Consider the following 72089-nt stretch of genomic DNA (forward strand, 5'->3'; position numbering starts at 1 on the left):
AGGTCTCAGCCCTGTTTTCTTGTAACATTGCCAATAACTATTGGGTTTTGAGATTTATTAAGGCAGCAGGTGGAGCTAGACCCATACACAAAAATAAAACTGTACCATGGGATCTTAACTTAGTCCTTTCGACTTTGACAAAAAAAACCTTCAAACCCTTACAATCAGCCTCAATTAAGTGTAGGGATTGGCTCAGGTGAGCAGTGGTAGGGCCGCAGTAATGAGGCAACACACAGGCTTCCAGTCCAAACTTCAGTGGTTTATTGACACTTTAAACAGTCCGTGACAGAAAGTAAGAGAAAAAACCAAACATACTCCAGCTTGGAGAACCACTGGTCAGACTCACCCTTATACAGGACGGGCTTAACTAAGCGGCTGCCAGGTTAGTGGCTTCCGCCAGGTGCCATTCCCAGGGTTGCTAACCGTCATGTCACCAACATTTGTGACATGTGTGGCAGAGAAAACAGTTCAGGCTCATTCCAGCCTAGCTCCAAACCCAGTATAACATGTGCCAAACAAAAGAAACTCCATTACATAGTCTGTAGCCACACCCACAGGTGAGGTACCCATCACATGGGCTGATCACGTGATCGTGACATCACTGCAGGTCCTCAACCTCAGAAAGCTAACAGGCCAAAACTTATCCTGCTGGGAGAAATATATCTTCCGTCCAGCACTGCACCTTTTACTGGACCACATAAGATATTGTCCCTTAAAACAGCTTTCATCTAGGCACTTTCCAGACTTCCCCCTTAAGCCGCGTTCACATTGCGTTAAACCCATCCATTAGACGGACTACGTTACACCGCGGCATAATGCGGTGTAACGTAGTCCGTTAACGCCACCATTGAATCCAATGTCGGACGCATCGCTAGCACACAGCCACAATGGGAGTGCGCTAGCGATGTGCAGTCATTGAGTGACGGACCCCAAGATGCGGGCTGCAGCGTTTCCGGGTCCATCACCGCTAGCGCAGATAGAGCTACCAGATGCTCTATCTGCGCTAGCATGCTGCCATACCGGCACTTGCGTTAACAGCAGCCCGTTAACGTATGTGTTGAACGGGCTGCTGTTAATGCAATGTGAACATGGCTTTATACAGAATTCTTGCAGGATAGAGTAGTCCTTAAGCCGGACCCAGCATATTTACCGAAAGTAGCATCCCATTTCCACAGGTCGCAGGAGATAGTTCTACCATCATTTCTCCCTAATCCTTCTCCATACATTAGACGTTAGAAGATGCTTTTTAGAATATATCTCAGTCACTGATGCTTGGAAGAAAGATAATGCGCTATTTTTATCGTTCCAAGGTCCTAGGAAGGGGCTTAGTGTATCAAAATGCACACTAGCCAAGTGGATTAGGGAGGCTATCTCTCTGGCTTATACAGCAGGTGGGGGTCCAGCTCCACAGAATCTGAGGGCGCATTCCACCCGGGCCATGGCATCATCCTGGGCGGAGAGATCTGGAGTGTCAATCGACCAGATTTGTAAGGCGGCCACATGGTCATCCTCTTCCACCTTTTTCAAACACTATCGGTTGGACTTGGGGTTTTCCTCAGATCTCACCTTTGGGTTAAGGGTGCTGAAGGCTATAGTCCCTCCTTAAGGTAGCTTACATCTCTGTAAATCTCTCGTGGTGCTGTCATTGGAGTGCAAATAAAGCATTAAGTTACTTACCGATAACGGCGTTTTTCAGATGCCCATGACAGCACCCTTAGTTCCCTCCCTTTTCACATGGGGTTACAGTTCCTTAAAAATAAATATATATATTAAAAAAAGTGTTTTTTCACTTGTGATGACTAGTTTACAGTTAAAATAAGATGTTGTGTATAACTGTATATAATGTTTATATATGTGTGCCATTAAACGCGGTAGTCCTCTCAGGCTCTGAAATACAACTGATATGTGGGAGAGGTGCCGCCCTTTTTGTATCTGTAGGTTTCCTGTTCCTGAAGGGTGGATCCCCTCTCTTGTGGTGCTGTCATGGGCTTCCGAAAAACACCGTTACCGGTAAGTAACTTAATGCTTTTTCATTAACAAATAGAGAATTCCTGCAGCTAAAATTCCACAAATGTATTTCCAACATTTAAAACATGAATCCATGCAAGTGAATGGCAACACGTTTCGAACAGTCGCAAGTGCTCTTTGTCTGAGCTACATGAGTGCGAATTCCAGAGGACCTATATACAAACAAGTGACCATTAGCGTCATCCATAAAGGACTCACTGTCATGGGGTTACCGCAAAAGAGAGGAGCCAGAAGACTGCAGTGTCTGATTGCTCCTACTCCTGCGCTGAAAGGAAGCACTTTACCTTCTTTTTTAAATGGTGTTTACTTCTTTTGGCAGAACAGGGGTTAATCGGCCATGTTCAGAGCTCTGGGAGTCTGAGCTCTCAGCTGAGCTCAGTTAGCAACTCCTATCCGCTATATTATCTGGGTCCTGATTGAAACACATCGTCAGAGTTAGCTTATGCTGCACGGCTTAAAGGAGATATGTTTTGGTGTTTATTATGTGAAGGAGTTTGGAGGAGTTATCTGTGACTGTTGCGTGGGTTTGTAAGTGTCATAATTCCCTTCCTCTTTTGTTTTTTCCCCATCCTCCACGCCCGATGCATTCCTCTGTTATATGTGAGTGAATATTTGTATACCTGGTAATTTGTTACCCTTGTTCGTGTTGTCTTGTTCGTCGGGTTGGTGTACTGCGGTGCGCAGCAGCTCTCCTCTTCCCTGGGTGGGGGAAGGGAACAGACGGAGGGCTGATTCAGGAGATAAGCTAAGGGTGGAGGCCCCGGCATCTTCACCTTCAGAAATATCCTGGGGAATAGTGCAAGCTAGGGCGCCCCCTAGTGTTTGGGACAGGAAATGAGCCCCTGGTCCCGGGTCACCCGACAGCTGAGTCATGACAGTCATAATCTATAAATACGCAGATTGGCTGAAGGAGCCCAATAGCAGCATAAATGTAAATTAAAATAAAAAGCATGAAAAAGGGACAAAAAACAAGAAAAACTATGCAATATATTTTAACAAAAAAAGCTAGAATTGCAAAAAGAATATAGGTTATAAAAATCAAGAATGGAACAGGATTTCATTGCTCACATTTGAGCCCTGGGTATTATAGGTGCCGAGGTTATAGATCCTAAGCACCTCTTGCGTCAAGAGACGTCACCTAATGTCTCCTCCCCACGTTAAATTGGTTACCCTTTCGATGCCACATACTCTGAAGAAATCTCTGCAGCGCTCATTGTGAGTAATGAAAGGTTAAATTTGTACGATGGGAACTGGAACAAGAGATGTCGATTAATTGTTCAGAGATTCGGACTTTCAACTTTCTACTAGTGAAACCTATATACTTTTACTGCAATCAGTGCAAATTATGAATACACAACATTATGGGAATTGCAATTAATAAAGCTTCCAATTTTATATTGTTGTGAATGATCCATTAGAGTTCCCAAAGAAACAAGTGGTTTCAGAATGCTGAGACGTCCTGCAACGTTTGCTGACACATCTAAAAAAAAATCTGGAATATTTAGTCAAGTTTTACACTATGGGACTGAAACAATCTTGGGGAAACAAATGTTGCCTAAAGTCATGGCTTATATTTGGTACAATCTGGAAACCAGGTTGCAACAAATGGGACAGAGTAGGATCTTCATACAGACTGGGAAGAGGTTTATAAATTATCGATTTGATATATTTGAACTGAGGATTAAAATCACAATAATAAAACCATCTTCCTATCCTCACTGGTTAGCAATCAAGATGCGAGTTAAGGAGTAATCAGGTGTTGGTGATTTTTGTGCTCAACTATTTTAGAAGCTCTGTTAAGTATCCACCGAAGATAACCCCTATTTCTTAGTTTAGCTTGTTAATGATCAAGTTCCGTGGCTTATTTACCATTGTTACTATAATTTCTCTTAATACATGTAATGTCTGCCACCGGAATAGATTTAAAGGGAACCTGTCACCCCCAAAATCGATGGTGAGGTAAGCTCACTGTCATCAGGGGCTTATCTACAGCATTCTGTAATGCTGTAGATAAGCCGCCGATGTTACCTGAAAGAGGAGAAAAAGAGGTTATATTATACTCACCCAGGGATGGTCCCGCTGCGGTCTGGTCAAATGGGTGTCTCAGGTCCGCTCCGGCGCCTCCTATCTTTATTTCATGACGTCCTCTTCTGGTCTTCACGCCGCGGCTCTGAGGGCAGAGCAAAGTACTGCAGTGCGCAGGTGCCGGAAAGGTCAGAGAGCAGGACCACCCCTGGGTGAGTATAATCTAACCTCTTTTTCTCCTCTTTCAGGATTCATCGAGGCTTATCTACAGCATTACAGAATGCTGTAGATAAGCCCCCGATGCCGGTGAGCTTACCTCACCATTGATTTTGGGGGTGACAGGTTCCCTTTAACTGTGTGTTTAAGATGATTACTGAGGGCATGGAGGATGTTGCTACCTGACAAGGCTTTAGAAAAGGTAGAAGTATGAATGGCCTCACCCTGAACACATCTTAATTCTAAATCCAGAAAATAAATATCAGAAGGTTGTGCGGAATGAGAGAACGAGAGATTGCAATGGTTATTGCTGAGATACTGGATGAATTTTGGTATGGCAGGTACATCCCCACTCCATATGAAGAGGATTGATGACCCTATTGGTCACTTCTTTGTGTATACGTCCTCTGGTATCCACGTTCACGTAGCTCAGACAAAGAGCGCCTGCGAGCTTTCGAAACGCGCTGCCTTTCATTTGTGTGGATTCAGATTTAAAATTTTGGAAATATTTGGAATTTTAGGAGCAGGAATTCTCTATTTTGTTCTCGAAAGTACACGTGTGGACCCAGTTTTCTTGCTCCTGCATGCCTAGGACCGATAAGGTGAGGTTCAAAAACCTCACAGGGTCATGTTCTGTTATTTTTATTAGGTAAAATGGAATTGTGTTCTGCTCAGAAAAAAACAAACAACAAGATAATGGGATCTATTGGGATTCATTATGCCTCCATTCTGTTACTTAAAAACAGATCCGTCATGCATCCATGAGATACCAAAGCCATGATGCATAAAACTGAGCTTGACTCTTACATGTCCATGTGTCAGAAAGTTTATTAGAGAAGATCGATAATTAAAAAAAAAATCCTATCATTTAAAAAAAGTACCAAAATGGAACAGGAGACCAACGGAAGCCAACCGAAGAGGAGACCATCATAAATCAAATTTATTTGATTATTATAATTTGATTTAGTATGGTCTTCTGATGATGTTTGTGTGATGTTTTTGATGATGCTAATCAGGAATTGTAATACTTTAGTGCACTATATATATAGTAGTTTTACATGTTTATGGTTATTTTTATTTATCATTAAGGGTTATTTTAAGTTATATCCTTTTCTCAGCAAGCTAATTATTGGGGATTATATTTTGGCTTTTTTCAGTGATAAATCCAACTAGGTAAAAATATTAATACTCTAATGTGGTTTAGGGGGGTTATAATTGGGGCAATCATTAGTACAGGGTGTGTTCATGATAATGGCCAATCATTCATCCATGGGGGCAGGCATTTGCTGATGCAACATCATAAAAGCACTGGAAAACACCTTTAAAATAACAAAAAGTAAAATGAGGTTTTCTCTTGATTCTGGTATAGACCACCTCCTGTATACCTTCCTGATACATGGCTGAGGGATAGTATGACCTTGGGCCACTGGTGGACACAGGCAGAAGAGGCCTCTGTGCCAGAAGAAAATATGGGCCCTTTGCAGTGCAATATATCATCATAATGCACAATTTGACCTGCTTTGGAGGTGGGAATGGGCCCCCTTATCATTGGTGCAATGTGGAGCCCAAGAGTTATGTCTGCCCCTGCCAGGGGCTTCTTCCTCCCCAATGTTTGTCAAGTGTAGATAAGCACAGAACTTGCATGTGGGAAATGAATGGGCCAGTTTGAGCCCGCAGCCTCCATGGGACCCCCCCTAAGTACTGCTTCTATGGTACACAGGTAACCACTCATTAATGGGTACTGTAATGAAAACTAATATAGAAATCATAGTGTGGGGCACGGGTGGACATACCATTGGTGCAATTGGGGCAGCTGTACAGGGATCCAATAGGTTAGGGAGCCCACTGTCATCTTAAGAGTATTTTCGTACTATCAATTAGACTGTAAGGACTAATAAATATCATGGCTCATAAAATAATTAGTTGCATTATGACGAGCTATGGGATAAGAGGGGCCCATTTACAGTTCTTTCACAGGGTTCTCTATTGTCTTTGTCCACCTCTGGTCTGGTTTCAGTCTTGATAAGAGTCCACCTGAATGATGATATTAATAAAAGATGATCTTCATATTTCTGCCGTCCACTGTACTAAGGAATGCTTTCAATAAAGTGATACATGGTCAATAACTACGACAAAGCATAGGTCACATTTACATGAATAGCCAGGCCTAGAACGTCCATCCCATAGCCTGATCTACGTTATGCAAGTCTATGGAGTTCAATATATTGTAATACTTTAAAGTCTCCAGTGACGCTATAGCTCTATCGCTTTTCAGCTTGTCTGGAGGATGGCACAGAGCTGGCTTGTGAGGACGATGAGGTTGGCAAAGGAGGTGACAGCACCAAGTCTCTGGAGGGTGGTGTGTTTCCCATACATGGAGACTCATCCTTTATAATATCCGCTGAGGACACCACAGAGTCTTGTTCTGGGTCACTTCCTCGGCCTCTCTTCTTGTCTTCCTCCTTCTTCCACTTCATCCTACGGTTCTGAAACCATATCTTTATGTGTCTTTCAGTCAGGTTCAGCATAACTGCCAGCTCCACTCTCCTAGGTCTGGAGATGTACTTGTTGAAGAGGAATTCTTTCTCCAGCTCTAGAAGTTGAGCTCTGGTGTAAGCCGTCCTTGTCCTCTTATTTTCTTCTTGTTCCATCATATATGAGCCACCTACAATGAAAATGGCAAAATGTTAGACACAGTTTTGGATGTATATACAAATGACATATATTGAATGTCTGAGTGGTTCCACTTTTGAGACTTTACCTACCAGAAGAAAATGTAAATAACAGTCCCGTCATCAGTTCTGAGAATGGGGTTCTGGAAAGTTTCTTCAGATTGTGGCAGCACTGCTCCTTTCATCCTTTCATCCTCTTTGAGACTGACGAAAAAAATTCAGAGCGATTAACTCTGCTATCTCCGGCAGTCCAGAAGGGAATGGAAGGACGCATGCACAACCACTGCTCCATTCTGATAGGACTTTGCAGAGCCCCATTCTCAGGAATTTATGGGCCCCATGAGTAAGACTGCTTAGTGCAGTCAAAACGCGTCGACTTGGTCATGTCGACCATGTACATTTTTCTTTTGTATTGAAAAATAAAAAGAAAAGGAAAATCCAGTCCTGTTGAGCCGAACTCCAATTTTTTCTATTTTCCATCTTGGAACTATGCCAAAGGTTTTGGGGAGTTTGAGGTCTGAGTGCTGAGACTATTGATTTCTAAACAAAGGAGTAGATGCATTCTGTAGCGTCAGTGTCCCTACATGCTTCTTCCCTCCCAGCAAGAACGCTGTCTCACTCACCGCCGCGACACCTGTCCCGCACCACCTCCTCCTCCTTCCTCTACTTCCCACAGTCTGTGCACTGCTTCCAGATCCCCGAACATAGTTCTTAGGAACAATGGCTGGAAGACACGTATTACTTAAGGCACCTCCACCTGTTGGAAGGCGCCTTAAATATGTGATTCTTAAGAACTTCTTTTAGTCTATGCCTGATGAAGAGGCCTGAGTAGTCTTGAAAGCTTGCAATTTGTTACCATCTTTTCAGTTAGCCATTAAAAGGTATCAACCACTGAGGACTTTCAATTCTAAATATTTTTTTATCAACTGGCTAACACGGTACAAATATATATATCTTTCCATTACTTAAAGAGATTTTTCACTTTAAAAGGAATCTGTCAGCAGGTTTTTGCTATGTAATCTGAGCATAGCATGAGGTAGGGGTTAAAACACAGAATTCAAGGATGTGTCACTTATCAAGCTGTGGGCTGTTTACTTACACTGAAGGTTTTAGTATTAGGAATGTAAGCCCACAAGGGCAGGGTCCTCGCCCCTCTGTATCAGTCTGTAATTGTTAGTTTGCTTACTGTAAGTGATATCTGTAATTTGTATGTAACCCCTTCTCAAGTACAGCACCATGGAATCAATGTTGCTACATAAATAAATGATAATAATAATATTATTATCATTGGTGTGACTAGCAGGTGCGTGCTTGACTGCAGTGGTGACATGTCTATAGGACATATCACCATTGCAGCCAATCACTGAGTTCAGCGGCTTGCTTGTTTTGGCTCAGTGAAGGTAGCACTGGGGCTCGGACCTCTTAAGCTCCCCACTAATTCTGAGAATTAAGGAATTACAGAGTTGAGGCCCCTTCATTTCCACCATCAGTGTGGGTCCCAGAAGATGAATAACTGTAATGATTAACTACCGGTAATTGCATATTCTACTAATATGCTATTCCTTACTAAGGTGGGAATACCCATTTAAGGGGTTTGGACTGCACAACCTCTTGCTTTAAGGTAAAGTAGGATAGTTTTTCATGTAATCTTCACTTCTATAACATAGTTTACCGTGTATAATACATTTTAGTAAACTGATTTATAGTTACATTATAGTTATCTGTAATTATCTAGCGTTATACCATGCTATCACTGGTGATGTTCTTTTTCTACCTTTAGCTGTCATCGAACATAAATTTTCAGATATTTTCATCATAAGGCTAAGTTCTGATTACATTTCAGAGTAGAATTACAGACCATGTATGGACAGATGCACTGTACAACCCCTTGCAAAAATTATGTAATCACCGGCCTTGGAGGATGTTCATTTAGTTGTTTAATTTTGTAGAAAAAAAAGCAGCTCACAGACATGGCACAAAACTAAAGTCATTTCAATTGGCAACTTTCTGGATTTAAGAAATACTTAAAAGAAATCAAGAACAAAAAATGTGGTAGACAGCAATGGTTACTTTTTTTAACCAAGCATAGGGGAAAAGTTATGGAGTCACTCAATTCTGAGGGAAAACAAATTATGGAATGCGCAGCCGGCGCTGCCCGATGCTGAAATCTCATCTCCTGAGATCTCGGTGCCGAGATCTCCATCTGCGTATACGCCGCTCCTCCGGTGGCCATTTTGCCAGTGTTCACCGCACAGGAAATCATGGGACTGCCGGGGTTCTGGCCCTTCATAAAATGTCAGCAGAGTCCCAGCAGCACCGGAGACAGCTGCTGCAGCTTCTGGCAGCACCGCCCAGGTACCCGCAGCACCAGAGACACCAGCAGAGCACCGGACAGCAGTGCCAAACACCTGCAGCAGGACTGCCGGACACCCCCGCAGTGCCGCCGGGCACCAGAGACACCCACAGAGCACCGGGCAGCAGTGCCAGACACCATCTGCACTGCCAGACACCCCTTCATTCCAGCCTGTGGCCTGCAGCATCACCCCACTCCTGCCTCCTCCAGCAGCGACCCTGGGTCCTTACTTCACTGCAGCCACCACCCCCGGTAAGCAATAAGACGCATGGATTATAAGAAGCATCACCATTTTATTAAAAAAAAAATTTTTCCTATTTTTCTCCTCAAAATTTGGGGTGCGTCTTATAATCCGGAGCGTCTTATAAAGCGAAAAATACTTTGGTCAAACACTCATATTTAAGTCATATGCTGTCCATTTCCTTGTGATCCTCCTTGAGATGGTTCTAATCCTTCATTGGAGTCCAGCTGTGTTTAATTAAACTGATAGGACTTGATTTCAAAAGGCACACACCTTTCTATATAAGAACTCACAGCTCACAGTGCATGTCAGATCAAATGAAAATCATGAGGTCAAAAGAACTAGCAAAGGAGCTCAGAGACAGAATTGTGGCAAGGCACAGATCTGGCCAAGGTTACAACAGAATTTCTGCAGTACTCAAGGATCAAAAGAGCGCAATGGCATCCATAATCCTTAAATGGAAGAAGTTTGGGACCACCAGAAGTCTTCCTAGACCTGGCTGTCCAGCCAAACTGCGTACTTATGGGAAAAGAGCCTTGGTAAGAGAGGTAAAGAAGAACCCCAAGATCACTGTCGCTGAGCTCCAGAGATGCAGAAGGGAGATGGGAGAAAGTTCCACAAAGTCAACTATCACTGCAGTACTCCACCAGTTGGGCCATTATGGCAGATTGGCCCGACGGAAGCCTCTCAGTGCACGACATATGAAAGCCTGCATAGACTTTGCTAAAAAACACATGAAGGACTCTCAGACTATGAGAAATAAGATTCTCTGGTCTGATGAGAGGAAGATAGAACTTTTTGGTGGTAATTCTAAGGGGTACATGTGGAGAAAAGCAGGCACTGCTCATCACCTGCCCGATACAATCCCAACAGTGAAACGTGGTGGCAGCATCATGCTATGGGGGTGTTTTTCAGCTGCAGGGACAGGACGACTGGTTGCCTTTGAAGGAAACATGAATGCGGCCAAGTACAGAGATATATAATTCAAAAGCAAAAGAAAAAAAGTGGTTAGCACTCACCAAACCCGATGCTGTAAAAAGTCTTTATTTGGACATTGACATGGACAGGGAGAACAATTGAGCATCTCTAGAGAGATCTGAAAATGGCTGTCCACCAATGTTCAACATCCAACCAGACGGAACTGTAGAGGATCTGCAAGGACTAATTGCAGAGGATCCCCAAATACAGGTGTGAAAAACCTGTTGCATCATTCCCAAGAAGACTCAAGGCTGTACTAGCTCAGAAGGGTGCTCCTACTCAATACTGATAAAAGGGTCTGAATACTTATGACCATGTCATATTTCAGTTTTTCTTTTTTTAATAAATTTGCAAAATTCTGCATTTCTGTTTTTTTTTCAGTCAAGATGGGGTGCAGAGTGTAAATTAATGAGAAAAAAAATGAACTTTTTTGAATTTACCAAATGGCTGCAATGAAACAAAGTGAAAAATTTAAAGGGGTTTGAATACTTTCCGTACCCACTGTACATTATACCACTTTTTTTCATTTTTTCCCCATTTTCTATGGCAGCAATGCAGTTTCAATGTTCTAGAATAATCATTCTTGGTAAATTATGGTGCAACCTTACTGTTTTTTTTAAAGCAAGGAGGGTGATCCAGCAATAGGCGTGGGTGAATTAAAAAATATTTTTATTATTCCATATTTTAAAATATCAATCCGTATGTATCAATTGTCTGGTACAAAGCCACTGTGTCCAGATCTACGCGTTTTGACATAAGTCTTTTTTGAGATCTTGAAAAAGACTTACGTCGAAACGCGTAGATCTGGACACAGTGGCAGTGTAGCGGACAATTGATACATATGGATTAATGGATTATTATATGGAATAGTAAAAATATTTTTTATTCATCCATGCCTATTCCTGGATCACCCTCCTTGCTTTGATTCTGCTACATTTGGACTGCTCCAGATTCGTGCAAGACGTTTGCTGATGTATAGGGATCATCAGAAGGCTTGGTAAGCTGACTTTACTTAGTATTACTGTTTTTTTTACAACCATCTTTAGGTCACCACAGATGAGCCACAAATGTTCAGGCACCTCGACAGCTGTTTCATGTTGTCATAAGTTTCTTTCATGTGGACTGCATAACCAACTGGAATTGAAGGTAGCACATTGCTATTATGCAGCAATACGACTTTTAGGCTTGTTTTGGACAAAACGATGAAAAGCTTTCATTCTTCTGGATTATCAATTATCTTTCGAGCTTCCATCAAAACTGTTGATGTTGTTGCATGCCACAAGACTGCCATTCATGAAGAAGTATTGGACAAGATCTTCATCGCATTTGCCAGACAGAGAAATCCAAACATCACCCTCTAGGAGATTCCACTGCTGTAGCCTGGAACCTAGGAGCTCGTTATTAGTCTTCGGCAGATCCAAATTTCTAACAAGATCGTTCAGTTCACTTATTGTTATAAGATGTGGCTCAGATGAGGTTGCTGACACAAAGTCTGGGTCATGAGAGGAAGATGCTTGATGACACCAAGTGCCCTCTTATTGCTCATTTGGCTTGACTAAAAATGTTTCCAATGCTTTTGGAACTGGCAGTTCTTCTGTAAGTGGTACTGGGTGTATTGCAGATGGAAAGTTACTATAAAGTTCACTTTTTGGTCTTCTTTTAAACTCCTATCCTACAATTGGTATTGTAATTGATTAGCTCTTTCCAGATCATTGAGAGTGCAAAAGACATAGATTGCCTCTTCCCATGCAACCACTGGGATGTGATCTATTGCAGCACATGTGTGGAGCCTAACTCGTTGTGATCTTCCTATTCCTTATAGTAGTCAAGTTTCGCATTTGTGACACAAAAGTGACTTATCTGCGAATGTAGCAAAAACTATCAGCTTTGTTACTGCAAGAACGAGGCATATCTGAAATAAGATGTAGAAACATGTCAAGAAACTAAGCTAAGAAATCCTAGAACTGTATACCTTACACAGAGATCATTTATACAAGAGTAGATGATGCAGCTGTAATTAGGATTACATAATTGGAACAGAGTTGGCATTTCTTGATTTGTCACTTTAAGCCATCATCCACCCACTAGATGGTGGCCCGATTCTAACGCATCGGGTATTCTAGAATATGCATGTCCTCGTAGTATATTGCCCAGTCACGTAGTATATTGCCCAGTCACGTAGTATATTGCCCAGCCACGTAGTATATTGCCCAACCACGTAGTATATTGTCCAACTACGTAGTATATTGCCCAGCCACGTAGTATATTGCCCAGCCACGTAGTATATTGCCCAGCCACGTAGTATATTGCCCAGTCACGTAGTATATTGCCCAGTCATGTAGTATATTGCCCAGCGACGTAGTATATTGCCCAACCACGTAGTATATTGCCCAGCCACGTAGTATATTGCCCAGCCACGTAGTATATTGCCCAGTCACGTAGTATATTGCACAGCCACGTAGTATATTGCACAGCGACGGAGTATATTGCCCAGCCACGTAGTATATTGCCCAGTCACGTAGTATATTGCACAGCGACGTAGTATATTGCACAGCCACATAGTATATTGCACAGCGACGGAGTATACAGTACAGAGCCATGTAGTATACAGACTTAAAATAAAAAATAAACATATACTCACCCTCCGTTGAAGTCCTGGCCCTGTGTGCGGCGCACACGGCAGCTTACGGTCCCAGGGTTGGTATGGGCGCAGGACCTGTGATGACGTCGCGATCACATGACCGTAACGTCATGGCAGGTCCTTGTCGCATACCATCCTTGCCACCGGAACCTGCCGCTTGCATGGAGCAGTCACCAGAGCGTCGCGAGGAGCGGGAAAGGCGCCGGAATGTGAGTATATGATTTTTTATTTTTTTTAATTATTTTTAACATTAGATCTTTTTACTATTGAGACTGCATAAGCAGCATCAATAGTAAAAAAGTTGGTCACACAGGGTTAATAGCAGCGTTAATGGAGTGCGTTACACCACGGCATAACGCGGTTCATTAGCGCTGCCATTAACCCTGTGTGAGTGCTGACTGGAGGGGAGTACGGAGCGGGCACTGACTGCGGGGATGAAGGAGCAGCCATGTTGCCGCCGGACTGCGCTCGTCGCTGATTGGTCGTGGCAATGGTCATGGGCGTTTTGCCACGACCAATCAGCGACTTGGATTCCTTGACAGACAGAGGCCGCGACCAATGAATATCCGTGACAGACAGAAGGTCAGAAAGACAGAAGTGACCCTTAGACAATTATATAGTAGATGTCCTTTTTTTGGGATGCCTAATCTTCAGCTTCTAGCAACTAAGATTTTATAATTTTTATAATTAGGTCCAATTTTTTGTGTTGTGTTTGTAAAATGAATGTTTTCAAAATAGGAAATCATGTAATTGTCATTTTTAATTGAATATTGGGATGCCCTTTTCTGAAAAATCTGTACTTGTAAAAATTTTAATTTGGCAAGTAATGGGTTAAGATGATCGAATATTGAAGACTCAATAGACTAAATAGATGATGTAATAGACTAGCTACTTACAATGCAATAATGATGATGAAATGATAAACACGCAATTTTTCTAAAAGCCTGTATTAAATTCGTCATAGTAATTACAATCTCCTCTCGATCTTGAAAATTAGTGCCAATCAGCAAATTTAAGCATCATATTCATTTTCAGCAGCACAAAATTAGTTTGGTTCAGCTATTTTCGTCTCTAAACCAATTTGACTGTAGAACAGTATATTTAAGATACAGGCAATATAAGCAAGGCAGCGGTAACATCCAGCCTGTGGTCTGCGAGAAGCTGTTTTTTTAGGAGGAAACATCATCACAAAAGGGCAAAGAAACGTTGGGTCCCTGGAGCTGCTGGCACCGCTAAAATGCAAGCCGGATAAAGAGGGATCGAGTTGGCTTGTTTCCCTGCTTCAGGCCACCAGTGGTGGGTGAGTAGAAACCCTTCCTCCATTCACTTTCCACTCACCTTATTGGTATGTGCCCCTGGCATCTTTTAGATAACGGAGAATACTCATTTAATTATTTAACTATAAGATGCTTTTTATTACATTCTATCAAATAGTGGCAGCTTCTAATTGTTTTTTGAAGCTTGAAGCTGTTAGAATGACAAAAGACGGAACATATGCACAGCAAGTCATTTTGACATTGCTATGCATATGTTATTTATTTTTTAGCTCTTCTACAATGGGCTACAGAATCCATCTGAGAAAGACATCTTAGGCGAATACTCCAAGAGAGCATCCTGCGCTCCTGCCCAGCTTCGTCCATCTATGCATTTACTGAGCAGGAGAAGTAGAGGTCAGCACCAGGCTGCACTGTGATGCGCCTCTGTGCACCCAAGTTGTGGCCAATTAACATCTAAAGTGTCTGCATCATGGCCTCTTTCAGTGCCTTAAGTGTAGGTTGGTACCTCCACAGTTACTTTGTATGGTAGCAGTGCTACATAGTAGGCAGAGGTGACATTATAGCCTTAGGATGACAGCCACCTAGTTGTTTGTGTACTGGTTTAGCACAAACTGACATAGACTGGGCCATTTTCCCCTTCAAATGCTGTTTCTCAGATCCCAATCAGTCAAGCAAGCCTCTGTCTCCTCTAGAGCAGGAGAGCACTCTACTAAAGATTTTTTTTATTCTGAAATTGTTCCTGAACATCAGATATTGACAAAATGTTTATTTTCCTTAATTCACTAACGTGACGATGCAATAAAATGTTGGTTGCCGTCTGTCATTTTACTGAACAATAAAGGGCCATCAAAAGATTAAGAAATGTAGAAAAAAAAAAAAAGGAATTATATTCAACTACTCTCTGGCCCCTACACTCCTCACTGTTATGGGTCTAGACCTCAACACATCGTTTGATCACCACCACTGACACTAAAGTCTCTGGGTCTCTCATTCTCAGCCAGGACAGTTCTGGGCATGCGTGTACAAAGTCACAGCACATATTGTGTCCTCATGACATCAGAACCTTCTGCATATCTGTGCAGAACCCTTAAGCAGTGATGATTAGAAGATGCTTATGTTTATAGAGTATTTATAGGTGTTTATAGAGACCCCAGATCATAATAAGAGACATTCAATTCAATAATTTCTCTGCAAATCGAAAAATCTCACAAACAGTTGAATTTGACGCTACATCCAGAAGTTGATATACTGAGAGTGACTTGCCCAAACATCCTGTGGTTGATCATGGAAAGCAACTGCAATCCTTAATACAGTACTCGATGAGAGTAGCAACCTGGAACAGCCATGGTAAGGCGGGAGGAAGTGGCTAGATGGCATTTGGGAAGAGGTGGAGTTTACTTTGGATAATATGGATTGGCTGCAAAAGCTGCATCTGGAAGAGGACCACGTCAGTTAGAAAATATTTAGAAGGAACAGCATTTATGTTGCAACAATGGGGGTGTTCAAGATGTAATAGAGAAATTTACAGTCAGGTTGATTGTCTGCGATCGGAAAAAAAGATATCATCAAGGTGGAGAAGCGCACACATCTTTTCATTATTTTTCTGGCATATTATTTCAGCATTGGATTAAGTTTCTTCATCAGATTATAAAAAAATACTATTCAAAGGTGACTTCTGCTTAGCAATCTTTTGCACAATACAAAACAGGGAGTTAGTTTCTACATCCCATAAGCAGTCGTGTAATTTAGCGGCAGATAACAGATTTTACATGATTCATTGAGACTTAGGATAGGAAAGTCAAAAACAGACATCACAGCATCTTTTGCCCAGTTAGAGCTGTAAAAATATTATTGACCTTTATTATTGATGTCATTCAGATGGCTCCCACACCATACTCTTGCAATTCAATGCAATATTTAAACATTGCCCTTTAATTTGGCAAGCATTCATTCCTCATACATGCTACAATGGTAGCTGATACAGTTGGTAAGCCAGCAGAGGGAGGTAAAAGCAAAGGCAGATGGAGGTCAGACTGTTACAGGGCTTTTTAAGACATTTATCTCAATTTGTGCACTCATTGGGCCCGTTTCATCAAAGATTTTTCACCAGAGCTCCAGCATAACAAACTTTGAAAAAAAACAATTTTTGCACAACACAAGGTTACACAAAACTTTAGTGAATGTTGGTGTTTTCACCCTAGTTTCAACGAGCTCGGATGAAAGATGAGGGTGTGACAAGTCATGGCGACTCCTGCTCCTCAAATCTCAATTATATTGGAATGGACATCTTCCTTTCAGGTCTCCAGGACACAGCGAAAGAGCACTTTTCATGCTATACAGTGGATGCTCAGTACAGGAATATATGTATTACACCTACGGTGCCTAGGGGTTCATAGCGTCTGAAGATGAATAATTAAAATGGTAACAAGTCATACCGACAAAGACGTGCCCACCACAGGAGTTCAGTTTCATCATGGTAAACCAGCCACTTCATGGGATAGTGACTGAAGAGCTGAATAAGACTTGTTTTTTTTTATTTCTCATCTCTGTTGTGTAGTTATTACCTTGTAAAGTTTGCATTCTAATTACGGTAGGTCTAAGTGGCCATTACCAGGGATTTATCTTTGAGGGAGTATACTTTTTTCCTTCATGACGCTAACCAATCATAAGCAGGAGGCATCATGCAGGGGAAAAAGCCAGAAGAACATGCTTTCTCCTGTGAGACATGTATGACATATAGTCCTGCTCTCAGCCCTAATCTCTGTATACAGCAGGGGTGAGTGGGAATATCAATACATCCGGCTTTAATATTGTAACAGTCAGTGTGTGTTTGGGGGAGGAGGGTGTTTTGAGGAAAGCAAAGCTCAGTGTGTTTACAAACACCTCCAGCACTCAATGAGGGGAAGTAGAGCTGAGCTTCATTACAAACACCTCTGCAGCACACCTCTCACAGGTCTGTCAGCTCTGTCCCTCCTCTCACACTGACTGCTGTGAGATAAAAGCTGAGGGTGGTTGTAATAATATTCAGCTCTGCTGTAGCTGTAGAAATCAAGGCTATTTGTCATTACATGTCTTACTAGAGAATTAATATTTTTCTAATCTTTTTTTTCCTCTGAATGATGACATGCTTATGATTGGTCAACATCATGCAGAGGAAAAAAAGTACACATTCCCAGAGACGAATTTCTGGTAACGTCCAGTTTGGCTTATGATAAATTGGAATCTAGACCTAACTAATATCTCCGCCACAGAGACTACAAATATAAAATAAAAATTACTTTTCATTCAGCTTTGCAGCCACTATACCATGATGTGGCCAATTCAACATACTCAAACTAGTGAAAGGTTGTCTTTAAATGGCAAAGTCATGGCAATGGGACAGTTCTGAGTCTCACGGATCAGACAGATGGATTCGTTTTTTTAAAAATGGATCTTTGTGGATTATTTAAATTATGGATCAATGTGCGGTCTGAAAAAACTGGACAGCACACAATTGTGTCACAGGGATGTGTAAATGCAGCATTAGACTTTACTAAAGAGGAACCAAAGGCTTTACTGAATTGTACCAGGAGCAAATATATCAAACCTTAAATCATTCCTGTAATAAAAATTTTGTCCCCACAACTTCAAAAGTCAATCTGAGGAAGCAAAGCTGCAGTGAAAGCATGAAACCAAGCAGCAGTGTTTGGAAGTGAAAAGTAAGGGAATGTAAGTAATCAGAATATACGGTACTTTAGTGGGTTAAAACCGGAGATATAAATACATTTTAGCATCTAGTCAGGGATCCAAATTAATTTTAATTCCTGGTCTGTAGCAGCATTAAATTAGGCATCATTTACAGGGGGCGATTTTTTTTTTTCTATAAAAAGGTGCCGATCATATGCTCTTTAAATGTCCTGTTCCCACAGGCGGATACAACTGTATGGGGACAGAATGACATTACTAGGATTGTTCTGTCCCCATACAATGTATCAGCTGACAAGAAATAACAGAGCAATCAGACGACGAATTAGTGCTTTGTGTGCTCGTTGGCTGATTGGTGCCATGTTTACATAGGATGATGATGGGTAGCATTAATTAGAAAACTATCGACCCATATAAATGTAGGGGTCTTTCACTAAGGTCTTCATTCATTTAGAGGTCTACATTTATTTAGAGGAATGGGTTAGGGGTTTAAATTAATTCCAGGATCTGAATACATTTACATATTCAATTTATGAGTTTACATTCATTTTGCAGTCTGACCTTGGGGTCTGATTTTATTTTTTAAGGGATTGAACATAGGTTCTAATAGACATCGAGATCTGATTTGATCTAAGTGATTATATTTGAAGTCTTGATTGGGGTTTTCACCCATGCCCCCATCCTGTATTTCCTGATTATTTGGATGGTTGTGTGTGGTACCATCGTCCAAGCATGTTCTGCTAATTTCTTGGCTTACTTTTTGAATTTTACCTTCACAGAAGTAGTATATTTTTGTTTAACACATCGCAGTCTGAATGTATATCTAAACTTACACATAAATATGGTAAATGCTTAAGGGGACATTTAAAAATTTTCAGTCGATCAAAGCTTCCAGTTCCACCCCTGGTAATTTCTCATAAATTGAGCCAAAATTTTTACCAATGATCAGTGCTTCCATCAGGCACGTTTACCTCACCCACAATCAATAAATCTTCTAGACCCTTGGACTTTTCTGCTTAGTTCCTTTTTGATGTTCAGTTGAACTTGTATAATCCAGTTTTTCATGTTCAGCAATTAAACTTTAGAATTTATTGATTCATTAGGAATAAAACCCCGCACTGAAGTAATAATCATTTGTCAGGTCTGACTTTTGTATGATTAGATCTTGGAAAACCCAATGACACTAAACATGAAAGTTTAAGCAGTATCTGGAATACTATTAAATAGGTATCAACTGCCTTCATTTACTATTCTGACGTCATTTACAGTTAATGGCGGATTAATTACTTATTTTCACTGTCGATTTTCCAGCATAAAATAACAGTACAAAGCTATCAAATTATTGTATCAGTATTTCAGTGATACATTTCTTTGTGATGCATCAGTACTAAATAGTCTAAGTTGGTGAAGTGAGAAAAATATAGGCAGAAATTAAATTTGTGGGATTAAATAATTGAAAATTGGCATGTGGATATGTATGTATGCGTGACGCCCCTAAAAATTTCTGGTGCATGCATTTACCTTTGTAGGTCACATGCTTAATGAAAGTAGTCCACCTGTGTGCCATCTAAGTATCACATGCCGGTCAGTATATACACTTTACCTTTTCTGAAAGGGAACAACACCATTAAGCAGGAGGCACCACAAACCAAACACCATGAAGACCAAGGAGATCTCCAAAAATGTCAGGGACAAAGTTGTTGAGAGGTAAAAATCAGGATTGGGTTATGAAAAAAATCACAATCTCTGATGATTCCCTGAAGCACCATCAAATCCATTATCATCAAATGAAAGGAACATGGTAACACATCAGACCTGCCAAGAGAGGGCTGCCCACCAAAACTCTCAGCCAAGGCAAGGAGGGCATTAGAGACAACACAGAGACCAAAGGGCAACCCTGAAGGAGCTGCAAGTTCCACGAGTTCCAAGCAGAGACTGGAGTATCTGTCCATATTATTATTATTATTATTATTATACATTTTTATAGCGCCATTTATTCCATGGCGCTTTACATGTGAATACGGGGCAAATATAGACAAATACATTAAACATGAGCAGATAACAAGGCACACGAGTACATAAGGAGGGAGGACCCTGCCCGCGAGGGCTCACAGTCTGCAGGGGGTGGGTGAGGATACACTAGGAGAGGGAAGAGCTGGCTGTGTGGCTGTTCAGTAGGTTGAGGATCACTGCAGGCTGTAGGCTTGTCGGAAGAGATGAGTCTTCAGGTTCTTTTTGAAGGTTTCTATGGTAGGCGCGAGTCTGATGTGTTGGGGTAGAGAGTTCCAGAGTATGGGGGAAGCACGGGAGAAGTCTTGGATGCGGTTATGGGAAGAAGAGATGAGAGGGGAGTAGAGAAGGAGGTCTTGGGAGGATCGGAGGTCGCGTGTAGGTAGGTACCGGGAGACCATGTCACAGATGTATGGAGGAGACAGGTTGTGGATGGCTTTGTATGTCAGTGTGAGGGTTTTGAACTGGAGTCTCTGGGCGATAGGAAGCCAGTGAAGGGCTTGACACAGGGGAGAGGCTGGGGAATAGCGGGGGGACAGGTGGATTAGTCGGGCAGCAGAGTGTAGGATGGATTGGAGTGGTGCCAGAGTGCTAGAGGGGAGTCCAGAGAGTAGGAGGTTGCAGTAGTCGAGGCGGGAGATGATAAGGGCATGCACTAGCGTTTTTGCAGTGTTGCGGTCAAGGAAAGCACGGATCCGGGAAATATTTTTGAGTTTGAGACGACAGGAGGAGGCAAGGGCTTGGATATGTGGCTTGAAAGAGAGGGCAGAGTCGAGGATCACCCCGAGGCACCGGGCGTGTGGGACTGGGGATAGTGAGCAGCCATTGACATTGATGGATAGGTCTGGTGGAGGGGTAGAGTGAGATGGGGGAAAGATGATGAATTCTGTTTTGTCCATGTTCAGTTGTAGAAAGCGAGCGACCACAATAAGCCATAAACTCCATAGAGGTGGCCTTTATGGAAGAGTGAGCAGAAAAAAGACTTTACTTACACACAAAAAGTGTAATGCTCTTTTTGAGTTTGCCAAAAAAACATGTGGGAGACTCCCCAAATGTATGGGAGAAGGAGCGGTGGTCAGATGAGACCAAAATGGAATTTTTTGGCTACCAAGGTAAACAATATGTCTGGCACCAAACTAACACAGCTCATCATCCCAAGAACACCATCCCCAGAGTGAAACATGGTGGTGGCAGTATCATACTGTGGGAATGTTTTTTTGAAAAAGTTCAAGTTGTGGGGGAGATGAATGGTGCGAAAAGGGTATTCTTGAGCAAAACCTGTTTCAGTCTGTCAGTGATTGGAGAATGGGACTGAGGTTTACCTTCCAACAAGACAAATGACTCAAAGCATACTGCTAAATCATCAACACTTGAGTGGTTGAATGGGAAACGTGTAAATGATTTGGAGTTGCATGCTTAGTCAAAGCCCAGATCTTAATCCAATTGAGAATCTGGGTTCAGACTTGACGATTGCTGTTCACCAGAGGAAGCTTGAAGAAGCTGGAGCAGTTTTGCCTTGAGGAATGGGCAAAAATCCCAGTGACAAGATGTGGAAAGCTCATAGATACTTATCCAAAGTGACTTGCAGGTGTAATTATCGCAAAAGGAGGCTCTAAAAAGTACTGACTTTAGAGGGTGTGAATAGTTATGCACATTGAAGTTTACAGAAATTTTGCCCTATTTTATGTTTGCATAACAATAAAAAGAAATCCAAATGATCACAGTTGTAAGTGCCCAAAAATTGTTATTATAAAACACTTTGCCTCCCCAAAAAAATGGAATAAAAGTAAACAAAAAAAGGTTGTGTATAAACATAAAATGCGCCAATACAATACCAATTACCAAAACAGACTATAGCTCAGCCTGCAGAAATAAAAAAGCCCTTGCACAGCTTAACCAACTGAAAAATAAATAAAAAAAGTTATGGGTCTTAGAATATAACAAACATTTTTATAAAATCAGTGACGTATTACTACATACAAATAACAGTATAAAGCTATTATGGGTACATATGTTATCAGATCTCTAGGTAACGAGGCCGAAGAATAGGTCAGCACATGAGAAATTATAAATTAAGCAAATGTGAGTCCTTTTAGTAATATATGTTCAAGTGAAAAAATGTATCAGTACACTGATGGCCCTAAGCTTAAATGATGCACTTTACTGCCCATTAAGGGTAACATATAGTGATGAGCGAGTATACTCGTTGCTCGGGTTTTCCCGAGCACGCTCGGGTGATCTCCGAGTATTTGTAAGTGCTCAGAGATTTAGTTTTTGTCACCTCAGCTGAATGATTCACGGCTGCTACACGGCTTGATTACATGTGGGGATTCCCTAGCAACCCCCACGTGTTCAGCCTGGCTAGTAGCCGTAAATCATTCAGCTGAGATGACGAAAACTAAATCTCCGAACACTAACAAATATACTCGGAGATCACCCGAGCGTGCTCTGTAAAACCCGAGCAATGAGTATACTCGCTCATCACTAGTAATATATATATTGTGCCCATATAGTGGGACCATAGTTCAGTGTCTGTTGAATAGCAGAAAAGCTCACATTGAACACAGTGAATATTATAAAATGCAGTATATTTGAAACAGTGGTTAACCATAGTGTAGGTTCTGCCTGGACTGTGGCCACATTCCCCAACGCGCATTTCACGTCTATGTAACTTCTTTAGGGACATGGCTTGTGTGTGCAGATGTCCGATATAAGAAGTCTAAGATATGGGAAGATGAAAAAGTGCCAAGTTTTTTCTATATAACATATGGGAAGAAGCAGACTGGAAATGATAGAGAGCTGAACATCCTGAAAGACAATGTCATTACTGCGATACAGCATCTATCAAACCACAAAGTGCTTGAATGTGACAATATTTCAATATAGCTAAGAAAGTCTTTTGAAGCAGCAGTTGATGTCATCACATGTCTGTGTCAACAGATATGGACAACTGGTAAATAGTCCAAGGACTGGACAAGATCCGTGTTTATTCCTATTCCGAAGAAGGAAGATACTGCAGACTGTGGAAATTATCAAACTACTGCTGTTATAACTCATGCCAGCAAAGTAATACTGAAGATCCTACAAAGATGGTTATAGTCTTACTTTGACCAAGAGCTGCCAGAGGAACAAGCATGATACAGAAAAGGCAGCAGAACAAGAAATGTGATAGTTAACATTAGATGGATGATAGAAAAGGCCAAGGAAAACAAGGAGATCTATTTTTATTTGACTACAGCAAAGCCTTTGACCGTGTTGATCACCAGAAACTTTGGACTACCTTGATGGATATGGGTGTGCTAATCCATCGGATCATCCTCATTAGGAACCTTTACATCGACAAAGAAGCAACAGTCCAAATGGAACACAGAGACACTGCATGGTTTAAAGTAGAGCGAAAAGTCAGACCAGTTTGCATCCTGTCACCATTTCTCTTCACTTATATTTAAAAGCTATTTTCAGGAAGGCTGGACTTGCCGAAAAAGAAGGAATTAATATTGCTGGACAAATAAACAATCTTAAATGCGCAGACAATACAACATTGACAGCAACAAGCATAGATGGAATGAAGGACTTGTTACAGTGTCAAGATGGAGAGCTTGAACATGGGATTGTTATTCAACACAAAGATATTGATTACTGCCAGGTACGACCGGGACTCATTTGAAATAGACGGTGATGAACTGGAAGTCATAAAGGACTTCAACCTACTCGGATAGATGATTACTTAAGATACAGCAACGACACTGGAAGTCAATAGGAAAATATGAGTAGCTATGAGCACATCAATGATGAAGTAGCTGGACAAGGTCTTCAAATTGAAGAACATTTCACTGGCGATGAAGACATGGCTAGTGCATAGGTTGGTATTTTATGTGGTAACATAAGGAAGAGAAACCTAGATGATAAACAAATAAGACAGAAGAAGAATCAATGCCTTAGAAATTTGGTGCTGGAGAAGGATGTTTTAAATACCATGGATGGCAAGAAGTGCAAATCAATCAATTTTGTAAGAAATCAAGCCAGACATGTCACTGGAAGCAAGGATCCCCAAGCTACAATTTGGCTACTTTGGACACATTATGTGAAGAGAGTTATCACTGGAGAAGGACATCATGGTTGGAAGAATAGATGGAACAAGATGAAGAGGAAGACCAGCAACCCGATGATTTGATACTATCAAGATAACGGTGGGGAAGACCCAAGTGGGCCTATCTAGGCTTGAACAAGATCGATCTTCTGATCAATCGTACATCCACCAAGTTGCCATGGTTCAAAATAGAGACGATGACTTAAAAAAATGTAGTTTTGATGAGCTGAAATTGTAGGAGAGAGAGGCTCCTTCTTCACTAAAGTGCCAAGTAAAGTGAAGAGATGAAATATATGGCCGGGGTCACACTTGCGTGTGTAATGCGAGAAACTCACATCAATACCTGGCATCATAGAAATGCATGCAGCCGCACGGTCCGGTCCCGAGTGCCGGCGGCAGTGCCGGGTATTCATGCGAGAGACTCGCGCGAGTTTTTCACATGGCCCACGCAAGTGTGACCCCGGCCTATAAGGAATATTCAAGTCATATCGAATGGCTTCCATAAGAATCAGATTTCCTGCCAAAATTCGAACAATCTGCTGAATTCGAGACTCAATTATAACTAATGAAGTGGCATTGATCCACTAATTAGCACTATATGAGCAGAGTTGGTGTTCCTCGGCAGCACAGGTACACTTCTCATCTCATTGGTATGTTCTGAAGAGCCAATTACGACACACCCTCTATAAGTGTAAGTAAAAGGACGTACTAGTGTGCCACCTTTAATGGATAGTGGCCCTGAAATACACTGTGTGCAGAATTATTAGGCAAGTTGTATTTTGATCACATGATACTTTTTATACATGTTGTCCTACTCCAAGCGGTTCAGGCTTGAGAGCCAACTACCAATTAAGTAAATCAGGTGATGTGCATCTCTGTAATGAGGAGAGGTGGTGTCTAATGACATCAAAACCCTATATAAGGTGTACTTAATTATTAGGCAACTTCCTTTGCTTTGGCAAAATGGGTCAGAAGAGAGATTTGATGGACTCTGAAAAGTCCAAAATTGTGAGATGTCTTGAAGAGGGATGCAGCAGTCTTGAAATTGCCAAACTTTTGAAGCGTGATCACCGAACAATCAAGTGTTTCATGGCAAATAGCCAACAGGGTCGCAAGAAGCGTGTTGGGCAAAAAAGGCGCAAAATAACAGCCCATGAATTGAGGAAAATCAAGCGTGAAGCTGCCAAGATGCCATTTGCCACCAGTTTTACCATATTTCAGAGCTGCAACGTTACTGGAGTAACAAAAAGCACAAGGTGTGGGATACTCAGGGACATGGCCAAGGTAAGGAAGGCTGAAAAACGACCACCTTTGAACAAGAAACATAAGATAAAATGTCAAGACTGGGCCAAGAAATATCTTAAGACTGACTTTTCAAAGGTTTTATGGACTGATGAAATGAGTGACTCTTGATGGGCCAGATGGATGGGCCATAGGCTGGATCAGTAAAGGGCAGAGAGCTCCACTCCGACTCAGACGCCAGCAAGGTGGAGGTGGGGGACTGGTATGGGTTGGTATCATCAAAGATGAACTTGTGGGACCTTTTCAGGTTGAGGATGGAGTGAAGCTCAACTCCCAGACCTACTGCCAGTTTCTGGAAGACAACTTCTTCAAGCAGTGATACAGGAAGAAGTCGGTATCGTTCAAGAAAAACATGATTTTCATGCTGGACAATGCTCCATCACATGCCTCCAACTACTCCACAACGTGGCTGGCCAGTAAAGGTCTCAAAGAAGAAAAAATAATGACATGGCCCCCTTGTTCACCTGATCTGAACCCCATAGAGAACCTGTGATCCAAATATGAGATCTACAGGGAGGGAAAACAGTCAACCTCTCGGAACAGTGTCTGGAGGCTGTGGTGGCTGCTGCACGCAATGTTGATCGTAAACAGATCAAGCAACTGACAGAATCTATAGATGGAAGGCTGTTAGTGTCATCATAAAGAAAGGTGGCTATATTGGTCACTAATCTTGGGGGGTTTTGTTTTTGCATGTCAGAAATGTTTATTTCAAAATTTTGTGCAGTGATATTGGTTTACCTGGTGAAAATAAACAAGTGAGATGGGAATATATTTGGTTTTTATTAAGTTGCCTAATAATTCTGCACAGTAATAGTTACCTACACAAACAGATATCCTCCTAAGGCTACTTTCACACTAGCGTCGTGCACTACACGTCGCAATGCGTCGTTTAGGAGAAAAAACGCATCCTGCAAAATTGAGTTTTTTCTTCATTGACTAACATTAGCGACGCATTGCGACGCTTTGCCACACGTCGCAACCGTCGTGCGACGGTTGCGTCGTGTTGTGGCGGACCGTCGGCAGAAAAAAACGTTACATGTAGCGTTTTTCGCTGCGTTGTGTCTGCCATTTCCGACCGCGCATGCCCGGCCGAAACTCCGCCTCCACCTCCCCACAACTCACAATGGGGCAGCGGATGCGCTGGAAAAATGCATCCGCTGCCCCCGTTGTGCGGCGCTTGCACAGTATGCGTCGGTACGTCGGGCCGATGCAGCGCGACGGCCCCATACCGACGCTAGTGTGAAAGTAGCCTATAATAGCCAAATCTAAAAAAAAAAAAAAACACTCCAACTTCCAAAAATATTAAGCTTTGATATTTGAGTCTTTTGGGTTGATCGAGAACATAATTGTTGATCAATGATAAAAATAATCCTCTAAAATACAACTTGCCTAATAATTCTGCACACAGTGTACATGCTTTATATATCAATCAACATGCTTTATACATTAACCATCTGCAGTTACAGCCAAGTATAGGTTTGTAGTACTTACCCGACACAGGATCCTCAAGCTTTATGTCCCCTAATTAGCACCCCTTATTTTTGAGACAGAAACATGCCATATCAGGACAATGCTTAATTTAATAGGGACATTATATTATGATAAAGTCCCAGATTCAGGAGAACCAATACAAGTAAGGGGCAACTGAGATCAGGTCAATAAGGTATACTAGCCCCTCATGAGGGCATATGATGGACAGGAGACAATCACTGGACTTTTTGGCCTGTTGGATTAGAACACTTTGCTACTGTATGTGGACAGAAATGGTAAGACCTGTTTTTTAATGGGTATAATGTTGTGTTACCTCTGATAGTGAACCTGCACAATATTGTTTACCAGCGACGAAAGGTGATGACACACTGCGATTTTGGTCCACTGACCAGATATTCTAACGGGCAGCATCGGTGCAAATATTGGTTGAAATATAGACAGTAATTTGACTTGGATAGGCATATAGTGTTATGTTCCCAAAGTATTTTTGTGTTTACTAATGGTTCTCTGTGTTTCACAAATATTATGTAAAAGTTGTGTTTTATGTGTAGCAATATTGAGTATACTTTGAGTGTAGCAGGCTGATTATTCAATTAAAGGTGATGCTAATTGTAACCATTTGTTTTTAGGTCTATGGAGGCTCAGAGCACAACGCCCAGCCTTGGACTGGCCCACAGGAGAGTAGGAGAATCCTCCGGTGGGCCCCTGCGCCACCACCAGGTACGGACTGGGGCTTAAATTCAGTCCTGGCATTTGAAGTCACACAGGTCCATGTTGTCCCCGTCCCCAAGCACCAGATGGGATATATTACTAATATTACCCTGGATGGAGGAAAGCAAGATATACTACAAGACCAATATGTCTAATGATACCCATGGCTGCTGGGATAAGTGACTGAGTCAGCAACTTTGTGCTCCATCACATCTCTTAACAGTATGGACATCTGAGAAGACAGATTCTGTTAACAACATAGCAGACAAGGCAGCCCATGACCAGACAGGCCCTTCTGGCATTTGCCAGAGTTGCCAGATGGCCAGTCCGGCCCTGGCCACCACCCTCTTATATGAGCAGTACTTGGCACAGTATACTTGAATCACTATGTACAGATAAAGGCGACATCTTATTCATTTAACAATCTACCCAGTACATTGTTATAGAAATTAATGATTGAGGATAATGTCACATTTGCATGTAGCTGAAAAGTGGGGTCCTGGAGTTGGTTGATGTTGGCACCCCAGTCTGACGCTGCACATCCCAAAAAAACTGTCCAACTTTTGGTGCAGTGTAAAACGTTTTCTTACATTACAAACCTTAAGCTCTCTCCTGTGCCTTAGGGCAATGCTTCTCACACTGTGAGCTGGATGGGTGGCTTGTTTCCATGAATATATGATTTTTCCTAACAGGCATGATTCTACATAAACTACTTCCTGTTCAGGGTCCTCAACTTCCTTCCTGTGTGTGGCAAGATATCCATTTTGAAGGTCTGTAAATGACCTAAGGTCTGACATTCGAGGAGGTGACAGAGCACAATGCTTCCTATAGGAACTGTCCAACTCCAACTTTTGGTGCAATGTAAGAAGTTTTCTTAAATTCAAATCTTATGCCATTGTGAAGAGCAGAACAAAAAGGATTACCTCAATGAACAAAAATAAAAAATAGAATTTGTGATAAATATTGACCTGTCCATTCAAGGACATTTTAGCTATAGTATGAAATCCTGTTTTTCTTGTCTGTGGAATTGCCTTTGTACTGTTTGTTGTGAAACTGCCGCCCACGAAACTGTTTTCTTTTCTTTTCTTTCTTTCCTGTTTTGTCTCTTTGTTTAAACATGCAAAACTTGTATAACCACTAACAACTATATAAAGAAGGGATAGCACTTTGAAGGCAGGCGTGCTTCAGAGACTTCCCAGTGATACACTATACAAGACGTGTCTTGTGTATTATTTCTGGTGATTCTCCACTTCCAAAGGCTGCTCCGACTGAGTGTGATCCCGACATTTTCCTGGCGCCCGAACAGGGACCCGAGGTCTGTGTATTCCTTCAAGAACACCGGCAGAATACGAACGAAAAACAAAAACCTGGCCAGGTAAGAGACACTGTTAGATCTCTTATATCTGCCCTGCACTGTCCGTAAGATTTTCTGTGTCGTGTTCTTTAGCGGGTAGTTCTAGTAGAGGAGGATACCTATAGCTCGGGTTCTTGAACTATTTAGGAATTGATCACCTCACGGAGTACGGCATTGAATGAGAGTGAATGTGAATAGAAGGTGTGTGGAAGTTGGGAATAGCCCTATAAGCCGCCCAGGGGGTTGAAACAGAAGAAGTGACTGTCCCACTGGGCAACGTGGTTGCGTCCTTTCGGGGAGACCTCCGCGCCTATGTTCAATCTCTGATCCTGTCTTTGACAAAAACCTGGTGACGGATAAGTGTATGATAGTATGAGCCCAGGACAGATAAATTAGCCTGGGACAAGAATACGTTGTATGTGATAGTATAAGCCCAGGACAGATAAATTAGCCTGGGACAAGATACGTTGTATGTTCTTTTTCTGTCTGGTTGCATTTGTGTTGTTTGCTATAGGTGTAGGAATCAGGATTTTCTTACATCAACACAGTTTAAACATCCTAGCTCCTTAGGAAGAAGGTAACGAGGTATTCTCATACCCAAACGCCACCTAGGGCAAGAAAGCTCAGGATAAGAAAATGGGGAATAAGCAAACAAAGTCGGAACCAGAAGAATTAGATATCTATACTATCATAAAGGAGAGAAGTGGTGAAGATGCCACTAAGGGGCTGAAAAAGATTTTTAGTAAGTTTGGAGTTACTAGGGCAGAAGCTTTTAGTAGAAAACTATGGGAAGGAATTCAGGAAAGGAAAAAAGGCATAATCAGAGACAAGAAATGGATAGATCAGATCCAAGCATTGATTGATGTCTCTAGGGTAGCAGAAAATGAGGGATGGACATATAATCAACAGAGTAAAAAGTGGTGTATTAGACCCACAGGCTGTGGAGAAAAACAAAATGTGGAATCTAAAAATACCCCACCCCCATACCTTAACCCACATGCCCCATCTTTTCTCCAAACACCACCTCAAAGTTTAGCCGGACCAGGAGGATGGGTATGTCCGCACTGTGGACAACAAAATCCAGACTGGAGAAATGATTGCCTAGCCTGTGGTACACCTAGACATGGCGCTGTACTTGCCCCTGTTAGGGTAGTACCAAGACCCTTTAGGGAACCTGGTGCTGACGGAGTAATGGGAACTAGATATCACCAAACTCGACAATATTTCCCTTAGTCCCCCGCTGAAGGCATGTCTCTCTTGCATAACGCACCAGATCCCACCCAGTGTCTAGTTAGATTTGCACAATATATACAGCAAATTATGCAGACTCACGCTGGAGTTTGGGCAGATGGAGAAGAATTATGTAGAATGAAAATGACTCCTGGACTCTTCCAGGAGCTATTAGCAAATCTACAGGTACATAGGCCCCAAGCAGGAGATGGTGCCTTACAAACGATAGAATCAGGTACACAATTTGTAGATCACTTAATGGTTTTCATGAGGGAGAGACAGAGGCAGAGAGGAACAACGGGAGTGGTGGCTCAGAAATCTGGACAATCAGTAGACGAATATTATCTAAGTGTAGAAAATAATTTCAGAGATGAAGGCATGGATCTAACCGCTCCAGGAATGATGAGGTTAGTTACAAAAACCTTTATAGATGGATTGTCTCCAAAAGTGAAGGAAAAGCTTAAGGCCGCAACCCCTGATTGGAGAACCTTGGAAGACCCACACCTGGCTAGACAGAAAGCTGTAGGGATAGAAATGGACTTAAGAGAAAATTCTAAGCCAGTAAGAATTGCACAGGCTAATACTGGCTCTGCTAATCAAAAGTTTACTTGTCATTACTGTAAGAAGCCAGGACATTTCCAAAGGGAATGTAGGAAGAGAAAAACAGATATAGATTCAGGAACCTTTGTACCCAAAAATAGGATAAATAACCCAGTGCCTGATCAAACAGACAGCTCAGAATGACTGAAAGTTATGCAGGTCTCTCTTCCTTCTAGAAGACCAATAATACAAGTTGAAGTTGAGGGTAAAAATGTACCTTTTCTGATAGATACGGGAGCAACATCCTCCATTTTAAATCAGGACTTTTTACCATATCCTGACAATATATCCTCAAAGGTTACATATGCAGAAGGGTATGATGGTAAAATTCAGGCGTTGCCCTTTACAAAACCTTTAAATGTGAGCTTTGGCCCAAAAACTTTTGTATCCAAATTTTTATTTGCTAAAGGTGCACCTACCTGCTTGTTGGGTACTGATGTCTTAAGTAAAATGCATGCAAACATCCATTTTAGAGAAGATGGCACAGTTATGCTGACCATCCCTGAAGATGCAGAAACTCTGGAACCATATGTTAGAATACAGGCAATGGAGGATTTTCCCGAAATTTACACTCAACAAGCAAAAATTGACTTGTCTCGGGTTCCTGACAGCCTATGGGCAAAAGGAGACACTGATGTAGGATTTTTATCAGTAGCTCCTATACTGTTAGAAACTGCCCCGGGAACCATATTACCTCAGCTTAGGCAATACCCCATCAGCGCCCAGCAAGAACAGGCGATTTCTCAACAAATTCAGGATTATGTGTTACAAGGTGTTTTGGTAGAAATCAGGTCACCCGCCAATACACCCTTATATCCTGTTAAAAAGAAAGTGTCCTCCAAAGAAACTATGGTGAAATATCGCATGGTGCACGACTTACGGGAAATCAATAAGGTTTTGGCACCGGTCACCCCTGTGGTACCGAATCCTCATACCTTACTGTCTCAAATTCCCAGCACTGCTGCATATTTTACGGTAATTGACTTATCAAACGCATTTTTTTCTGTGCCACTACATAAGAACTGTTGGCATTTGTTTGCCTTTACATTCAAGGGTAAACAATTAGCATGGACAAGATTGCCACAAGGTATGGTACACTCACCAACTTTGTACTCTGAAGCAATGCAGACCGTGCTAAAAAATTTCATCCCAGAACCAGGAGTAGTTATTCTACAGTATGTAGATGACTTACTTATTTGTTGCCCTGATGAGCAGACGGCAGTTACCTCAACTGTTAATTTCTTAATTTTCCTAGCGCAAGAAGGCTGTAAAGTAAATAGACAGAAACTCCAGGCTTGTCAACAAACAGTCGTGTTTTTAGGTCACTGCATATCACAGGGCATCAGACACCTCACACCTCAACGTACGGAAGCCATACGTAACATGCTTGAACCCAGGAATCACAAACAGCTGCGTGCTTTCCTAGGTATTGTTTCACACTGTAGACAGTGGATCATACATGCAAGTCAACTCATGCAGCCTTTATATGACTGTATTGCCAACACACCATATTCACTCAGTGAAGAGGCTAAACAGTCATTTTCCTCTTTGAAAACAGCACTGGTATCAGCTCCGGCTTTGGGACTCCCAGACTACACTAAACCTTTTCAATTGATGGCAGCTGAGATATCCTCACATGCTACAGGGGTGCTCACACAAAAACATGGAAACAAACAGAGACCTGTGGCATACATATCAGCTCATCTGGACCCTGTAGCTAGAGCCGCACCTTCTTGTGTAAGAGTAGTAGCCGCAATTTCACTGTTATTAGATAAAGCTTCTGAGATTGTTCTTGATCACCCACTTCTAGTTCAGACCACTCATGATGTACATGGCATTCTTAACCAGGTCCAACCTAAACATATTTCAATGGCCAGACACCTCCGTCTCCAATGTTCCCTACTACTGCCGCCCAACATTTCCTTTGCCAGGATTCAGACTCTTAATCTCGCGTCTTTGCTCCCTTTAGAGTCTGAGGGGGGTACCATACCTGAGGAAACTGCACTCTCCAACTCCTTTGAAACTGCACTCTCCAACTCCTTTGACCCATCAAAGTCAATGCATGATTGTGTACAATTAATGGAACAAGAGACTCAGGGCTTATGTAATGTACGTGACAAGCCACTCTGTAATGCTACATTTGAACTTTTCATAGATGGCAGTAGATATGCAGATATGAATGGACAATTTCATACAGGTTATGCGGTAGTAACTCAGCATGAAGTGCTGAAAGCAGAACCTCTCCCTGCTAATCAGTCTGCACAAGAAGCAGAACTTACGGCATTAGTTGAAGCTCTAAAAATAGCCAAAGATCAGACAGCAAACATATACACTGATTCTAGATATGCACATGGCATTATTTTTGATTTTGGCGTAATATGGAGAGCCAGAGGTTATATGACTGCTTCAGGCCAACCTGTTAAACATGCCTCCCTCATTAGACAGATTCTGGAGGCAGCACAAGAAACTAAAGAAATAGCGGTGATAAAGGTAGCTGCACATATGAGACTCGACACCGAGGAAGCCAGGGGTAACGATAAAGCCGATAAGGCAGCACGTAAACCCTTACATCATGCCCACACACTAGATAGCTCTGAAGATGATGAGGAAAGATTGAAGGAAGCTCAGAAACAGGTAGACGACGAAGAACGAGGGCAGTGGCAGAAAAAAGGGGCAGAAGATCAGCAAGGATTATGGAAAAAAGGAACTTTGTTGTGTCTACCCAGAGCCTGGTACCCCGCAGTGGCAAGTGACCTCCACCTACCCACGCATGTGTCGGCAAATGGTATGACGCTCAAGGTAAAAGAAAGGTGGTTGGCTCCAGGCTTTGGTAATTTTGCTCGGAACATGTGTGCTGCATGCGCTATATTCCTGGCACACAATCCAGGTCAGGCCATTAAAACCCCAACCAAGCATCATGTAAGACCACTGTATCCCTTTCAAAGACTCCAGATCGACTACATCCAACTTCCTAGGTACAATGGATACGAATATGTGCTTGTGTGTGTGGACATGTTCTCAGGGTGGCCAGAGGCTTATCCAGTTCGTAAAGCCTCAGCAAAAACTACTGCCATTAAAATAGCACATGAACTGATACCCCGTTACGGCATGCCTGAGGTGATCGAGTCAGATAGGGGTACCCATTTTACTGGGGAAATATTCCAGAATGTTATGAAAATGTTGGGAGTAGAAAACCAGTTTCACACTCCATATCATCCACAGAGTTCAGGTAAAGTGGAAAGATTAAATGGGACAATAAAATTAAAAATCCAGAAGGCCATGGCAGAAACAGGAAAGCCTTGGACCGAGTGTCTACCACTTGCCCTGTATTCCATCCGAAACACCCCAAGGGGGAAGGCTAAGCTGTCACCACATGAGATTCTTTTTGGTAGAGCAGCAAATTTGGGTTGTTATTTTCCACAACAACTGATGTTGAATACTGAGACTTTAACTGCTTATGTACAAGAATTACAAAAACGTTTAACTAAAGTGCATTCGCAAGTTTTTGCTTCCCTTCCAGATCCAGAAGGAGGCCACAAGTTGGAACCTGGTGATCAAGTCTACGTGAAAAGACACACCAGAAAGACTCTGGAACCGAGATTTGACGGACCTTTCCAAGTCCTGTTAACAACTCCAACAGCAGTCAAGCTTGAAGGAAAGGCATCATGGATACATGCAAGCCATTGCAAAAAAGACGTACAATGACTCAGGGATCAGTATGACAAAGACAATGACCAAAATAAGGATAGCTGGTGGTCAGATACCTTTTCTTTTCTTAACCCGGCCAATTGGTTCAGAGGGATCGGTGGGTGGGTTATCGGGATTATGCAAAGCCTAATACATACAGTTATGGTTATTGTAATTATATATGTATTATTCAAGGTTGTACTCAAGGGTATCTCGGTATGCACAAATAAATTTTGTGTAATGGATGCGAGAATATAAAGTTTTTTTTTTTTGTAATATCACAAAAAGAATGACTAAAATGATCGACAAGGTTTTGAATGTAATATGTCAAAGGGGGGATTGTGAAGAGCAGAACAAAAATGATTACCTCAATGAACAAAAATAAAAAAAAGAATTTGTGATAAATATTGACCTGTCCATTCAAGGACATTTTAGCTATAGTATGAAATCCTGTTTTTCTTGTCTGTGGAATTGCCTTTGTACTGTTTGTTGTGAAACTGCCGCCCACGAAACTGTTTTCTTTTCTTTCTTTCCTGTTTTGTCTCTTTGTTTAAACATGCAAAACTTGTATAACCACTAACAACTATATAAAGAAGGGATAGCACTTTGAAGGCAGGCGTGCTTCAGAGACTTCCCAGTGATACACTATACAAGACGTGTCTTGTGTATTATTTCTGGTGATTCTCCACTTCCAAAGGCTGCTCCGACTGAGTGTGATCCCGACACCTTCTACTATACCGAAAGGTTTCCTGTATGTGAAAGAGGCACATAGGTGCACTGCATTACATTATTATACTGTAAACCCACTTTGCAAAACTTAGCATCTCAGTTGATCAAGGCAGTCCACAACAGACTACTAGGCTCTAACCCAAGTTTTCCATTTTTCAGAAGATCACACTTGCTGTGGCTCAGCTTTCCCACTATTTGGATTAAAGCTATTACTGAAATAATGCAATCTATGGGAAGCTTTGTTGCTGCTCAGTGATATGTTCTCAGACTGCTGCTGATGCCAGGAGGACTGTGTGGCCGCTCAGTAATAATCATGCTTTCTCAGACTGCTGCAGATGCAGTTTAGTGATGATACTTTGAGACTACTGCCAATTCTGGGAAAGCTGGGTTACAGCTCAGTATTGATATGTCCTGAGACTGCTGCTGACAATCTGAAAGCTGGGCTACTGTTCAATGATGATACTTTCTGAGATTGCTGCAAATTCTTGGAAATCTAGTTTTTCAGCCCAGTGATGATACATTCTGAAATTGCTGTCAACAATGGAAATAGAATTCATCATTATGCACTGAGATTGTTGCTGATGCTACGAAATCGAGGTTGCAGTTCGGTAATGATACTTTTTGGGACTGCTGCCAATGCTGGGATGGCTGTTGATAATAGGAAAGCTGGGATGCAGGTCACTGATGATACATGATGAGTCTACTGCCAAGGGCTCATTCTCACATCTGATTAAATCAGATGAATGGAATCCCATGAAAAAAATCAGATTGCATTTGTACCTATTTAATCCTGTGCTTGTTTTCTCAAAGGCAATTTTTTTCCTGCTCCGATTGGATGAAAAAAATTACGCAGCATGCTGCAATTGCATGCCAATTTTGGATTGCACACACCCATGCATCCATGAAACATCGCATATCACCCGAGTGCAGTGCAATTCCTGCAGACGCCGGCAACGGAAGAGATGGTCTCCTCCGCACTTGTGCTCGGATTCTCTGTCTGATGTTCGAGGATCAGAGCACTGACGCTCTGCTCCCGCTTGCAGAAGAGTAGGAGCCGAGGGTCATTTGCATATCGCATCTGATGCTCTGTCATAGGATTTGATTCGCTAGTCGGACCCCGGGCTGAAGCTCAGTGATGATACATACTAGGACAGATTTAGACTTTTAGACCTCCTGACGAAGCCAATGGCGTGGTGAAACGCGCGTCAAGGCGTTTTTCCTATGGAGTTTGCACGACGGTGCCATCATGACCGCAGGTATTATGCGATACCTTTGTAGCTATAGCCCACTGTGATCGTTATATGTTGTTCTTAGGCTCAATGGGAATTGTGCAATATTTATAGGGTTATCTTATTAGTGAGGTAGTATTCATCTTTCCACCCCATAGCCATTATCCTTAGGGTAGTGGGGCATGTACTTTTCTGCTCTGGTATGTTAGGCATCCTGTGTATTTTTTAGGTATTTTCAGTCAATGAACTCACTTCACCTAACTGACGTCAACGTGAGTGTCTTGGGAAAATGGATGACGCTCGCGCTGATGTCAGTTAAGTGAAGGGAGCTAATTGGCTGTTAACTCCCAGGACCTTTCTGATGGCACCGTGAGCAGGAGAACTTTGGTTATTAATTATGGGGATGTGAGCTGAAATTAAAAGCATGGGAAGCTCCATGGGTATTACCCCCTTCCCAGGCTATAAACAGGCCAGATAAGAAAATTACGCTGGAGCCCACGCCATTTTTTTCAGAAAAATAATCATTTAATAATTAAACACATGTACAGTAAGCTGCATACACACTGTACTAATTGTATATGTGACTGACATCTATATATCTATCTTTTCTATGTGTTTATACTGTATGTAATCCATCTCTTCTGTCCTGTCAGCTCCTGCTACTACGCGACTTCTGAATTGCCGGCTTTTCTTATATCTATGTATGTAATATATACAGTGGGGCAAAAAAGTATTTAGTCAGTCAGCAATAGTGCAAGTTCCACTACTTAAAAAGATGAGAGGCGTCTGTAATTTACATCATAGGTAGACCTCAACTATGGGAGACAAACTGAGAAAAAAAAATCCAGAAAATCACATTGTCTGTTTTTTTAACATTTTATTTGCATATTATGATGGAAAATAAGTATTTGGTCAGAAACAAAATTTCATCTCAATACTTTGTAATATATCCTTTGTTGGCAATGACAGAGGTCAAACGTTTTCTGTAAGTCTTCACAAGGTTGCCACACACTGTTGTTGGTATGTTGGCCCATTCCTCCATGCAGATCTCCTCTAGAGCAGTGATGTTTTGGGCTTTTCACTTGGCAACACGGACTTTCAACTCCCTCCAAAGGTTTTCTATAGGGTTGAGATCTGGAGACTGGCTAGGCCACTCCAGGACCTTGAAATGCTTCTTACGAAGCCACTCCTTCGTTGCCCTGGCGGTGTGCTTTGGATCATTGTCATGTTGAAAGACGCAGCCACGTTTCATCTTCAATGCCCTTGCTGATGGAAAGAGGTTTGCACTCAAAATCTCACGATACATGGCCCCATTCATTCTTTCATGTACCCGGATCAGTCGTCCTGGCCCCTTTGCAGAGAAACAGCCCCAAAGCATGATGTTTCCACCACCATGCTTTACAGTAGGTATGGTGTTTGATGGATGCAACTCAGTATTCTTTTTCCTCCAAACACGACAAGTTGTGTTTCTACCAAACAGTTCCAGTTTGGTTTCATCAGACCATAGGACATTCTCCCAAAACTCCTCTGGATCATCCAAATGCTCTCTAGCAAACTTCAGACGGGCCCGGACATGTACTGGCTTAAGCAGTGGGACACGTCTGGCACTGCAGGATCTGAGTCCATGGTGGCATAGTGTGTTACTTATGGTAGGCCTTGTTACATTGGTCCCAGCTCTCTGCAGTTCATTCACTAGGTCCCCCCACGTGGTTCTGGGATTTTTGCTCACCGTTCTTGTGATCATTCTGACCCCACGGGGTGGGATTTTGCGTGGAGCCCCAGATCGAGGGAGATTATCAGTGGTCTTGTATGTCTTCCATTTTCTAATTATTGCTCCCACTGTTGATTTCTTCACTCCAAGCTGGTTGGCTATTGCAGATTCAGTCTTCCCAGCCTGGTGCAGGGCTACAATTTTGTTTCTGGCGTCCTTTGACAGCTCTTTGTTCTTCACCATAGTGGAGTTTGGAGTCAGACTGTTTGAGGGTGTGCACAGGTGTCTTTTTATACTGATAACAAGTTTAAACAGGTGCCATTACTACAGGTAATGAGTGGAGGAAAGAGGAGACTCTTAAAGAAGAAGCTACAGGTCTGTGAGAGCCAGAAATCTTGATTGTTTGTTTCTGACCAAATACTTATTTTCCACCATAATATGCAAATAAAATGTTAAAAAAACAGACAATGTGATTTTCTGGATTTTTTTTTCTCAGTTTGTCTTCCATAGTTGAGGTCTACCTATGATGTAAATTACAGACGCCTCTCATCTTTTTAAGTGGTGGAACTTGCACTATTGCTGACTGACTAAATACTTTTTTGCCCCACTGTATACATATATGTGTGTGTGTCACTGACATCTATATATACATCTATTCTATGTGTATATATCTATTTTATCCTGTCGGGTCCTGCTGTGATATTACTGTACGCGGCACATGAATTGCCACCTTTTCAAAATACATCGATGTGTAAATATCGGACAGCACTCGCATGGTCCGAGTGCTGTGCGATCTTTTTCTCGCACCCATTGATTTCTATTGTCTATTTTTGATTTCAATCGAGCATGCTGCAATTTTTTCCAGTCCGATTGTGATTGAGCTGGGAAGAAAAAAAAAATAAATTGCAGATGAACACATAATGATAAAATAACATTGGTCCGAATGCAATCCGATTTTTATCATCGCAAGTGGGAGCGAGTCCTTACAAGTGGATTCTGCAGGGAATCAGCCTGAAGAAGTTCCAGAAAAGTACCCGATAAAAGTAACATAATGGACAGCTAGGTCAAAACGGAAAACCCTGAAGCAGTTAAAAAAAAAAACGTTCATTTTTAAAGCAACTTCCACTGGGAAGCTGCCCTCTCTCCATATTATACTAGTAATACACAGTATAAAGACGCCATCTGAGCTTTTTTGAAGCAGCTTTCACTGGAAAAATTCAGCGACTGTACCTGAATCCATATGACACCGTGTGCACATTAAAAAAAAATGTTGAAAAAAATATTAACACATGCACTACAATGTTAGACTGACTTGCTGTGCATACAATGGGTACGGAAAGTATTCAGACCTCTTAAAATTTTTCAGTCTTTGTTTCATTGCAGCCATTTGGCAAATTCAAAAAAGTTCATTTTTTTTCTCATTAATGTACACTCACCACCCCATCATGACTGAAAAAAACAGAAATGTAGAATTTTTTGCAAATTTATTAAAAAAGAAAGACTGGAATATCACATGGTGATAAGTATTCAGATCCTTTGCTCAGACACTCATATTTAAGTCACATGCTGTCCATTTCCTTGTGATCCTCCTTGAGATGGTTCTACTCCTTCATTGGAGTTCAGCTGGGTTTAATTAAACTGATAGGCGTTGATTTAGAAAGGCACACACCTGTCTATATAAGACATCACAGCTCAGTGCATGTCAGACCAAATGAGAATCATGAGGTCAAAGGATCTGTCCAAGGAGCTGGCAAGGCATAGATCTGGCCAAGGTTACAAAATAATTTCTGCAGTACTCAAGGTCCCTAAGAGCACAGTGGCCTCCATAATCCTTAAATGGAAGAAGTTTTGGACCACCAGAAGTCTTCCTAGACCTGGCTGTCCAGCCATATTGAGCACTCGTGGGAGAAGAGCCTTAGATTTACCGCTATACAACTCAATACTGTTAATAACCAAAATTCCGAAATCATATCAAAGAGTCTAGGAAATAATATCAGTATACACTGTATAGTAAATACCCAGATAATTTTTATCCGCTCCGTAGACTACATGAAAGAAAAAGGAGAACCAGGAGCACAAATCCCAATCCTCTCCACCCTTAGTCCAGTGACATAGTTGCATAGAGAGCTAGGAACAGAAGCTCCATGTGACCAATGATAATAGCACGGAAAGCTGAAGGAGTCACTGCTGTGCCTGGTGATTTCAATAAATCACAAGCAAGTGCGTCATATTAAACCAATGAATAATCCATACCACAGCAGCGAATATGAAACATGAGCTTTCCAATGCATGGGGGAGGAGATGGAAGCGAATCCCGCCGGTGAGATGGCCCCGACGCGCGTTTCGCAGCGCTAACATGCCGCTTCCTCAAGGGGATATGCAACTATGTCCCTGGACTAGGGGTGGAGAGGTTTGGGATTTGTGTCCCCCTTTTCTTGTGATGTCTTGGAATATATGTGATTATTGCTGATGTCCATTTTTAATGTTTTGCATTAATAAAGATTTTTTGTATACATCTTTATCATATAATCCTGGTTCTCCTTTTTCTTTCAACTCAATAATGTTGTACGATCTTCTTCATGCTGCTGCTGCACCGGAGCATGTGCTACAAAGAAGCGTGAGAGCAAGAATCCCTCATATCCATATATGCTGTGCATGGAGAGATTGCAGCTAGTCCCCACCCACTAGCTGAGAGACAACTGAAATTTAGATATGTAGCTTATAGAGGAGAAAATTGATGAAAAATACTGGATACAAGTCATATAATGGCCAGAACTACCGTAATGTTATTCCTTACATAGACAACATAACAGTTTTTTTCTGAAAAGTCAGGTGTGCTTTAACATTATCACTAGAGTTGAGCGACTTTTACTTTTTAGGATCGAGTCGGATCTCGTGAAACCCGACTTTGTGACAAAGTCGGGTCGGGTGAAATCGGCCGATTACTGCGAAAAGTCGGGGGCCGACCGAAACACGAAACCCAATGCAAGTCAATGGGGAATCAAAGTCAGCAGTGAGTGGAGGACAGGAAAACACCTACAGTGTCCATTTTAATGACAAAAACATCAATTCTTATTTCTTAAGCTTGTCAATCTTAATTTACTTTATAATAATAGTTAGGCATTGAAAACAGGGGGTCATTTGGCTAAAGTTGTGGGGGGTAGGGCTGGCTCAAGATTTTCGTGGGCCCAGGAAACGCGGAATGCGTCACGGCAGTGGAGCAGGGAGAGGCAAGTATTTCAACTTTGCAAGTGCTGTGATCCTGAACAAGCAGGGGGGCCCACTCATTGGCACTTGGCACTGGCACAGGGCCCCTCATATTACGGCGGTGTGTTTGACGGTGAGTGGCGCTTCCCACTGCCAGAGACACTTTTGCGTACTATGAGGGGCCCTGTGCCAGTGACGTCGCCAACGAGTATGCCACCCCACCTGATGAAGGAACCTGCACTTTCATCTGCACCTTCCTCTTTGTCCCCGTGTAAGGTGGTATAGTATGCGGGAAGGGGAACCTGGTTTTCAGCAGGATCAAATTCTGGCTGTGTAGAGTGCAATGGGAATGTAGTGGTCTGGGTCAATGTATCAGCAGACTCATCTAGCAGTGGCTGGCCAATGGACATTATGAGGAGGAAACACAGATATAGGCCCAAATAATAAAGTAGGCTAAATGCAGTTCAAAATTGGTAACAGGACAAAACAGGTGGCCTAGCTTTGTTCAGTGGAGGACAACTGTAATGAGTGGCGCAGACACGGTTAGTAGGCCCAAATACAAAAGTAGGCTAAAGCAGTTCAAAATTGGTAACAGGACTAAACAGGTGGCATAGCTTTGTTCAGTGGAAGACAACTGTAATGAGTGGCGCAGACACAGTTTGTAGGCCCACAATAAAAAAGTAGGCTAAATGCAGTTCAAAATTGGTAACAGGACTATACAGGCAGCATAGCTTTGTTCAGTGGAGGACAACTGTAATGAGTGGCGCAGACACAGTTAGGAGACCCAAATAATAAAGTAGGCTAAATGCAGTTCAAAATTGGTAACAGGACTAAACAGGCGGCATCGCTAGGTACTGGGGTGTGCTCCTCTGCTGAGTAGCAGACAGTGGTAGTAGGCGCAAACTATTAACTGGTCTAAATGGAGGCCAGGGCCCCTGTATATTTTAACTATCATCTATCATTTCAACAAATTTGTATTGGCAGTGCCATAGAAGGATTTAACAGCACAGACTACACAGTGGTGGAGCAGGGAGAGGTAAGTATTGCAAGTGGTAGAGCACTGTTCGAGCTGGGGGGGGAACACTCTCTCGTGGGTGGCGGTACTGGCACAGGGCCCCTCACATTTCATTATACTATGAGGGACCCTGTGCCAGTGCCATCGCCCAAGAGTGGGCACACCCACCTGTCCAGGCAAACGGCAGTCACACGGGTGCTTGCGCCAGGTGGTGACCACGGCCCTGTGGGGGGAGTCAGCCCATTTAGGGAGGTATAAAAATGGCCTATGGTGGACATTCAGCAGCTGTAAATGGCAGAATTGGAGAAGTCAGTAAGAGGAGGCCAAAAGCAAGACATTTTTCAGGCAAGCAACGTGTCAGCAGGAGAAGGTGGGGCAAAATAATTTGAAATCCATGATTGGTTCATTTTAATGAAGGTTAGATCATCAACATTCTGGGTAGCCAGACGTGTCCTTTTTTCAGTCAGTATTGAACCAGCAGCACTGAAGACTCTTTCTGATAGCACACTAGAAGCAGGGCAAGCGAGCTCCTGTAATGCATATTATGCCAATTCAGGCCAGGTGTCCATTTTAGATGCCCAGTAATCAAAGGGGAATGACCTGTGAGGGAGAACATTGATAAGGGAGGAAAAGTAGTTCGCAACCATACTGGATAAATGCTGTCTCCTGTCACTTTGAATCGATGCAGCAGTACCTGTCATGTCAGCGGTCATTGCGAAATCACTCCACAACCTGGTCATAAAACCCCTCTGTCCAAGGCCACTTTGGATTTGTGCACCTCTAACACCTCTGCCATGTTGCCCCCTACGGCTCGTGTGAGAACCATCACCGCCACTGTGTGCTGGGACTGCCTGAATCAAACGGTCTACAATAGTTGCTTGTTTTGTAGCCAATATTTGCTCAAGGTTCTCATGTGGCATGATATTTTGTAATTTTCCTTTATATCGTGGATCCATGAGGCAGGCCAACCAGTAATCGTCATCGGTCATCATTTTGATAATGCGGGGGTCCCTTTTTAGGATACGCAAGGCATACTCAGCCATGTGGGCCAATGTTCCAGGTGTCAATTCACTGCTTGTGCTGGGTTGAGGAGCACTTTCTTGCAAATCAACATCACTTGTGTCCCACAAAAACCCTGTACCTGACCTTGCAACGCCACCAGTTTCTATTGCCCCCTGTGAAGCATCCTCCTCCCATAAATATTCATCCCCATAATCCTCCTCCTCCTCCTCTATATCTGCCACCTCGTCCAGGAGAGTTCCCTGAGCAGACAATGGCTGACTGTCATCAAGGCTTCCCTCCTCCTCGGCTGCAGACGCCTGTTCCTTAAAGTGCCTCAAACTTTGCATCAGCAGACGCATTAGTGGGATGCTCATGCTTATGATGGCATCGTCTGCACTTACAAGCCGTGTGCATTCCTAAAAACACTGAAGGACTTGACAGAGGTCTTGGAGCTTCGACCACTGCACACCAGACAACTCCATGTCTGCCATCCAACTGCCTGCCCGTGTATGTGTATCGTCCCACAGATTAATTACAGCATGCCTCTGTTCGCACAGCCTCTGAACCATGTGCAGTGTGGAGTTCCACCTTGTTGCAATGTCGATTATTAGGCGGTACTGGGTAAGCGATCGCTGATGGTTCAGCATACGGCTGGAGTGTACGGGCGACCAGCAGATGTGCGAGCAAAGTCTTCGCACCTTCAGGAGCAGGGCTGGTAACTCCAGATAATTTTTGAGGAAGGACTGCACCACCAGGTTCAAGGTGTGAGCCAGGCAAGGTATGTGTTTAAGTTCTGAAAGGGCTATGGCAGCCATAAAATTCCTTCCGTTATCACTGACTACCTTGCCTGCCTCAAGATGTACACTGCCCAGCCATGACTGAGTTTGTTTCTGCAAATACTCGGCCAGTACTTCCACGGTGTGTCTGTTGTCACCCAAACACTTCATTTCTAACACAGCCTGCTGACGCTTACCACTAGCTGTTCGATAATGGGACACCTCTTGTGCAACACTGGCGACTGCGGATGGAGTGGTCGTGCAACTGCGCTCTGTGGACGAGCTTTCGCTTCTGGAGGAGGAGGAGGAGGGGTGGCGAACGCCTACAGCCAACTGTTTCCTAGACCGTGGGCTAGGCAGAACTGTCCCACTATGGCTGTCCCCTGTGTACCCTGCATCCACATTAACCCAGTGTGCCATGATGGACACGTAACGTCCCTGGCCATACCTACTGGTCCATGCATCTGTTGTGAGGTGCACCTTTCTACTGACTGATTGCTCAGTGCATGGACAAAGCGGTCTTTGACATGCTGGTGGAGGGCTGGGATGGCTTTTCTCGCAAAGAAGTGTCGACTGGGTAGGTCATAGCATGGTACTGCGTAGGCCATCAGGGCTTTGAAAGCTTCGCTTTCAACCAACCGGTAGGGCATCATCTCTAACGAGATTAGTCTAGCAATGTGGGCGTTCAAACCCTGTGTATGCGGATGAGTACTTTCTTTTCCTAACGAGAGTCTCTTGTAGGGTGAGCTGGACTGGAGAGGTGCATATGGTGGAACTAGCCGTGGTGGTGGTGGGCATGGCGGATTGAGAGAGGGTTGGTGATGGTATTCTCGATGTTGGCCTACATACAGTGTTTCCTACCAATAACCTTGTGATTCCCCGACTGCTTTGGCCTTGCGACGATACCTCCACATTTGCTGCTGGTGGTGTCCTAACCGGTGGGCTTACAGTGAGGGAAGCAATGTAGCGTTGCTGACTACCTTCATTCTGAGCAGGTGCACCAACGGTACGGGACGTTTGGTAGTTAGTCCAGGCTTGCAAGTGCATGCTGGTTAAATGTCTAAGCATGCACGTTGTATTTAAATTTTGAAGATTCTCCCCTCTGCTAAAGGTCTTTGAGCATTTCTTACAGATAATTTTTGACTGATCATTCGGATCTTGGTTAAAAAATTGCCACACTGCACTCTTCCTACTATGGAATACCTTTTCAGGCATTGCATGCTGTGCTACTTTCACCGGATGGCCACACTGTCCTAAAACTGTTTTTGTTTTTGACAAACGTTTTTGGCCTGATACGGGCCTGCCAGATGACAGCTGTTGTGATGTAGATGGCTGCTGCGGATCATCCTCCTCCACTTCTGAGCTACTGGCAGCGGCACCCTCTTCCCCCAATGGCTGCCAATCTGGGTCAACAACTGGGTCATCTATCATCTCCTCTTCAATGTCATGTGCACCTTCCTCTGTGTCACCGTGTAAGGTGCTATAGCATTTGGGACGGGGCACCATAGTCTCATCAGGGTCAGATTCTGGCTCAGTACACTGCGAGGGCAATGTAGTGATCTGAGTCAGTGGAACAGCATTATAATCTAGCTGTGGCTGTGCATCAGTGCACTCCATGTCCGATTCATCTTGTAATGGGCAGTTAACAATTTCCCGTTCTAACCCAGGCACGGTATGTGTAAAGAGCTCTATGGAGTTACCTGTAGTGTCGCCTGACGCATCCTTCACTTTTGGTTTGGGTGAAGGACACAAGGAAATGTCTTGTTTCTGACCGGGAGCATCCACTGACGGCTCGCTGTTTTTATATTTGGAACTTTCTGAAGAGGAGGCGAAAGAGCTAGAGGCTGAGTCAGCAAGGAAAGCCAAAACTTTTTCCTGCTGCTCCAGCTTTAAAAGCCGTTTTCCTACTCCCAGATAAGGGTGCTTTCGAGGCCTTGTGTAGCCAGACGATGACGCTGGCTCAACACCTCCAGCCTTAGGTGCTATTGTGCTTTTGCCACTACCACCAGATGCACCACCATCAGTACCAGCTCGCAACCACCGCCCACGGCCTCTTCCACCTGACTTCCTCATTTTTTTGGAAAATCTAACCAAAATAACAACCGTTATATGGTACTGTAAAACAAGGTAGAAAGTGTATATAAACCTGTTGAGATTTTATATCTCACTTTTTTTTGGGAGACTGAACAAAAAAATCAGGCCCTGTGCAAAAAAACAACACAATGTAAGTGGCTGAAAGTGGCTGGCTGATATACAGAATGACAGACTAATAGGACAGAAGTATATCCACTTTGTGAGAATTTGAATCTCCCCTTTTTTTTGGGAGACTGAACCACAACTTAGGCCCAGTGTATATAACAACGCAATCTAAGTGGCAGAAAGTGGCTGGCTAATATAGCACAAACTAACAGGACTGAAATATATCCACTTTGTGATAATTTGAATCTCACGTATTTTTTGGGAGACTAAACTAAACCTTAGGCCCTGTGCATAAAACAACACAATGTAAGTGGCAGAAAGTGGCTGGAAGATATATGAAAAAATACAAGGACTGTAGTACAATTTCAATCTCCCTACAATGATCTCAGGACAAGTATGGCAGCAATAAAAAGGACTGCTGCACACAAAAGTGTGGACAAATAAATAAGAGAACTGTGCAGAAAGGAGCAACCGGATTTTTGCTTTTAAAAAAGCAGTTGGTTGCACAGCGGCATGCAAACAGCAATGCAGCTATCAGGGAGCCTCATAAGGCAGCCTAATAAGCTACAGCGCTGATGCACAAAAATATAAACTCCACTGTCCCTGCAAACAAATGGTAGTGTTGGACAGTGGAAATCGCTACAGCACAAGCAGTTTCGGGGCTTAATCTTCCCTCCCTAACTATATCCCTTCTTCTGATGAAGCTGCGGCAACCTCTCCCTATGCTACGATCGGCAGAAGTAAGATGGCAGTCAGCGTGCACGCCCCTTTATAGCCCCTGTGACGCCACAGAAAGTAAGCCAATCACTGCAATGCCCTTCTCTAAGGCGGTGGGGACCGAGACCTATGTCATCACGCTGCCCACACTCTGCGTCCTCCTTCATTGGCTGAAAAATGGCGCTGAACGCGTCATACGAAACGTGACTTTGGCGCGAAGATCGCCGACCTCATGGCCGATCCCACACTAGGATCGGGTCGGGTTTCATGAAACCCGACTTTGCCGATAGTCGGCGATTTTTGAATTTGTCCGATCCGTTTCGCTCAACCCTAATTATCACTATAGTAAATGACCAAAATAAGCAGATTTTTATAATGTTATTATTAATTTGTTGTCCATTTTTTTTATTACAAGTCCCCGTGCTGAACAATATATACAGTGCCGTTGTAAGTACGTCCTCTTCTGGTCATTGATATGAGCCTGATGGAGCAAATCACTGACTACAGCAATGATGTGTTGATCACTGCTGTAGACACTGATTAGTTATAGTAAAGAGACAATCAGAGGGTAGGTTTTTGTTTTTTAGAATATACAGAAAGCAAGTCTGATCCAGCATTGCCTGATAGTTTCCATTACAAGGAGAAACCATGATACCAGTGTTAACAGATCCTAAAGCAGGGGTCCCCAACTCCAGGTCTCGAGGGCCGCCAACAGTGCAGGTTTTCAGGATTACTTTAGTATTGCATCGGTGGTAATGTGATCATCTGCACAGGTGATGATTCCAACCCCTGTGCAATACTAAGGAAATCCTGAAAACCTGCACTGTTGGCGGCCCTCGAGGCCTGGAGTTGGGGACCACTGTCCTAAAGCTTCGTTCACATGTGCATAATAACGGCCTCCATTTCTCATGGAAATCTTGAAGCTGTGCTCTAGTCAAATCAAGTGTGAAACCAGCCCTAGTCATGTGGTATTTAACTTTGAAAAGCCGGTCGGGAACTATACGTCTTGGATGACTAGTCTGAGGTTGGTCCTTGGTGGCTTCTCCCCACCCACACTCCCATAGAGGTCTTTGTCTATACCCACACATAGAAAGAACCCACCTCAGACTGATCTTCTAAGATGCAGAATTCATAACCAAATTTTTCTGAAACGCCTGCAGATGAGCATATGCAGAATCATTTCAGTTTCATCCAGAAACCTTTTTCAATTTATCAGATTTTCATCCATGTACCATTTTTGTGTGTGCATTTTTTTTACATCCGTGTCTGATCCGTTTTCATACAACTACCTTAACAACATGTACGTGATCACATACAGTTTATAACATAAATCTATCCGTAAAAATCAGATGCCGCTCCAATTGCACCCACAGACTTCAATGTGTGAGTCTCACCCGAGACTTGGATGAAAACAATGCATGTTGCGATTTCTTTCCCACGGACACCCGGACCGAAAAAAAAATTTGTTCATATATATGTATAACAATATTGAACAATGTGTGACCACCGCCCAAGTCTTCTTTTAGTTATCTTTTAGTATGAGCATTACTGCATACTCATATTTTCCACCTAGAAGCATTTCATTATACTTTTCTTCTAGACTACTTATTTCTCTTCTTCTATTCTAAGGACAGGAATACAGAAATAATTGCTTTGCAGGCTCATGCATGATGGAAACCAACGATGACCTGCGGGACTCATTTGTCGACTTGCATCGTTTTCATGCAGAATGCTGCACTAATTTGTCCAGTTTTTTTTTTTTTTTTGCAGAATCTGTGACACAGGCTCCGACTCGGATGTTAACATATCTTTATCATTATTTAGTGTGAACTTTTCACTATTATGAGAATTTAAAGCTACAGACTACCCAAAAGAAAATACATTTTTTGTACTCGTGTCCATAATATACAAAGAGATTAAAAAAAAATATCTGTTTGTATAATTTAGGGATAAATTACAAGTAAAAAAAAAAAGATCCTATTCTCATCCAGAAGAGCGAGACGATTTTGTTTCATAGGCCGGGGTCACACTAGCGTAGGATACGGACAAATGCTATGTGAGAAAATATCGCATAGCACTCGGACCAATGTTAATCTATGGGGCAGCTCCCATCACCGTTTTTTTTTCTAGGGCGTATTCTACGTGCGAGTGAAATCGCAGCATGCTGCGATTGTACGCGTATATAGTCCGAGTCTCGCCAATGCAAGTCTATGGGTGCGAGAAAAAAAAAAAAAAAAAAAAAAATCGGACACCACATGGACCATCCTTGTAAAATGCGATAAATACGCACACATTTTCCTCATTTCAGCCCATTCAGCCATAAAATTCAATGGGGAAAATCAGTGAGAAATGTAAAGCCATACGGATACATAGGTGCGAGAAAATTACAATATTACACACGGATGACCTAACAGAGAACGCTTGTGCGACTCTTGGCAGGGAGACTCGGACCGATTTTCCATACGGTAAGTGTGACTCCGGCCTTAGTGAAATCTCAGCATGCTCCAATTTTTTCTCATGCAGAATACAGCTGAGAAAAAAAAAAATCTGCACTACCTCATTGAATAACATTGGTCCGAGCGCAATTCCTTTTTTTTCCTGCCTTGCGCCCATACGATTTATACGCTAATGTAAGCACACCTAAAAAAAAAAAAAAAAAAATCCGATCATTGCAGGATGTATCGCCTGTCCAATCAGATTGCATCTGTAGAATGGAGAATGAATAATAATAATAATAATAATAAAAAAAAGAAAGAAAAGGCTATATAACAGATTTGTGTTGTATAGATCCATAACACGGCACCCATTTACTGCTATAAGCCGTTGTTTCTCCCTGTGCTTCATCAGATGAAGTATCACAGAGGTGTTCTCATCTATAGCTTCTAGAGAAGGATACAATGCCATGGGATGGCACCAAACTCTGGGTGCGGCTGTAAGTTCGGCAAGTAGGACTTTGTCGTGTACAGGAGGCATTTTAGTGTCTATAAAGTTAATGATGACCCGGGCCCAATTTGTATCCACTTATTCCTGATTAGCATACCTCCCTGTTTTCATTGGCTAAAAGTGTATTTGTAACCAGGATCAAATGGCTGGACACAATACAAAAATTGGCAATAAATAACATTATTCTTCTCTGTGCCGCCCCATGTTTGCTGCCTCCCCAGGCAATTGCCTGGTTTTCCAACATGACAAATACAGCTAATACCAACATACAGTCTTTATATTTATTAGATCAGTCACACCAGCGTATTTTCTCTCATCTGAGACAATAGGGACGATTTTACTAATCAAACTCATCGGCGTGTGAACCGATTTTCTCAGATGAGGAGAAGATGGAAAAAAAAAAAATCTCCATCTTCTCCATTTTGCGAGTCCCTGAAAATAGTAATGTAGTAGATGTCATCCACATATTCAACTCAGACATGTGGCGATTTTTTTTCCTCGGACTGGCTCAGTCCGTAGAAAATAAAATTTGACATGTGCACGGCCTCATAGAATAACATTGGTCCGAGCGCAATCTGATGTTTTGTCGGATCACACTTGACCCAAAAATATGGTTTTATGCCCTGAAGACCATTCATACTAATGAATTAGCTAATTAATAACAAAATGCTATTTTGCCATTTTTCTTGCTGAAATCTCATATTGATAGCTATGGAGGAATGTCAATAATGTAAGCTGCTAATAAAATAAGTCCATTTATTTTAATAATTTATTAAAAAATTATTTGATAATGTTCGGAAAACATAGGATCATTGTAAAAAAAAATATTTTGTAATGTGGTGTCCTCATAATGATTAATCGATAAATAAAAATTCAATGAAAACTTGTCTAATAAATTTTCCTAACAATTTAATAAATTTAAAAAGCCATTATTACAGCCATTTCTGCTAATATTTTAAATAGGTTATTTTTAGCAGCCTAATTATTCATTTTTTAAATGCTAATTATTTTTTATTTAAATTTTGAAATAAATATTTTTATGCCCCAAAAGACAGCAATATTCTAAGGTATTACAATACTTTTGTCTTTTTGGGCATAAAAGTATTTATGTAGATTTTTCTGGCTAGCACGGTATCGGTACCATAATATAATTTTTTATTGTACATGATTATTATATTTTTTTATAAGCAATGGTTTCCAGTTTAAGCATTTATACTAATCATTTCATGCATTATTAATATGTATTATCATTTTTTATTATGTGTTTTTTTTCTGTAAAAATATTGAAATGAGATATTATTATATATGAAATTGGTTGATAAATATGGACCAGAATAATAAAAATCAAAACATTCCAGAATATTTGTGTTATTTTGGTCTTACAATTATGCAAATTTTAACATAATCAACTTTTCACCTGAAAAAAAATTAAAAAGACAAGATTGGAACAGTCACAACTCACAGCCATTTGAACCACATCTGCCCCATGTGACAAACAAATTTACTTTTAACATTTCTGATCAGACATTTGATATATTAAAGTATGAATTCACTTTATTTTTTACTAAATTAATTCTTTTTAATTTTTTTCTCCTTACACAATTCATCAAAAATACCTCAGAAGAAAAAGAACAGATATAAAGGAAGAGCCGAGAATTATCACCGACAGTGAAGTTCAGGTCTCCTGTTATATATTGAATGAAAGAACTTGTATTTTCTACATGTTCTATCATTTTACGTGTTACGAGAGGAAAGATCTGTGATTATATGCAGTCCATTAAATTAAAATGTACTGAAATAATTGTTTTTATTAGAAAAGTAGCTCACTGTACGGTACTGACACACTGGTTTTACTAAAACACTGCTATATATATATATATATATATATATATATATATATATATACACACACATACATATATATATATATATATATATATATATATATAAATATATAAATATATATATATATATATATATATATATATATATATATATATAGTACATTTTTTGACCGGTGTCTCCTACTATACATTCATCAAAATTTAGAGGATGCCTTAAGATAGCCATACACTTAACAATGATAATAATAATATAGATAGATAGGTGGGTGTATATATATATATATATATATATATATATATATATATTTTTTTTTTTATAGGAGTGTGTATGTTTAATATTTTATATATTATACACGCACACACCTGTAATAAATTCTAAAATATAAATATATATATTATATATTTATATACATATTTTATACGCACACCTATCTATTATTATCATTGTTAAGTGTATGGCTATCTTAAGACATCCGTATACTCGTGTGCACGTATTGCATATATTGCAGTATTGCCACAGAAAATCATGCAGCTAATCATTTCTACAGTAACTGATTTTCAGTCCGCAATAAATTATTTTCTTTTTATTTGTGAAATTGTAATGAATCCATAATACATGAAGGAAGAAATACTTTTTTTTTTTTTTTTTCTTCCAAGTCAATTAGTACAAATTTCTATTTTATCACAGTAAGAAATAGAATTTCTAATAAATATTTAACAATGTGTGTAAAATACTGAACTTAGTCTCAAACACAAATGACTATATAAACTACATGCAAATAATACATGCGGTAAAAATTAAAAACCCTCATCACCGTACGACTAGAAAGGTTAAAAGTAATTTCTTAGATGTCTAGAAACCATTGTTCTTTATAGAACATTAAACGTGTATATTATGTGTATATATTGTTAATATATAAATTTCAAACATGTACAGCTGTCTATCTCTACATATTAACATGTGTATAAAATATATATATATATATATATATATATATATATATATATATATATTTTATACACATGTTAATATGTATATATATATATATATATATATATATATATATATATATATATATATATATATATATATATTTAGAAAGAGGGAGAGAAGAGAAAAATATATATATACCACCGTTTTTCTTTTTTCATGGTTATACAGTACATAATTCCTTGTCGGTCTCTGAATGTGACTCCCATGTGTTCTTGCTGCTTTGCTCCATTATACAGGTCCATGGACGGGCACTGCTTTCCATTGACATAGTGAATGTGAGCTTGTGTATATGCATATTGCGCATATTGTATACTGAGGGTTGTAGGGCAGCGGATATAAGACATATCTGCCAGGAAAATTACTAGAATATACATTTTCAAAACTATATTTGAACAGTGTGATTAAAAAAAATATTTGCTTTGCAGGTGTGACATAAAGTGTATAATGGGACCTGCGATAACATTGTACCACGAGATAGAGCAATATTGTTCTGTAGCTGAACCCTCTGTATAGAGAGTCTGTTCCAATAACTGTCAGTCACGAAGGTGCATGTAGACTGGGAAAGAGACTGATGATGACGGCGTGTGATTGTGTACATAGGTATATGTGTATACTGTGTGCATGTAGAAATATGTGGGGGGGAAATGGACATATGCGGAAATGTGTAGGCGTTTTGTATGTAGTTTGTATATATCCGTAATATTTTCATGAGAATATGTACCATATATGCGCAGTGAATAATCTGTGTATTGTATACAGGCATCTGTCTGTTGTGTATGCTTATATTACATACTGTACTACATTTAATTGCTTATATAGCGCCATCATATTCCGCAGAGCTCCACAGACGTCATCACTGTCCCCACTGGGGCTCACAATCTACATTCCCTATCAGTATGGTCTTTGGAGTGTGGGAGGAAACCGGAGAACCCAGAGGAAACCCAGCGAACACGGGAAGAACATACAAACTACTTACTGATGTTGTTTTTGCTCCTCGGATTTGTACCCAGGAACCCAACGCTGCAATGCTAACCACTGAGCCTCCGTGCTGTATATATGTGTAGTTATACCTGTTGTGTATGCATCTATGTATATATTGTATACTTCTATATGTGTGTAGTGCAGTGCCTGCCTGTACAGTTATATGTATATATTGTATGTATCTGTAACTATGTCTTCCATTTCCTTATAGCTAGATATTGTTTGTGTGGGTAAGTTTATTCTATATGATGATATGGACAATCTATTTTGCATACTTTATGTGTGTTATTTTATGTTCCATGTGAATATAGATCTAGCTGTACTTACTATTTTCATAGCGGAGCTTTCATTTTTTTTTATATGTATATGTGTCATCATCTTCATTAGGCTTGTGTATGTATGTCTGTTTTGTATGCTCATATCATTTACAAATGTACATAGTGTGTTATAACTATACACACGTTCTTTTTATGCATGTACGTAAATATATATATACACACACATACACGTACATACGCTAGACTATTTTGGTGTAGAATGTGCACTTCTGTACAGGGCGGCCGTGGTTACCTTATTGCAATGGGCACACTCTCATCCGGTTATGAATATGCCATGTGTTCTGATGCATTAGTAGGCGCCGACATGTTATTAATTAATGCACCATGATCCTTCGTGTGGATCTTTCTACTCATCACCATATATATTGTTGACGGATTGTAGGAATATTTGGACTTTCCTTTTCACAGTTTAAGTCATCCCTTGTCTGACAACTCTCCTCTAACGCATAAGACCTCCTGACACTCACCTGTCCATTGTCCTTTCCAGCTGTGTGATTTGGTGGACTTCATCCATGGGAAAGGTAAAATGGTTCTGCTTCGTTCATCCAAGAGTCCCGGCTCTGAGTCCTCTGGATAAGGTATCGTTTGATGCTGGGGGTGAGGGATCCCAGAGTGATGATGATGGTGAAGATGGGGCACACCAGGGTCTTCTGATATAGGCGGCACCTCGTATGGCGAGATATCTGGGGGGCTTCCTGGATCCAGACTTATCATTGAATTGGAGTAGGTGGAGGGCTGCTGTCTTCCCATGTATAGACATGCTGGGGGGCTTGGGCTGTAGGCCTGGCCTTGGCTCCTCTGAAATGCACAAGAGTCCTTGTAGATGTGGGCTGTGGAGTAGTACTGGTCATCCGCATTCATGGCTGTGAGTGTGTCAGGAAAACATAAGGAGCTGGATAAGTCCTCCTTTGTGAAGTTTGCACTGCTAGCTGACAGGTAAGCTTCACCTGCAGGGAATGGCCTCAGTGCTACAGCCACATTGGCTGCTCCTTGGCTCATGTGATTTGGCAATGGGCATCAGATGGGAGTGTCCTACATAAGATAAGTGCAGCTGTTTCACTCTTTCTTAGTGACCATTTCCCTATATTTGTCCCTTACTTTATATGTCACACAGGGGAATCGTGTATTAGACCTGGACACCATGCGCATCGGGTCACATTGTGAATGTGAGCTGATTATCGGGGCTGATTAGGGATTACGGGCAGCATCTTGAGAGAACATGTGTTGTGCCGCAGTAGCTTCCTTCTGTACACCTGATCTGATAACCTATCAGCATATGGAGGGCTATCAGAGGAAAAGATAACACATGGAAGCTTTATTACCGGAACCTTTTTTAATGGTGTCCTTCACTCCACAGATATACATGTGCGATAGGGATGAGGGGATCGATCCTCGGAGGAACAAGATCAAGTCGAATTTCCTGGAATCTGAAATTTCACGCACATTCGAACAATCTGCGATAAGATTCGCGGTTCGCAATTTAAAAAAAAAATGCTGCACACTCCATGAGCGGGCCAATGGGATCTGACATGGCAGCATGCGCGCTTCCACATAATGCCTTGCGGCAATTTGATCACATGGTGTAGTACAGCCAATCTGGGGGGGTTATCACTGGCAGTATAAAACATAGGGGCTGGCCAAAAAAGCCATCTTATACCTGTACTGTTTAGGGATAGGAGCACATGGAGCACACAGCATAGGGATAGAAAAAAGGCCTGATATGATTGAGGTGTGCTACTTCAGTGCTGATGTGCCAGATTGAAAATGGTAGTGCTAGTGTCAGTCTGTTAGGAGAAATCCAACTGATGTGCAGTGGACATTAGTAGAAGCATGTTTCCCAAATTTTGAAGAACAAAAAGAGGGACAAATCATGAGGCTTGTAGCTTGTAGTGCGCCATGGTAAACTTTTACTACACCCCTAGCCACACCCCAAGCCAAGCCCATTTACCATTGCTTTCTTCCCTGGCCAGTGAGGAACATTTGGAAGACTCCCGAGACTGCAGGATGCAAACCCAAATCCGAGATTGTCTGCTCTATCCAGGACAGTTGGGACTAGAAATGAGCTAATCAATGCACGGAACTCTGGTCCTTCGTCCAGGCCAGTGGCGGCTGGACGGGATGACGTGAATCTCTTACCATTCGGCATCTTGGGCGCGGCTTTTGGTTAGCCAGGGCTGACGCGACGTCATCTATGCGTCCTGCTCATCTCTAGTTGGGACCTGTGGATTTTTTTTTCTTTCATTCACAGTCGGAGCCGCCAGAACGTTCTCATCTTAACCCTCCGTCAGGGGCAACTGATCTGCCAGGTGCAGCTCACTTAGTTTCATTTCTCTATTTTCAGTGGTTTGTCTGGGAAACACCATCCTCCCAGTACCTTCATAACTTTAAAGGCTGTGTGAAACCTGAGAAGCCTCTTATGCTGCAGAGCTGCAGGAGATCAGATATCAGTGTTTTGGCTTCTCAGGCTCATTGCCCCTGAATGCGTCACACCTTTGACGATTAGAATTTGCTGTTTTTATTCATCCCAATTGTTTTTTTAGCTTGTTTTATGAATAGCTAGTGCTAAATTTGTGGATTTGTCATAGAAGGTTTTGTTAGAAATAAGTGTGCTTCTCAGGCACATTGCGCCCTAACACATATTCTCTCTCTTGCTTCTGCTTTTCTTCTGAAACGGCGAGGGGAATATTTGACTTGTCCAATGCCCTTCATGTTGAGCAAGTGCAAAATATACTGCTTGATGATGAGACAGACCCCTTACAGCTAGAAGATTTAGGGGAAGAAAGTGACATTGATTCAGAAGATGATGTGGAAGAATGTCCAGATGTGTCTGATACAGATCAAGATGGAGAGAGTGAGGAGGATGCTCAAGACATAGAAACATATTACTTTTCTGGTTATTAAACATTTTTTTTTCACCTGATTATGTGTATTCTCACTTATTACATTCCTATTAAGGTAACTGATCACTTTTAGAGCATTGAAATTTTTAAAAAAGGAAAATATAGCCAATTTTCTAGCCTGTGCCGGAAAGGCGCAATGCCCCTAAACTCGTTATGAAACATATTGCCCCTGACGGAGGGTTAATGTAGCTTCACTATATGACGTCTGGCTTTTTTGTGTCTGCAAGGCTTCATACTCATTTGCGAGAAAAAAAACGGTCCGATTTCCAGACCGAAAAAACGGATGAAAACTATGCAATTTTCATGCGAGTGTCATGCGAGTTCAATGCGATTTTTATCACATAGCATCCGTATGACATGCGTATGCAGTGCGTTTTTTTTCCCTGCAACTATTTTTCTACAATCATTTACAGGACCATTTACAGTGTTCTATGTCACAGAATAGTAAGGTATCTGTAAAAAACGGACGGCATACGGATGGTCCGTGTGCCATGCGATTTTTTTTTGACTTGCATTGCCGTGTCTCATCCGAGAAACGCAGCAAATCGCAGCATGCTGCGATTTTTTTTCTCAGTCTGATTTCGGCTGAGAAAAAAATCGCAAATGAGACGTCACCCATTGAATAACATTGGTCCGAGTGCAATCCGATTTTTTTTTATCGGATTGCAATCGTACGTTTTTCTCACACATGTTCACATGTTACTTAAATAGTGTGTTTGCTGCAGGACCCTACCAAACTACACAATCTTCTCTGATTATTGCAATTTTGTATTATCGCCTTTTCCTTCTCAGTTGTTGCTTTTTGGTGTTGTTTATACTATAGAAAAGTTTTGATTCCGCACTTAAAAAAGTAACTTCAGTGTTTTACATATGGCTTTTTTAGGCTCCACATAGAGAAAAAACTGCACAGTTCAGCAGATGCACAGAGGCCGCAGTTTTCATGAAATCATATCCACTTTGCTGGCACAGTTAAACAGAGCAGAATTTATGTGCAAAAAAGCAGCAGAAAAAAGCAGCATTTACACTACATGTGAACACGGCCTAAATGTCCAAGTAAAGTGGATGTGATTTCATTTAAACTCCTGCCTCCTGTGTGCCTAAAGACTGTGCTCTGTGGTTTTGGTGCTTTTTTTTCTCCAGAAACCTCTGTAGAGCTTGAAAAAAAATGCATGAAAACAAAAAAATTACATTTTTAGCAGCAGATTCAACATTTTTCTGTACTAAAAAAGTGTCAAAAATTCAGCTTCACATTTTGCACCAAAAACCCATCACATAAGGTGGGAAAAGCATAACAAAAACACAATGAACACAATGAATATTGCTATTGTGTTGCGTGGTGAAAACACCTGCAGAAAAAATGCAGCAATCATGCTACAAATGAACACGGCCTCAGCGTTACACTTTTATTTAAAAAAAAATTATGAGTTTAATAGAGAAAAAAATCAACTTCACAATTTTTTTTTACACCATTTACTGATTGCCATAAATAATTTGATTGGTGTGTTTTATGGGTTGTTATAATGACTCAGTCGTTATACAGGCACCAAATATGTCTATTTGCTGATTTGTGATATTTATTATTTTTCATAAATTAAACATTGCATTATCAATTTTTTATTGGAAGAAAAAACAACTTTTTTTTTGTTTTCCCTCTAGAATACAGGAACCTTGAAATACACAGCTATGTACAGATGTATCTCTATGTACAAATGCATCTCTACATACCAGCATAATGTGTTGGTGGGTTTGGAGGATGCAATGCAGTTACAAGTGTAGAAAATCCTCCTGTACTTGGTAGTTTGCTGTGGCTCAAAGCTTTAGCTACTGCCTGCAAAGGTGTAGCTTGTGGGTTTGATTCCCATGGAGCGCAGATCAGATGATTTTTGTAATTGCTTTTCATTATTTTGTAGTAGTTTTATAGGAACAGGAAACAATCTGATCGTTTCTTCACCTCTAGAATACAAGGACATATAAATTTGCTGTTATACACAATGTATCTCTATGGACCTGTATAATCTCAGTACATAGCTGTGTATTAGTGATGAGTGAACGTGCTCTGATAAGGTTTTATCCGAGCATGTTCGTGTCCTATCCAAGTGTCTTCGCCATGCTCGAAAAATATATTTTTGTTGTTGTGCTCTCCATACATGTGTTGTGACTATCACACAGCCGTGACACATGCAGCTGCGGTGCTGAACAGTTGATTATCGGGAGACCTACAGGTATCTGGGTTCCCGATGCAGCACCTTCGTATAGTGGCCAGTTGCATGTGCTTCCCTGTGTCGAGTGATTCTACTTACATATTCTGGTCCCATCTGATTTTGCAAAGGTGCTTGGGCTTTAAGTTTTTTTTTCAACTTTAACCACTAAATGACCGAGCAATTTTTTGTTTTTGTGCTTTAATTTTTCCCTTCCCTTCTTTCAAGAGCTCGAACTTTCTTATTTTCCCGCTGACAAAGCCATGTGACAGCTAGTTTTTGAAGGCCTAGTTATACTTTTGAATGACACCGTCCATGTGATCATACGGTTTAATGGAAAATGGAAAAAAATCCAAGTGAAGTTAGATTGTTAAAAAAAAACGCAATTCCACATTTGTGTGTTTGAGTTTTGTTTTCTCGGCATTCATTCTCCAGTAAAAATTACCTGGAAGGAAATATGATTGTCCTGATCATCATGATTTAATTAATATTTATAAGTGAAGTTAAAAAATGTTATCAATTTTTCCCAAATCGTTCAGAAATTTCAGTCACACCTAGACTATTACCTTTCTCAATCAGATACCCTGAGCCCCAATGCAATGGGTTTCTGGGTCCACAAATTGGACCAGTGGCAAAAAATGGCCCAGTTTCCTATGAGTGTACTATTATCTCCAGTCCTAGTGTAATGTCAAAGTGTGTGTTCTACAGTGGATCTGTTTTTACACCAATAAAAACCTTTTACTTGTCAAAACGATTCAACTATGGATCAGTGCAAACTTTCATGCACCATCGGCTGAGGTCAATAATTATATTGGCTTTAACGTCTGAATGCCTGCCTGTCCAATGACTGACATGATCTCCACCGTTCTGCTGCCACCTGGGCCAATGGACCACACTCTGCTGGACATCTCCTTCCTGTCCGTCATGTTAGGTATGCTGTAGTACTGCTTATGCCGGAACTGCCATTGCTGGTCCTAAACTTCCAAGCATTTTATGGTCTGTGCCATCTTATCTGTTCTACCACAGGTTCACTGGAATCAAGGCTCATGTAAACGTCGGTTTTTCACATACAAGTGCTAGCTGTGTTATTCATGGACAACACTTGTACCGACAAAAGTCTATGGGGCTGTTCATATGTCCACAATGTTTTACTGACCAAGTGGTCCATGCAAAATCGTTGAGACATGTCTGACATTGATCCAAGTGTTAGAACAATCAAAAATTCAAAAAATCAAAGAAAAAGAGACAGTCTTACCAACATGAGGTCAGATTACAAATGCACTAAATGGATGCAGTAGACCCCAATGATAAATGCTGCACAGATGCAAAATACTGAAGGGGCAACAACTCACAAACCTAACAATTCACGAATGGAGGAGATGTCTGGTATTACAAATGCCCACAGCTGAGGCTTTCATAGGACTCCAGTCACACTAATACGTGTGATACATAGTGTCTGGCTTACAGCCTATTGATGACACCCAGACTATTAGATCAGGTGGTCTGCCAGCACTATATAAGTGCACCCCACAAGGACAGACCCCAATTCACCAAGCCAACAATAAAGGGCCTGGCTGCATCCCGCATAAAAATGGAAAAATGTGTATAAAGTGTCCGAGAGCGGTAGTCACGACCAAGCTGCTGTCCGGTTGCTCTCTGGCACTTTACAGACAAGGGGTGTCCCAGTCCCAGTGTGCTATAGGGTGTGGGGTGCAGTACACTTACTTGTAGGTCACAGGTCTACGCTGCCTCCAGGCCTCCAACTTTTGAAGCCTCCACACACAATGCATGGCACCAAGTTCTTGGAAACAGTCAAACTTTTACTAAGGCCTCTTTCACACTTCCGTCGGCAGTGTCCCGTCCTAATGCGTCGGGAAGACGTGCCGACGGATGTCGAGAAAATAGCGATACAACAGAGGCAACGCATCCAGTGTTATCACGGATGCGTCGGCTGAGCTTTTCCGGTGTAGATATGGGACTTGGTATTCTGGGAACGAGAGAGAGAGAGAGATTTCCCCAGACTTAAAGAATCCTTGCAGGCATGCTCAGAGGGAAAAAACATGATACGTCGCTGGATTCCTGTGTGTGACGGTCAGTGATGGATTCTGCGTCCATAGTCTTCCGTTATAGCCGACGACAGACAGCGCAGGTCCTGTCGCTGACCGATTTTCCAACGTGCAGAAAAAAACGTTCCTCTGAACGTTTTCTCTCCTCGAAGGACCGCTATTTTTCGACGGATCCAGTGCACGACGGATGAAACGGATGGCCATCCGTCACAATCCGTCGCTAAAACAAGTCTATGGGAAAAAAAACAGGATCCTGCAGAAAAATGTGCAGGATCCTGTTTTTTCAAAACTCGACGGATTTCGACGTGAGACAAAAGACGGAAGTGTGAAAGAGGCCCAAACAGTAAGGCTGTTTCTTTTTCTGTAATATTTTTTGGATCAAACCTGGCAATAAAAGTTTATTGGTCTTTGAAAATAATTTTGGAGCATTCGGATGCCATCAATGGGCAGTATGTTTTTTTTGGACTGATAGAAGGTGGAAAAACTTTTTTTTAATCAGTGAAAAACTGATGAAACTCTGATGAATATCTAATGAAATTCTGACAGAACGCTGACCGATTTTCTTGTATGAGAAAATAACTGACATGTGAAAGAGGTCTTCTTCTCTCCAGTAGCAGCTGTAGATTCTGCCCAAGCTAAGGAATGTTACCTGATTGTTAAAGGGGATTTCTAACTAAATCAACCCCTATTCAATGGCCCTATTAGGGCGTATACAAATCAAAGAGAAGGGTCCCTAGACCTCGAAGTCCATCTATGAGCTACAGTGTAGACTCATGAACAACAAGTAGATCTTCCTCTAATGGACCAGGTCCATTCATGTGTCCCATTTGAATGGCCGACATGCACAGGTGCAATATCTCTCAACTGATCCCCAAAGTTTACTAAAGCCAATCAGCTGATTGCTCTGCAGGTTTTATTTAAGAATTAAAGGGTTATTCGCAAATGCATTGATGGATATTATTGGGTAGTGCTTTTGTAACTCCCTATTAAAATTCATCTCTGTTCCCATGATATTACATTTTTTATTGTCTACAGCTCATTGTCTATAGCAGTGTCCCCAAACTCCAGTCCTCAAGAGCCATCAACAGGTCATGTTACATAGTAACATAGTAACATAGTTATTAAGGTTGAAGGAAGACATTAAGTCCTTCTAGTTCAACCCATAGCCTAACCTAACATGCCCTAACATGTTGATCAAGAGGAAGGCAAAAAAAACCCCATGTGGCAAAGAGTAAGCTCCATACTCCATACTAAGGAAATCCTGAAATCATCACCTGTTGGTGCCTCTTGAGGACTGGAGTTGGGGGATACTGGTCGAGAGAATGGGCCACTGCTGCAGTTTTGCACACTCTTTACAATAGAGTTTCTAATCGCTGCTCTGAAGTTGACTTGGATCACTGCGCACGGCAAACGCCTGATCCCGGGCAACTTCAGTGTTACTGGTCTTCCAAAATTTGCTTGATCTAGCGGTAGAGTTCAGGCAGGCGGCACAACAATGCCAACTGCCAATCACTCAGGAGTATCCGACCTCTTATCATCAGGCAGTTGGCTGGGGAGCGGCGTGCTCCTGATTGAGAATATGGGACTAACCGCTCTTGTGGTGTCTAATTTCATAATGCATTTTTATCTCTTTTCTCACCAAACTAGTTTTAGATTTGTTTTGTCTTCTCCCATTTAGGGAAAAATACCAGCTGTGATCTGATTCCCTGTCGGGACGCAGTAGATTGACCTTCTGTGAGCTGTTTACTAGAGAATTGGAACATTGTTAGATATTAGCTGGCAGGGATCACAATGCTATCAATGCAGGTATGATAGTAAGTCTATTGATTATTGAAGGGGTATTTTCAGGAGGCTTGGCTGATATGTGTTGACCCTTACAGATAATCTGCTCTTGGTTGACTTGGTGACAAGGATATGAGGAGGCGGAGAGCTTCCAAACAGGACAAAGATCACTGCGGTGGCCGCTCCAGTCTGTCATTCTCACACTTATACACACACATGCACCATATTTACTCTGCACTTCTGGTCTAATTGCACATTTCTCTAAATCGGGATCCATTTTAATGCTTCATTTACCCCTATTTAGCACAACAAGTGCAGAGCTGGTATCTTGAAGTTTCCTGAGGTAGAAAACATATCTAATGTGTTGTAGCAAAGGTAATATTTGTATTGTTAACAAATGTCACTTGAGAGGAACATATTGCTTTGAAAAAACAAGTATACTGATGGGCCATATCGGAGAGGAAAACTTAGATCCAGACTTAGCAAATAAACATGCTGCGTAAGGGGTTTGCCCACAGTATGGACTTAAATTCTTAAAAGGACTTGTCACCCCTTTTCACTTTTTGCAAAAGTACTTGTATTCCCCATAGAGTAACTTATTTTGCTGTAACTCTGTGCTTTGACGTTCCTCTGTTATTCCTCCTACATTGACAACTGGGTGTTACCAGATTGGGCTTTAAAGCTACCTGATCTGACATTATCCAATTGGAGCTAAGTGTGTCTATTGTATAATGTCAAGCTGACAGGTTAGGCTACTTTCATACTAGCGTCGGATTCGGCCCATCGCATTGCGTCGGGCCGAGATTCCGACGCTAGCGTTTGATGCGCCGCACAACAGGTGCAGCGGATGCATTTCTCCGGCGCATCCGCTGCCCCATTGTGAGGTGCGGGGAGGTGGGGGCGGAGTTCCGGCCGCGCATGCGCGGTCGGAAAAAGCGGTCCGTCGGCAGCAAAAAACGTTACATTTAACGTTTTTTGCTCCCGGCGGTCCGCCACAACACGGCGCAACCGTCGCACGACAGTTGCGACGTGTGTCAATACGTCGCAATGCGTCGGTAATGTTACTCTATGGGGCAAAAACGCATCCTGCAAACAACTTTGCAGGATGCGTTTTTTCCCCTAAACGACGCATTGCAAAAAACGCCAGTGTGAAAGTAGCCTTACTCATACATTTCCAGTAGGAATAACAAAGGAAAAGAACAGTGCAGTGATCTCAGGAAAAAAAAATGTTTCCCAATTGTTATTTCATGGGGAATACAAAGATTTACATGCTCTCCATCTCTTAGAGGCAGGATACACAGAAAGTAGACTGAGGGTCAATGGGATCACTTAGGCTACTTTCACACTAGCGTCGTACGATGCACGTCGCAATGCGTCGTTTTGCAGAAAAAACGCATCCTGAAAAGTTGTTTGCAGGATGCGTTTTTTCTCCATAGGCTTGTATTAGCGACTCATTGCGACGCATTGCCACACGTCGCAACCGTCGTGCGACGGTTGCGTCGTGTTGTGGCGGACCTTCGGAACAAAAAATCGTTGCTTGCAACGTTTTTTTGTGCGTCGTGTCCGCCATTTCCAACCGCGCATGCGCGGCCGGAAATCTGCCCCCTCCTCCCCGCAACTCACAATGGGGCAGCGTTGTAAAAAATCCCGCTGATTCTGAGATTGTTTTTTCATGACATATTGTACTTCATGTTAGTGGTAATATTTCTTCGATATTACTTGCGATTATTTATGAAAAAAATGGAAATATGGCGAAAATTTTTAAAATTTTGCAATTTTTAAACTTTGTATTTTTATGCCCTTAAATCAGAGAGATATGTCATGAAAAATAGTTAATAAATAACATTTCCCACATGTCTACTTTACATCAGCACAATTTTGGAAACAAAATTTTTTTTTTTTAGGGAGTTATAAGGGTTAAAATTTGACCAGCAATTTCTCATTTTTACAACACCATTTTTTTTTAGGGACCACATCACATTTGAAGTCATTTTGAGGGGTCTATATGATAGAAAATAATGAAGTGTGACACCATTCTAAAAACTACACCCCTCAAGGTTCTCAAAACCACATTCAAGAAGTTTATTAACCCTTTACGTGCTTCACAGGAACTGAAACAATGTGGAAGGAAAAAATGAACATTTAACTTTATTTTGCAAACATCTTAATTCAGAACCATTTTTTTTTATTTTCACAAGTGTAAAAACAGAAATGTAACCATAAATTTTGTTATGCAATTTCTCCTGAATACGCCAATACCCCATATGTGGGGGTAAACCACTTTTTGAGCGCACCGCAGAACTTAGAAGTGAAGGAGCGCCGTTTGACTTTTTCAATGCAGAATTGGCTGGAATTGAGATTGGACGCCATGTCACGTTTAGAGAGCCCCTGATGTGCCTAAACAGTGGAAACTCCCCACAAGCGACACCATTTTGGAAACTAGACCCCTTAAGGAACTTATCTAGATGTGTGGTCAGCACTTTGAACCCCCAAGTGCTTCACAGAAGTTTATAACGTAGAGCCGTGAAAATAAAAAAATTGCTTTTGTTTACACAAAAATGATCTTTTCGCCCACAAATTCTTATTTTCACAAGGGTAACAGGAGAAATTAGACCACAAAAGTTGTTGTGCGATTTCTCCTGAATACGTCGATACCCCATATGTGAGGGTAAACCACTGTTTGGGCGCACTGCAGAGCTTGGAAGTGAAGGAGCGCCGTTTTACTTTTTCAATGTAGAATTGGCTGGAATTGAGATTGGACGCCATGTTGCGTTTGGAGAGCCCCTGATGTGCCTAAACAGTAGAAACCCCCCACAAGTGACCCCATTTTGGAAACTAGACCCCTTAAGGAACTTATCTAGATGTGTGGTGAGCACTTTGAACCCCCATGTGCTTCACAGAAGTTTATAATGTAGAGCCGTGAAAAAAAAAAATCGCATTTTTTCTACAAAAATGATATTTTTGCCCACAAATTTTTATTTTCACAAGGGTAACAGGAGAAATTAGACCACAAAAGTTGTTGTGCAATTTCTCCTGAGTACGTTGATACCCAATATGTGGGGGTAAACCACTGTTAGGGCGCACCGCAGAGCTTGGAAGAGAAGGAGTGCCGTTTTACTTTTTCAATGTAAAATTGGCTGGAATTGAGATTGGATGCCATGTCGCGTTTGGAGAGCCCCTGATGTGCCTAAACAGTAGAAATCCCCCACAAGTGACCCCATTTTGGAAACTAGACCCCCCATGGAACTTATCTAGATGTGTGGTGAGAACTTTGAATGCCCAAGTGCTTCACAGAAGTTTATAATGCAGAGTCGTGAAAATAAAAAATATTTTTTTTTTCCACAAAAAAGATTTTTTAGCCCCCAAGTTTTTATTTTCACAAGGGTAACAAGAGAAATTGGACCCCAAAAGTTGTTGTCCAATTTGTCCTGAGTATGCTGGTACCCCATATGTGGGGGTAAACCACTGTTTGGGCGCACGGCAGAGCTCGGAAGGAAGGAGCGCCGTTTTGGAATGCAGACTTTGATAGAATGGTCTGCGGGCATTATGTTGCGTTTGCAGAGCCCCTGATGTACCTAACCAGTAGAAACCCTCCACAAGTGACCCCATTTTGGAAACTAGACCCCCCATGGAACTTATCTAGATGTGTGGTGAGAACTTTGAATGCCTAAGTGCTTCACAGAAGTTTATAATACAGAGTCGTGAAAATAAAATTTTTTTTTTTTTTCCACAAAAAATATTTTTTTGCCCCCAAGTTTTTATTTTCACAAGGGTGACAAGAGAAATTGGACCCCAAAAGTTGTTGTCCAATTTGTCCTGAGTATGCTGGTACCCCATATGTGGGGGTAAACCACTGTTTGGGCGCACGGCAGAGCTCGGAAGGAAGGAGCGCCGTTTTGGAATGCAGACTTTGATAGAATGGTCTGTGGGCATTATGTTGCGTTTGCAGAGCCCCTGATGTACCTAACCAGTAGAAACCCTCCACAAGTGACCCCATTTTGGAAACTAGACCCCCCAAGGAACTTATATAGATGTGTGGTGAGAACTTTGAATGCCCAAGTGCTTCACAGAAGTTTAGAATGCAGAGTCGTGAAAATAAAAAATATTTTTTTTTTCCACAAAAAAGATTTTTTAGCCCCCAAGTTTTTATTTTCACAAGGGTAACAAGAGAAATTGGACCCCAAAAGTTGTTGTCCAATTTGTCCTGAGTATGCTGGTACCCCATATGTGGGGGTAAACCACTGTTTGGGCGCACGGCAGAGCTCGGAAGGAAGGAGCGCCGTTTTGGAATGCAGACTTTGATAGAATGGTCTGCGGGCATTATGTTGCGTTTGCAGAGCCCCTGATGTACCTAACCAGTAGAAACCCTCCACAAGTGACCCCATTTTGGAAACTAGACCCCCCAAGGAACTTATCTAGATGTGTGGTGAGAACTTTGAATGCCCAAGTGCTTCACAGAAGTTTAGAATGCAGAGTCGTGAAAATAAAAAATATTTTTTTTTCCACAAAAAAGATATTGTAGCCCCCAAGTTTTTATTTTCACAAGGGTAACAGGAGAAATTGGACTGCAATAGTTGTTGTCCAATTTATCCCGAGTACGCTGATGCGCCATATGTGGGGGTAAACCACTGATTGGGCGCACGGCAGAGCTCGGAAGGGAAGGAGCGCCTTTTTGGAATGCAGACTTTGATAGAATGGTCTGTGGGCATTATGTGGCATTTGCAGAGCCCCTGATGTACCTAAACAGTAGTAACCCCCCACAAGTGACCCCGTTTTGGAAACTAGACCCCTTAAGGAACTTATCTAGATGTGTGGTGAGCACTTTGAACCCCCATGTGCTTCACAGAAGTTTATAATGTAGAGCCGTGAAAAAAAAAATCGCATTTTTTCTACAAAAATGATATTTTTGCCCACAAATTTTTATTTTCACAAGGGTAACAGGAGAAATTAGACCACAAAAGTTGTTGTGCAATTTCTCCTGAGTACGTCGATACCCAATATGTGGGGGTAAACCACTGTTAGGGCGCACCGCAGAGCGTGGAAGAGAAGGAGTGCCGTTTTACTTTTTCAATGTAGAATTGGCTGGAATTGAGATTGGATGCCATGTCGCGTTTGGAGAGCCCCTGATGTGCCTAAACAGTAGAAATCCCCCACAAGTGACCCCATTTTGGAAACTAGACCCCCCATGGAACTTATATAGATGTGTGGTGAGAACTTTGAATGCCCAAGTGCTTCACAGAAGTTTATAATGCAGAGTCGTGAAAATAAAAAATATTTTTTTTTTCCACAAAAAAGAATTTTTAGCCCCCAATTTTTATTTTCACAAGGGTAACAAGAGAAATTGGACCCCAAAATTTGTTGTCCAATTTGTCCTGAGTATGCTGGTAGCCCATATGTGGGGGTAAACCACTGTTTGGGCGCACGGCAGAGCTCGGAAGGAAGGAGCGCCGTTTTGGAATGCAGACTTTGATAGAATGGTCTGTGGGCATTATGTTGCGTTTGCAGAGCCCCTGATGTACCTAACCAGTAGAAACCCTCCACAAGTGACCCCATTTTGGAAACTAGACCCCCCATGGAACTTATCTAGATGTGTGGTGAGAACTTTGAATGCCCAAGTGCTTCACAGAAAATTATAATGCAGAGTCGTGAAAATAAATTTATTTTTTTTTCCACAAAAAAGATTTTTAGCCCCCAAGTTTTTATTTTCACAAGGGTAACAAGAGAAATTGGACCCCAAAAGTTGTTGTCCAATTTGTCCTGAGTATGCTGGTACCCCATATGTGGGGGTAAACCACTGTTTGGGCGCACGGCAGAGCTCGGAAGGAAGGAGCGCCGTTTTGGAATGCAGACTTTGATAGAATGGTCTGCGGGCATTATGTTGCGTTTGCAGAGCCCCTGATGTACCTAACCAGTAGAAACCCTCCACAAGTGACCCCATTTTGGAAACTAGACCCACCAAGGAACTTATCTAGATGTGTGGTGAGAACTTTGAATGCCCAAGTGCTTCACAGAAGTTTAGAATGCAGAGTCGTGAAAATAAAAAATATTTTTTTTTCCACAAAAAAGATATTGTAGCCCCCAAGTTTTTATTTTCACAAGGGTAACAAGAGAAATTGGACCCCAAAAGTTGTTGTCCAATTTATCCCGAGTACGCTGATGCACCATATGTGGGGGTAAACCACTGATTGGGCGCACGGCAGAGCTCGGAAGGGAAGGAGCGCCTTTTTGGAATGCAGACTTTGATAGAATGGTCTGTGGGCGTTATGTTGCGTTTGCAGAGCCCCTGATGTACCTAAACAGTAGTAACCCCCCACAAGTGACCCCGTTTTGGAAACTAGACCCCCCAAGGAACTTATATAGATGTGTGGTGAGAACTTTGAATGCCCAAGTGCTTCACAGAAGTTTAGAATGCAGAGTCGTGAAAATAAAAAATATTTTTTTTTCCACAAAAAAGATATTGTAGCCCCCAAGTTTTTATTTTCACAAGGGTAACAGGAGAAATTGGACTGCAATAGTTGTTGTCCAATTTATCCCGAGTACGCTGATGCACCATATGTGGGGGTAAACCACTGATTGGGCGCACGGCAGAGCTCGGAAGGGAAGGAGCGCCTTTTTGGAATGCAGACTTTGATAGAATGGTCTGTGGGCGTTATGTTGCGTTTGCAGAGCCCCTGATGTACCTAAACAGTAGTAACCCCCCACAAGTGACCCCGTTTTGGAAACTAGACCCCCCAAGGAACTTATATAGATGTGTGGTGAGAACTTTGAATGCCCAAGTGCTTCACAGAAGTTTATAATGCAGAGTCATAAAAAAAAAAATATATATATATTTTTCCACAAAAAGGATTTTGTAGCCCCCAAGATTTTATTTTCACAAGGGTAACAAGAGAAATTGGACCCCAGAAGTAGTTGTCCAATTTATCCCGAGTATGCTGATGCCCCATATGTGGGGGTAACCCACTGTTTGGGCACACGGCAGAGTTCAGAAGGGAGGGAGCACCATTTGACTTTTTGAGCGCAAAATTGGCTGTCGTGTTTTGAGACCACCTGATGTACCTAAACAGTGGAAACCCCCTAATTCTAGCTCGAACCCTAACCCCAACACACCCCTAACCCTAATCCCAACCTGATCCATAATCCTAATCACTAACCCTAACCATAATCACAACCCTTACCCCAAAACAACCCTAATGTCAACCCTAACCATAACCCTAATCAAAACCCTAAATCCAACACACCCCTAATCCTAATCTCAACCCTAACCTCAAACCTAACCCTAATCCCAATACACCCCTAATCACAACCTTAACCTTAACCCTAATCCCAAACCTAACCCTAATCCCAAGCGTAACCCTATTGCCAACCCTAACCCTAATACCAACCCTAATCCAAACCCTAACCCTAATCCCAACTCTAACCCTAACTTTAGCCCCAACCCTAGCCCTAACTTTAGCCCCAACCCTAAACCTAGCCCTAAGGCTACTTTCACACTTGCGTTGTTTGGCATCCGTCACAATCCGTCGTTTTGGACAAGAAACGGATCCTGCAAATGTGCCCGCAGGATGCGTTTTTTTGCCCATAGACTTGTATTGCCAACAGATCGTGACGGATGGCCACACGTCGCGTCCGTCGTGCACTGGATCAGTGTTTTGGCGGACCGTCAGCACAAAAAAACGTTCAATGTAACGTTTTTTTGTACGTCGCATCCGCCATTTCTGACCGTGCATGCGTGGCCGTAACTCCGCCCCCTCCTCCCCAGGACATAGATTGGGCAGCGGATGCGTTGAAAAACTTCATCCGCTGCCCACGTTGTGCACAATTTTCACAACGTGCGTCGGTATGTCGGGCCGATGCATTGCGACGGCCCCGTACCGACGTAAGTGTGAAAGAAGCCTAACCCTAAATTTAGCGCCAACCCTAACCCTAAATTTAGCCCTAGCCCTAATCCTAGCCCTAACCCTACCCCTAGCCCTAACCCTACCCCTAGCCCTAACCCTACCCCTATCCCTAACCCCAACCCTACCCCTTACCCTACCCCTAACCCTAGCCCTAACCCTAACCCTACCCTTAACCCTAGCCCTAGCCCTAACCCTAACCCTAACCCTACCCCTAACCCTACCCCTAACCCTACCCCTAACCCTAGCCCTAACCCTAACCCTAACCCTAATTTTAGCCCCAACTGCTCTTCTCCTGCCGGCCGGCAGATGGAGACAGATGGCGGGTGCACTGCGCATGCGCCCGCCATTTTCTTACCGGAGGAAGAAGCCGGCGGCCAGGAGGAGCAGCAGGAGGACCCAGGGACACAGGTGAGTATGGCAGGGTCCCCGAATCCCCCTATTTCTCTGTCCTCTGATGTGCGATCACATCAGAGGACAGAGAATTACAGTTTGACTTTTTTTTTTTTTGCGGTCGCCGGTAAACAGTTAATTACCGGCGATCGCAAAACAGGGGTCGCTAAAACCGACCCCGATCATGCTCTTTGGGGTCTCGGCTACCCCCGGCAGCCGAGACCCCAAAGATTCTCGCGGGGCCGGCCGGCGGGCGCACTGCGCATGCGCCCGCCATTTTGAAGATGGCGGCGCCCACCGGGAGACACGAGGAGCATCGGGGGAGATAGGTGAGTATTGGGGGGCCACCTGGGACCCCTTTTCTCTGTCCTCCGATGTGCGATCACATCGGAGGACAGAGAAATTAAAAAGAGATCGCTTTTTTTTTTTTTGCGATCGCCGGTAAATGGTTAATTACCGGCGATCGCAAATGCGGGGTGGGTTAAAAACCCCCCAAATCATGTTCTCTGGGGTCTCGGCTACCCTCGGCAGCCGAGACCCCGGAGAAAATCCGACTCTGGGGGGCACTATTTACTTTTTC

At 42.1% G+C, this 72089-nt stretch overlaps 1 protein-coding gene across 1 annotated transcript; it reads right to left on the reverse strand.

Moving 5' to 3' along the window:
* Positions 1-5080: 5080 nt before the first annotated feature.
* Positions 5081-55178, reverse strand: PDX1 (pancreatic and duodenal homeobox 1). Its single transcript, XM_069760287.1, has 2 exons — positions 54743-55178; positions 5081-6934 (listed from the first exon to the last, which is right to left on the reverse strand). The coding sequence occupies exons 1-2, from the start codon at positions 55134-55136 to the stop codon at positions 6531-6533; spliced, it is 798 nt and encodes a 265-aa protein (XP_069616388.1). The 5' UTR covers positions 55137-55178; the 3' UTR covers positions 5081-6530.
* Between the last annotated feature and the right edge of the window lie 16911 nt (positions 55179-72089).

Source organism: Ranitomeya imitator, chromosome 3 (genome assembly GCF_032444005.1).
Source record: "Ranitomeya imitator isolate aRanImi1 chromosome 3, aRanImi1.pri, whole genome shotgun sequence".
NCBI classification, from domain to species: Eukaryota; Metazoa; Chordata; class Amphibia; order Anura; family Dendrobatidae; genus Ranitomeya; species Ranitomeya imitator.

What these genes read in the sequence shown, in the direction of transcription:
- PDX1 (XM_069760287.1), bottom strand. Translation starts at nt 55,136, where the DNA reads ATGAATGCGGATGACCAGTACTACTCCACAGCCCACATCTACAAGGAC. An exon ending in CTGGAAAGGACAATGGACAG is followed by an intron (nt 6,935 to 54,742) that starts GTGAGTGTCAGG and finishes TTTTCATTGTAG; the next exon opens with GTGGCTCATATATGATGGAA.